Raw genomic sequence first — 60,948 nt, 5'->3', positions numbered from 1 at the left:
TTTTTTATAGACACCAAAAGGTACTCTGAACATAACAAGAAGACTCTTCACGAACAAAATAGTTCAAACAATCTGTTTGGGGCGAAAAATGCAAATTTCCGGAAAGAGCCTCAAAGTCCACATTTTAACTATTTTTTCGTAAATATTCTTCTTGTCATGTTCAGAGTACCTTATAGTGTATATAAGAGCACTTGTATCAATTAAAATGTCTTTTTATATGCTATATTTGTGATCCGCCATTTAAAGCAGCCATTTGCATTAACAACAATAGGCTTTGCGCTATTCGCTGGTCCGATTTTGCCAAACAAACTGTTGGAGTACCTGGCATAGTCACTACTGAACACGATAGCATGTTTATTTGGTGCCATCCATGCAATTCACACGAGTTCTATGTCTTCTCCAGAAATATACATTTTTCTCTTATTTTACTGAAATTTACAAGCAGCTTCACAAATTACTTATCAACAGTAAGACTGACAGTTAGCCAGGGTATATACACCAACAATTAATGAAATTAGTTCTGTTCAATTGTAGCACAGTAATGCGTTTTAGGCTTGCAAAATATCACTGGTTAAAGCCATTACATGAACCTTAAACGAAGTTTCACCTTCTTTGTACGAAATAAAGTTACCCATAAATTTTCAGAACTCTGGTCCCCTCATTTTGAATTAAAAGGAATAATGAAGAATCGATGGAATCCCTAACTGTATTCGGTAGACAAGACTCGATATGGATTAAAGCTGTTTTTAAATAGATAGTGGAGGAAAGCCTGACTACGGACCGTAGCGAGCTGTGTTAATTTGTACACAGGGCTGAGAAGCCGTGGAGGTGGTGAGCGGGTAGATCAGGTAAGCTATGACATAATATATTACTTATAAACAACTGTGTAAATGTATATGATTCTTTTACTGTTCTGCCTGTTGATTACGTTTTGTGCTACGATAACCATTGTCTATATTGCTTCTTAACTTTCCACAATGACTAGGTAGTATGGCGTCAATAGTTTGTGATAGGACATGGTGTTTATATAATTTATGTACAAAATAACTTGACACTAAGTGATATCAACATCTATTCGGCACTTGTGTAGACTTTAATGGAAATACGTCACTATTTCCGACTGTGAATGCTTTATATATAGTGGGTAAATTAGAGATGAACGGCAGGTTTAGTCGTAGGAAATGTGTACATCATGATGAGTTGCTCACAATTATAATGCTGAAAACGAAAGGAAGGTTTATATCTACAGAATAACGACAGCGAAATAATAGATGTCGTTCTCCTGATTGATATCTAGCATAGTCTCATAGTCTAGTTATAATAATATTTCACGCAACCGCTTGAAGATAACATTAAATAATAAACTAAAGACCTTCAGAAAATATATTACAGAACAGTCTCCTAATTCTGTTGATGTCATTTTTATTTAAGACTGTTTTGCTATTAATATTGCATAAAGTCTTACATTGTAACATCACATGCATATTCATGATTCTGACACGGTGTCTCTGTACCATAATAACGTGTAAGATACTGGGTATTTGAGAATACTCTTGTGTGTCACAAACATCGAAAGGCCTATTGGCAAGGTAGTGTTGTATCATGGTTTCAGTCACCGAGACGATTAACGAGAATTTAATGTGTGGGTGTCATAACGGACAAGTTGCTTTCGCTTTTATCGAACTTCTTGTATTGGTGCTAAAAATATACCAGCGCTTTTATTATTGTCTGGACTCACGGCAAAAGCATATGGAAGTAACGTATTTATTTCAGCTTTCTGTAACATAAATGGTCGAAAATGCTGGACTCGTTTTGTCTCTTCAGTAGTCAATTGAAAAACATGCGGTTTTTTGGTATAAACTGTAGAAATCATATAAAGCCAATAATAGGTGGGTATATTATTTTATAATTTTTTGTACCAATACATACATTTAATGTTAAAATAGTAACTTCTGATTTTCTATGTATTCTTACATGAAAGCATATGGAAGAATTCAATTTACAATATCTTTTTGCATTTTAACAATTAGATATTTGATGATAGTTAATGTAAGTACCGACATATTGAGTAATTGCGCTGTTCGATATATTGAATATAAAAATATTCAATGAAATATTGAATATAAAGATATTAAATATAAAAATATTCAATGAATTATTGAATATAAAAATATTCAATTAAATATTGAATTAGAAAATATTTAATGAATTATTGAACATAAAAAAATCAAAATATTATTGACAATAAAGATATTCAATGAAGTCCTCTCGTTTACATCCGATGCTGTTAAACTAATGTTCATCAAATCAATGTGCAAGGAATTTGGGTTTGTTTTATTTAATGTTCACAAAACTCTCTGCATTTAACCCCTGATTTATTTCCAAAAATGCTGGCATACAGACTATATGCATTGTATCACTACGATGTAATCAAATACACTATATGATACATGCTACAATTAGGTAACAGTGTTATTGATATATTCAAACAACTCATTGTTCTCAAAGTGAGCCATGGTAGATATTCCGAACAACATTCGACACTATAACTGCTCCTTCCACTAGGATAACACACACAAACATAATGTTCGATAGTTTTTGAAATAATTATTGTAGTGGATTACAATAAATCACCATTAACTATGCATTAATGTAAATGGTTTTGTGATGATATGGGGAATTTAAAAAGTCGTGATCCGGGAGTGGTCATCGAAGTAAGTTATTTTTGTATACTCATATAACACGTATTTAAAAGTAGGTATGTTTTAAGTAAAACAAATTGACCAGGGGTATTTTCGATAAGTACGCGAAGGTCGCTTAATCGCGAATTTCCCCCTCGCGTAAGATTTTGTATATGTATAAACTTTGTTGTTGGAAGTATCATATGAAAGTGAAAATAATAATACCGTGGAAGTTTTATGCATGTCAAAAAAAATAAAGGGTTCTCGCGAATATATCCATGTTTATAGTATATTGTCTCATCGTTGTGATTTTGGTTAACCAGTGCAAATTAAAATTGACATGCAGTAGATCATGCTTTTAACACTACATGCGAAGCATATGCATAATGCGCAAATGAATTGATAACTTTTCGCTTGCTTTCACAGAACAAAATGGCCATATAGAGTTTCAAAGCTATCTTGTGTATCTTTGGGCACGAAAATCCATCACATTATTTCAGTTTCTAGATTGCGTAATAAATAATTGTCTTTGATTGCATACAATTATAAAAGAATACTGGCTCATGTAACTTTTGGAATTTTAACATAAGGTGTTATTATGCTGCACAAAATGTTTTGCAATATCATATTTCGTACCGACTTCTTTAGGGTTATTTGTACCTGCAGACAGAAGCAATTAATTAAGAAAGCGTTCATTAGAATATACTCGTTAGAAGTTGAAATATCCTCTGTCATTGTCAAGTATTTGGTTTCGAACATTAACGTATGTGACGGTCACAGATGGTTACGGAGTCGTGTTTTGGACAGAACATGGGTTTGTTTTTCAACAAATCCTATCGTACATGGAAATATAAATGAATGAAATAACCGTTTATTACATTTCTAGAACTATGGATTATATATTGACTAATCGATAGAATAAAACAATTTATATCCTATTTTACAAAGTATAATTTAGCCTGAATTACTCTGACCCTAGTACCAGATTTAGTCTTGTAAGTTGTCCTATTTAAAACGACTACTGCGTTGTCACACATGAAAGGTTTCATAGAAAAAAACCCGTATTTTTTGCTTCCAATTGATACCTACCTGCATCGGGCTTTTTAGTTTTCCTATATATGATAATATTTTTAGAACTTCATAAAACTATAAATACAACAGTAATCAGATTTCAGTATTAGTTCCCTATATCACATGGGACAGTTTTCTGAAAGTAAACAGCAAGACAGTTAAAGGCTTTATAATCGATGCCTTACGTGTCTTCCTTTGCTTTCTATATGTGTATCTGTGTAAAAACAGTGTTATCTGGTACTTCCTTGACCCGCATCTGTGTTAAAGTAATACTAAAAATTACTACTAGAAAATAGAAAACAATCATCCTGTCTGATAAACCTTTGAGTGTAATATTAATCTTGAAACATGCTATTAATACTGTTGTAGTCATGTAAAGCACAAGGATATCGTATATTAAGCTTATTAAAATTATTATGAAAGATAATTTGAGGTCATCAAGCTTTTTTCGACTTTGTGAAAAGCATAAGCAGAAGCAGTATATAAAATTTAAGGTACAATATAACGCTATAGCCGTAGACAAGTAAGCATGGTTTGTTCTTGTTGATTGGTTGACAAATTTGTGATAATTTGTGATTTGTTTTCAATATTTTCTAAAGGATAATTTGTGATTTGTTTCGAATATTTTCTAAATGATAATTTGTGATGTTTCCAATTTTTCTCATGATAATTTGTGATTTGTTTCGAATATTTTCTAAATGAAAATTTGTGATGTTTCCAATTTTTCTAAAATAATTTGTGACTTGTTTAGATTTTTTTAAAATGATAATTTGTGATTTGTTTCGAATAATATCTAAATGGTAATTTGTTATTTGTTTCCAATTATCTTCTAATAATTTATGATTTGTTTCCAATATTTTCACAATGATTATTTGAGATTGTTCTTTTTCAGTTATAATTTAGTTTTGATACTTTTGGAATATTTTCTCAGTGGTTATGCATATGTGATTTTGATTTTTGAGTTTTTTGATAACGCAATAAAGAGTAAATTTTACACGACATTCATAGATTATTACAATTAATTATAAAATTCCTTAACTTTTTATCTGTTAAACTTATTTTCTTGCTTTACAGAGTCAGATATAAGATGGCTGTTACTGAAGTTGCTAATATCTTCATTGCTTGGTGTGCAATATTTGTCGGTTACTGTTCAGGTAAAAAAATATTTTTCTGCTTTAATATTTCTCTGGCAAACTGAACCATTGAATGCATACAATGAGATAAATATTTCCCTTAATCTATCGGAAACCTTTATACTTTTATTTCCATGACTTCGAAAAGCTATATATATGGTCACTCTTTCCAGCCTTTTGATATCTTTTAATTGTTTATTTCTAAATGCATATAGGAAAGCATTGGAATAGAGACAAAAACGGTATTGATGCAGATGTTTTTTACTATGATGCTATTTTATCTTTGACTCAATATTTACATTATCCGAGTTCGAGATGGGAGTAGAAAAGTTATAAAGAAAGGCAGTTAACAGTTTAAGCTAATTTTTTGAAGGGTGGTGGATACTAAAAGCGATGAACATAAAATAATAATCAATTAGATTTTAGTGTGATACTTGACATTTTTTACTCCAGGTGAGGTATACCAGATATACCTGTATAACCTAATTATTAAGTTAGAGATATGTGTGATGCTTAACATTATTACTCCAGCTGAGGTATACCAGATATACCTGTATAATCTAATTATTAAGTTAGATATTTGTGCGATACTTGACATTATTACTCCAGGTGAGGTATACCGGAATTTCACCTGTATTACGTACAACTGGGACGAGACCCTGACGTGTTCATGGTCCGTGGCGAGAGAGTTTAGTGGCTCGTCCTACACCACAGCAGTAGATTGGTATGTGCGATTTTATATTAACACAACCAATTATCGGTGATCTATAAATGTGTGTGTGTCTAAGTAAACAAAGTTGCGGAAGGCTTTGAGTAACACTCTCATATTTCGTATGGAACTTCAGTTGAATTTTATAAAGCCTACAACTGTATTCAAAACAGCTATATTGGTTCTCTTTAACTGCACAGTATTTCCTCCCGATAACATTTAAAAGAATTTGTATAGAATATATTTAATCAGTGGTTATAAAGGGTGCGTATTTTTCATTAAATATTCATTAGCACAGGGGCTTTGATAAGCTTGCAAAATGTTATTATAGCAATCTATAAACATCAGTATCTATACAGTACACCCTCGATAATCCGGATATTTGTGTTCCCAGTCCAAACCGTTCGGATTGCAAATGTTTCGAACAGCCGAAATTTATCTGCCTTAGTCAATCGCAACACCTGTGGAAGATTTTTGCAAACCTGGAGGCCATACCCATGATTCCTAGCGGTAGTAGGAATCATGAGTAAGACCTCCATACTATATATTAAATTAAAAGTTAAGGCATGGGAGAAAATAACCTAACATGGGTCTGTCTATAACGAATATACGTACCCGGCCTACTATACCTTTCTGCCGGGTACGAATTGGTTCCTATGTGTCGTAGTGGAGCACTGCCTCCGAAAATCACTCGGGCATAGTTTTCTATACTTTTTTGTAGGTTTCCAATTATTTTATGCGTATACATGCATTTACATATTATTTTTGTCCAAAACAAACATAACTACCATTTTTAATATCTACCGTACCGCTAACAAGACGTCAAATTCACAATTTGTGGACTTGTCGTATAAATTCCCTTCAGAGAGACCTTCATATTTATTATGTAAAAAAAAATAATGCCTCGATGAGAATTTGATTTTTTATGTAGTTCAGTTTTATTGCCTGGTAGGGTAAGCGATATCAAACAAGTACGATAAAAATGCAAACAAACGTTTTATAATGACTTTGCTCCATTAGCAGTAATAGGCACCAATTGTAGCTCTAAAGGCGACACCATTTTCTGTCAAAAAGTCTTCTGAGCTACAATATTGCAGCTAGGGTTTGTCAAGTGGACATGGATATCACAACCCTCGTGAGAGATTTTGGCCAAGCCTCGGGTTGACCAGCCAAGATGTTTCACACGGGTTGGATATCCCTGTTCACTTGACATACCCATCTAAAATTATGTTAACCAACATTAATAGACTAATCACCTTGCGTTTGTTTAATGGTTTCGGAGATGATAATTTTAAATCATGATTAATTTTTATGAAACCTTACACTACTGTCGATTGGCAAAAGATAAGTACTCATTACATTTTACATTTTAAATACTTTTACGTCAAATTTGTTTTTATTTAACAGGCAAATCACAGGCTTCCCAAGGATGCTGTGTCCGTCCCTCACCCCTAGCACGTGTGTTTGGTCGTTAGGAGGGGACGGCCAGCAGGGAGATACCGACCCTTACCAGCCGATACGTGTCGGGTTATACCTACTGAGGCAGAACAGGACAATACATACACAGTACTATAAAGTGGATTTAGAACAAAAAGGTAGGCACATGTGTATGATACTTAAATATTTTTTTTGTTCAATAGTTATCTTTTTTTATATATATATTTTTTCATTTTTCACTGTACCTGTGAAAACAATTTGAACGTATTGGGATTAGTCCGAATTAAAATGCTTGATTTGTGTTATTAAAAGTTACACAAGTCAATAATGCTTAAATTGAAATATCATCAAATTGAAATCTCAATCATACATTGATCAGTTGATCTAATTAACGAAATTTGTGATTATAAGCTGAAGAGAATGAAAGCAGATTCGTTGATGAACCTCATGTGACTGTACTGTCAAAAACTGCACAGTTACTTTCCTGACTCAAAGCCAAATGCCAGTTACAACCTTACCATGTTTTGAAAAAGATAAGATATAAATCTTGAACATTTGTCGATCAAGGAGGACATTAAACATTACAATACACTAGTTCCTCGATTCGTCGTGATATTGTTCAGTAGCCATGTATCAAAGAATATTATATTCTTATGAAGAGAACTTAGAAAGGCTATGCCTGTTCACCAATCCCTTTTCAAATTATATTTGAAATAAAATGTGTTGAAATTGAATTATATTCAAATGTCTTTCTGTTTATTAAAAAGCAAACAAGACATTATATATACGTAAAATTGTTCTTGTTTTTGTTTGCAGTAAAACCAGCTGCAGTTTCTAATCTTAGGGCAAAACCACTTCGTTTGAATTGCATTTTCGTTGAATGGACCCACTATAAAGTTGACCAAACTAAAATTTATTCCTTGGAAGTGTCATCACCTGGGTTAAATACCATAAGGAAGGTGACTATAACATGATTGTATCTATGTAATATGTATGAGGTGTGTACGTTTCATGTTTACATTAGTCCAGATAAGTAATTGTATAGTGCACAATAGTTAACACATATGCGTTTCGTTTTATTATCGTTTTAATTTTGATAATGAAGAACAATATTTCAGCTGGAAGTATTACACACTATTTGATAAGCTGAACTCATCCATGTATTGTTTTATTTTTTAATGAAAAAAAGACAACCCTTTATATGAAATTAAAACAGGGGAAAAGTAAATAAGTGACAAATAGGATCCATTGCATGGGAAATAGATATGAAACATGACTCTTTTTGTTGCCTGCAAAGAAAGAAAATTATTGCATTAGCAGAGTTATGTTTTTTCAGATTCATGGGATGACAAACTTTGATTCCACGGAGTTTGACCAGGAGGTGTCCAATACGACAATATGTAACTTATTCTATTACACTAACTATACAGTTACCGTAAGGGTTCGGGCTATAGATATGGACTATCAACAGATAGGCTACTGGAGTGATCCGCTACACACTCGTGTCCTCACCTCAAAATCAGGTCAGCATGTGCATTAGAATCTATAATCCTATGTATATACTGGGGTTGGGATTTATTTTGATTAACATTACAGAAGTTGGAGGAAAGATGTAGTACCCGGGGAAAATCATCTACATACAGTTAGTACCTAGCATCAATTATTTTCCTATTTTTGTCGTGGCTGAACGTTCGTTTGCCTATAACATTTACAAAGGCAAACAGTTGTTCAGTAAGTCGTTGAATGGCGTCTTGAAATAACGAAGAAGATCAATTTCTGATTGCAGTTTTATTTGAGATTAAATTTTCTGTTCTTATTTATTTGACGTTCTGAACACCTCTTTGTGTTCTAGTTCACAACGGTTTTCCCAATTTGTATATGCTTTGTTAATTCCTAACACTAGTATACTTGTATATAAATATAATGTATTTGTATGAATTTTAGTTCCATCTAGTCCGCCATTCCTACCTCCTGGAGGATACACGTTGTCAGCGATAAACAACGAGGGGTACAGAATGGCCAGGGTTCACTGGCAGGTAGGCCTACCAACATAACGCAATGTTTATATTTCACAACACACAAGATACATTTGTACTGTTAAAATTGAGTAAAAGAAGAGATATGTGGATCATTAAAATTGTGTATTCTCTCCCTCTAGAGGACGTTTGTTTGAAAACAAAGTTCATAGATTCCCCGTGTTATTATTTTTCATATTAAGAACATTAATGAATATTAGGCCACATTTTAAACTTAAATAATAAGAGCTAAGGAACACTATATAGCCTTGTGGTTTCATGCATATGCATGGTGTTATTTGGGCCCTCTATTCATGTGAATGCATGTTTTAGGTGTTACATACCTTTCTGTACATATAAATGTAAACTAAAGATAGACACTCGAGCGTTCTTGTCAATGCAAGTAATCATCTCATCCCTTAATATATTAATACAGGAAGTTCCTATATTAATACAGGAAGTTCCAAAGAATACCCGGAGTGGTGAGACTATAACATACGACGTGGAAGCTGTTCCTTTAGGAAACTGTGGATCACGGACTGTTCGCAGTAGTGTTCAGAAATCACCAGCAGATTTCGACATCAAGTCTGGATGTCACTATTCCGTCGCTGTGTGGACAAGAAACGAGAGAGGCAGATCAAACGATGCCAGCGTGCTCCATATTAAGCAGAATGGTTAGTTCGATACAATCATTTATAATGTTTCGTTTTACGAAGAAGTTTCAACATTTTTTTATTCATTACTTAAAAATGCTCCACTGCTGACAAATATTATTTTTTCTAAATAAAAACAGGATCAGACGAATTCGTATTTTTCTTCAGTTACAAAAGTTATTTACTTTACACCTTTACCACCATTGGAAAGTTTCAGTCTTTAATTTTACTTCAAGATACAAATAGTGAAAATAGTTAATTGCGTCCTGACAAAATTTCGTGACACTAAATCCTATATGTAATGAAGACCTGAATGCGCCTGGACCAAAAGCAAAATGAATGGTTCTTTATTATTTTTTTAATTACATATATATATACATGGTTAAACACCAATTCTTGTTCAAATGATGAGTATCGTTTATGCTCTGTTGGTGGAGCATCTTTAAAAATATTTCAAAATGGTCCACTATGTTTCTGAACCACAAAGTGAAAATTAATCAATTATTCATGGCCCGAGATAAAGTTATAAAATCAAACATGATTTCTTGCGTAAATATATCTTGCCTTTCGCTAGTTGTATGGGCTTGTCTTGTGATAGTTATCTGTTGAGCTGTAATTATGTCGAAGGCGGGAAACTAAAACGGTCCGCGTTATGGGAATTGGAATTTACATTTTATCATTTTATTTAAAGTTGTTAAGGAAGTGATGATAAACAAAACTAAAATATATTTGCATAGTATTTTCGGTAAGATAATAAGTTTTGAAACTATACAAAATTATCAATCTCGTTTTAAAGTTGCGTTTAAAAAATAAAAGCAATTTTTGTTAAAGAATGTACCTTAAACATATTTTTAAAAATTATCATTTTCAAATTTTATTAGTATCAGTCGAGTATACAAGTGTTTGTTGAAAAATTCCTATTCAGCTATACATATATTAACATGTCTTTTAAATTTGATTGCTGATAAAGTAACAAATTTTGCCGACATATTTTAAGCTTTCTTTGTTAATGCAAAAGTCCATATACTGTATTCTGCTTGTCTATATCTAATTTTCTAATAGCTATACCGAAACCCCGGGACGTATTTTTGGTTAAAGGAGGTACACCGGGTTTGGCAAACATAACTTGGCTGGAACCAAAGGGAGCTAACTCGTCTTGGACGTACACTGTATACTGGTGCAATAAATTACCCGGGTACTATTGCAAGGTATTAACCACTTTTGTTCTAATTTGGTTTTTATGTTTCTTCATGCTTTAATATACTCGTCTAATCCTGATCTCTGTATCCCGGCATAGTTTGATGATAAATCTTCCTCTTAATTTGTAACATGTAAAACCTGTATAACTCACAAACTGGGTGAATGTAGACAAGTTACATTTGCGCCGCAAGGGAGGTTACTACTACTGCTTCCGTCAGCCCTAGCTACTATATATTGCACAATATTGCGGAATATACTTGGTTGTGAATTAGTAAAGAAATGGTTTAATTAATAATGTTACAAAACCAGTGGAGATTTCAATGTTACTTTTCGATGACTAGTTCGATATGAAAACTGGCACCTTCATCAGATATCGAATAAATTTGATTGTTGAAACTTATTTAGGCATTCAATTATGGTCTAAAAGTTATGAATTATTTCCTCAAAAAATTAACGAGTGATTCATACATGCTTGTAGTATTTATCTTGTGATTATATGAATTACTGGAGAAAGTGATCCTGTCGAAGGATTTGAGTGATTGTTCTGATTAAGTGTATCTTTCACTTACCACAGGGCCAGTTTAACACTATGACCGGGATATCACCCAAGTATGATTCAGAATTGGTCACCGCAGAGATAAAGATGGACGCACATCCAAACGCCACGTATATGTTCGGAGTGTCATCAGAACGTAACCAGAACGGGGCTATCGATAGCAGTGGATTTGTGTGGACAGACTGTTCCATGCTCTCAACAGGTGAGGCGGAAGAAAAATTCTGAAAGAAAAAAAAGTCATTAACAATTTTGAGGATGTTTGAAATGTTAGAGGATGAAGATAATAAGTGTATGTAAGGTAGAGAGGATGGAAGTATTGTGAATGATAATAAGGAAACAATTGTGTGGTGCATGAAAAACTGACTGAAAAAAAGTTATATAATAAATATTTTTTCTTAGATTTTTTAAAAATATTTGTTTATATATGACGTTCTTAGAGTAAATTAAGAATTAATGTGAAAGTAACTACATAACTATCTGATTTATTTTTTATATTTTTTTCTAAGTTTTACATTTTTTTTACAACAGATTATCTTAAGTATCCCAGAATATCATTTCATGGACTCCCTTCGGAAAACAAAGCCAGGCTGACCTGGACGTATGTGGACTGTGCTGAAACAATGATAAAAAAGAGTCATCTACAACAGTACCTTATCAGAGGCTGTATATTAAACAGCTGTACAGGTAAGTTTCAGGTGCTGGAGTCCAACAATATTAACTGCAGCACATTTCAATGGTATTAACATACAACTGAAGTTTTTCATCTTTGTCGACTATGCATGCATGGATTAAATTCATATACTGCCTTTTCTGAGGAAAAAGTCTTGATTTGTTCTCTGACCAAATAGCATATTGAACGGTGACACCCTTATATCCCTACGGCCTAATAGTCCGAAGGCCCATTAGTCCGAAGGTCCAATAGTCCGAAGGCCCTTTAGTCCGAAGGCCCGTTAGTCCGAAGGCCCGTTAGTCCGAAAATTAGTAAATATTGCAAGTTATATAGTTGTTATAATTAACGTACAGTTGTATTTTCACGAAAACATTTTTTCTGGAGTGCTGATCTGACAATTTATATGGACGATTGGACGGCAAGTTGTCATTTCTTCATGGAGCATTGCGAGGTCAAAATTACATAAAATTAAAAAAAATAATACTAAAACAGGTTTATATGTAATATTTTATAAGATATCTCACAAGCATACAAGCTTTAAGATGACCGATTGTAAGCCTTATGTACACTGTAATTTGATTGCATTATGGTTAACGTTGCTCCATGAATAAATGATGTATATAATCAAATTTTACCGAAAAATGACCTCTATTATACCTTATATACGTTATATTTTACAATATGTACATGTATTTTGCGTTTCCTTCCCCTTTCTTTGACTTGTTTATTCTACCCTTAATGACAGAAATGGTCCGCATAATGATATTTCGGGGGGTGATGTTAAACCGGATTACATTGTAAATTAAAATGCATATACTCTTTAATATCAGATACGTTTACGTATTTCAAGATTATGCTCTGTTTTAAAATCTATAGTCACATACATGTAAGTATACCTTAGCAAATTTACAACAAATCTTTTGCATCGAAAACCGTAATAAACATTTCGAGTACTGTTCACATATAAATTCCAGTTATATTATTTTTTTTTCGGACTATCGGGCCTTCGGACTAACGGGCCTTAGGACTATTGGACCTTCGGACTAACGGGCCTTCGGACTATTGGGCCGTAGGGATATAAGGCGGTCACCTATTGAACAGTTACCTTCCATGTAGGACGGTATCAAAGGTCATACCATTGTTTTAGGATCGAGACTCACGTCGCTTTCTCTAAAAAGTATGACGTTACGCTCACAAACATGTGGCGTCACAATGAATACCCACCCACAAGGGCAGATAAGTTAATGTTTCTATAAAATCGAAACAAGGTTTGGATCCCTCCTAGTCCTTATGTATGCGTTAACCAAATGTATTTTATGGAAGCATCAATGGTATTTTACGATGGGTTTTTATGTGATTGAGGTATATTAAGTATATCATATAGTTTTTATCTACCCTTAAGATCTTACTGCGGACGGTAAACAGTCCTATGTTGATTTCCCCGTGACTGAAGCTGACCACCAGATCTGTGTGACGATCGCTGTCCGTCTGGATAAGGTATCCGGGGAGCCGAGTCGATCTCACTGTTACACTCTACCGCCACCGGGTGAGGTTTTCGATTTGTTATATGAAATATTACATATTCATAATGTTTTATGCATCTAACTATACAATAAAGCTAGTGTTAATGCTTTATGAATGATTGTTTGTTCAATTTAAGCCCAATTATATCCATTACATATATATATATCTAAAATTATAATTAAATCTATTTTACATGATATCCTCAAAATTCAATATCTTTTGAGAAACTTTATTTTCTATGATTTTTTTTTCTTCTTTATATGCTGAAAACTCAATTTTAAGTCAATCGAAATTCTTGTGACAAGCAAGATTGAAATATACATGTAAGTATCTAAGATCAATCATAATTTATTCTTTAATGATATCCATGTTAGTACCTAAAATCTGTTTCAAACTATTCTTTTACATTCCCAGGGTCCTTTGATCATCTAAATGGTGTAGCTCTCACACTTATTATCCTGTCAGGTCTGGCGATTCTTGTTATCCTCATCACCATCTTAATGTAAGTTTTTTATCATTAATATGTATTTACAAAAATGGCCATGTACGAAATGTAAAGATATTGACGAAGAGACAAAAATTATAAGTATACAAATATAGAATAGACAGGAATAGAATATAATTATTAAGGCAACAATATCTGGAAATAAAATTTAAATACACCATAGACTGATGATTCGAGTCCGGCGTAACTTGACTGTTCCTATACTGGAAAACAACTATAAAAATAACTATTTATTTAAACATTCAGCCAGATTTCATATACATGTATATTAGGATCATTGCTTATTAACTGAAATTCTATTTAATCTAAAAATGTTTATGCCTTGACAATGATTTTCTCAGATTCGGCATCAGATGGTGGAGGAAACCGACCAGACTTCAGATTCCACAGGTGAGAACATTAACATATTAAATGAATACCATTTTATATCAATTCACTATTCTATACATGAATCTGCGTTGTTCTACGTCACTGTCTGCAGAAAATCAAACCATCAAAAGCTTTTGCATGCATTTCATGTTGAGTGCATATTTTTTGTTCACTCCGATCAACATTATATTCCAGAAAACGTTCAGTCCTACAAAGTCCAATGAGGTAGCCATTTTATAATAACATTTTCTTAGTTGCAATTTTTACTTTATGATATCCGTTATAGTTTTGCATAATGTGTGTTTTAGATAGAAATGGTCTGGCCGCTTTTACTAATTTATCTCCCTTTAGATGTCGATGCTTGAGATTTGAATCTTTCACAACAACGATGTGTTTATATTGATGTGCCTTAACCGGTTCCTTATTAAATTCAATTATATACAATGTTACATTCTATTTAACCTGTTTATAAATCAGGGCCAAGTTGTTTAAAGGATAATTAGCTTAATCACATGATTAGTAGAATTTTCATTTCTCATTTGTGATAATATCTTTCCCAGAATCAGCAAGCAGGTAAAGAATAATATTCTTAAAATTTTGATGAAAATTTGTAAAATTCATATTATTTAATTCAAATTATTACTCTTGATTTGAAAACTGTCGTTATACTGTGATTAGCCTAGTTATGTTTTGAACAACTAGGTCCTGTACTTTAGATGAAACATTTTCTTTCGTCATTTGCATTCTCACATAAAATTCAAAACCAATCGTATGCATCTATATTCAGTATCAATAATTATTATATATGGTCAATGAAACAAACGAAATAGACTAATACCGTAAACCTTTTAATTTTCGCGTTCTATATATTTCGCATCTTTGTAAATTTCAATATAATTTTGCTAAAGCATTACTTTATGACCAAGGATTGTTAAGTATAATGATATTTTATAATTACGTTTTAATACAATTGTTCACAACACATGATTGAATTTTCGTTTGAGCTTTTTCTCGAAATTACGTTAAATATGATTTAATTCTGGATAAAGCTTTCTCGCAAAATTTCGCAAAAGATGTGTCTCGCGAAAATAATGTGGTATACAAGTATCAGATAATTTCCCACAACACAGTTAATCTCATAGTTCTCATTATAATAAACATATTATTATGTACGGTGGCTGGAAAAGACATGAACCAATAACAAGTTATTGCGTGCGAACGCAAAAGTATTGCGTCTGCACGCAATACCTTTTTTTTCATGTCCTTTTCCAGCCACAACGTAATTATTAGATCGACGGTTAATGCAAACTAAGAAAAAAAGAATAATAGAAAATGCTCAAAAAATTTAATATTCTCAACTCTGAGTGGAAAAAAAAGAAAAGAAAAGGAATGCAAACTAAGAAATCATGTTTTTGTAGATTTGATACGTTTGGCACTTTGACGCACTGATCTTTCTTGTCTTTTTTTTGCTTTCTACTGTTTCACTCTTCCTACTAATGAATTGGTTCGCTTGTTGATCGTGTCTGTCTAATATCTGTGTTGCTACGTGACTTACATATTATTGTTTTACATGATTGACAGATACCAAAGGAAGACAATGAAAGACCACTGGTAAATGTAAGTCTTCAAGTTAATCATAATAATTTGTAGAAAAGAAAAAAAAATGTATGCATCTGTCGAATACGTTAATTAAAGTTTTCAATAAATAAAATATCAAAAATGTATTTCTTCAAACAAATATGGAAACAAAGTTTGCGAAACTTGAACATTTATAGAAAACATCGACTGAAAATATTCTCTTTACCTGATTAATGCCAACAGTTTTAAAGATGTTTAGTTTAGATAATGTTAACAAAAGTGCCGCTTATTAACATGAAATGTTTCGTCAATATTTAAGTTATTAACACAGAAAGTGGTATAAGTAATCCCAAATTAATACATGTAATAGTATTTTATTGATTTTTAATTGATTTATACAGTGGAAACTAGTGCGTTAACATTCTGTACATAAAGTATGTAATACATACTAATACATATAATTCATAAATAAACAGAATGCTAGCACAGCAGAATAAAGTATTAGCAAATATAGAAAGATATTGTTTATACTGTGTTTATTAAGTTATGTTATTATTTACAACAGGACGGTAGTTCCTTGTCAGCGTCAGCAGCAAGAAGTTGTACGAGTACGGAAACTGCCCTCCTACCTAACGACCGGACCTGTTAGAGAAGTTTTATGAGTACGAAAGCTACATATGTACCCTCTTACCTATTCGATCGGACCTGCTAGAGAAGTTGTATGAGTACGGAAGCTGCCCTCCTACCTAACGACCGAATCTGTTACAGAAGTTGTATGAGTACGGCAGCTGCCCTCCTACCAAACGACCGACCTGTTAGAAGAAGTTGTATGAGTACGGCAGCTGCCCTCCTACCAAACGACCGGACCTGTTACAGAAGTTGTGTGAGTACGGCAGCTGCCCTCCTACCAAACAACCGGACCTGTTAGAGAAGTTGTATGAGTACGGCAACTGCCCTCCTACCAAACGACAGGGCCTGTTAGAGAAGTTGTGTGAGTACGGAAGCTCTCCTCCTACCTAACGACCGGACCTGATAGATAAGTTGTGTGAGTAAGTAAGCAGTCCTCCTTCCTAACGACTGGACTTGTTAGAGGAGTTGTGTTAGTAAGGAAGCTGTCATCCTACCTAACGATCGGACTTGTTAGAGAATTTAGAGTAGTCCTTTGTATGAGTGCAACGTCATGTTTTCAAGAGAAAACGAAAAAAGTTTTGTCCACAACGTAATGACGTTACAATCGATACGTTCACGAAATCACGAGATCATTTTGCGGTATGCAAAGACGGAATACCAGTATTCTGTTCCATGTATGAACATAAAAATCCTTACTATTTGTCATTGAAATTTCCCCTGACACTTTTACCTCTCTTTGTTATCAAACACGTTCTACCTCTCCTATTAATATCACTGCTATACATGGTTCCGGTCCATGTTTGTATCAACTATTGTTTCTTAATACTGTAAACCAACAAACATCGGGCGATAAATCATTCTAACCCAGAGTTACCTCCCTTCGTTTTACTGCATCAGAAATGACGATGTAAACGAACGCTGATAGACGAGAATGCTAATCCTAGACAGCACCTAGATTGGACGTCAACCTTTTATCGAGTAATTTTTGATACATATGCAACGTTCATCTACAAGGCTATCCTCGTATTACAATAGGTCTTGTCACAGTAACCCGACTTACCGGCGTATTAACAAAGTCCACATATTAAGTTATGTCAACATCTTGATGAAATAGCTATTTATTAAATCACATCTTTCTACATATTAACAGAACAAATCGAGTTAAGTTACTTCGATAAGACCTTTTAGCAACCCTTAATTGGTAGATCACTCAAATCAAGGTCAAAATTTTATGTTATGAAAATGTCTGATAGGTAGAACTGCCGCCATATTCACAAAGACATTTGTATTGTTAAATAAACGTTTTCTATTGATATTTACATATATATTCACATTATTTTAGCATAGTCAATATCATTCTTGTCGTATTGCTATAAACAAAACTTTATTTATTTGACTTTTTTTCTAATGATCTGTCATCTATCTACAAATATCAAATAATTGATATCATTAGATGGATGACAGTTCGTATGTAATATTGCATAAATTGGCAATTGTTTTGAGGTGTATTGATCATTATGAATAAACTGTACTCGTATTGAGCCTATACGCTCGTATGCTAGACATGTTTCCGTCCATATTTTACATATGAAAATTATCTTGGTAACATTTATCGAGATATTATTTATAACTTTGTGATTATATCACATTATGTTTATGCACTCGTTTCACGGCATTATTTCACGGCTACATTTTTACGTATACTTATCTACACATTTATACTTGTAGTAGAGCTCATTGTTGGAGTAAATCATCCTTGGAAATATGATAAATATGATATTAGTTGCTATTGTTTTATTTCTTTATGTCGTATACGATGTATGAATGATACTACATGTACTTTGATCTTGTACCAGTGACGGAGATAATATTGAATCTATCAATGTGTGAATTATTGAACGATATAATGGAAGAACGTATATATATATTTTTGTATCATTAGCATACAACATTTCTCGCCAAAGCTTCGTCTATTCCATCAAATGATATTTGTTATTATGCAGACATATAAGTTTTTTTTGTTTTTTTTTTAATTTTTATCGATTTTACTTCTTTTAATAACGATAATAACAAGTTACATGTAAATATACCCTATGCTTGTCATATTTTGACAAATATTGATGTAAGCAGATAGGTGTTCTAGCATAGCCAATGACAGATATGCTAGAACACCCAATGTATGTTACACACCAATGTATGACAACAAATACATAATTGAATAGACGGATACTTACATATATGATATGTTATTTAGATCGTTTAAGTATGTCTTAAATGTCTAGTATATAAACAATATATACTTGTTTGTTTGTTTGATTAATTAACGTCCTATTAACAGCTATGGTCATGTAAGGACGGCCTCCCATGTATGCGGTGTGTTGCGTGTATGTTGTGCGAGGTGCGTGTTTTGGGAGACTGTGGTATATCCATGTTGTTTCTTCTCGTATAGTGGAACTGTTACCCTTTTGATAGTGCTATATCACTGAAGCATGCCGCCGACGACACCAAGCAACACACCCCACCAGGTCACATTATACTGACAACGGGCGAACCAGTCGTCCCACTCCCCTTATGCTGAGCGCTAAGCTGGAACAGAAACTACCATTTTTATAGACTTTGGTGTGTCTCGACCAGGGGACAGAACCCAGAGCCTTCCTCACAGGGACGAACGCTCAATTCATGGCCAAAAGCGAGGCGGTGCCAAGGGAGGCATTAGGAAAGATAAAGTCAGTTTGGAAGAACAGAAAAGATAAGATCCTAAATTTAGTCGCCTTTTAGGATAATGCAATAGTGGCAGCAGTTACAATTCTAACGCCCTACATACTAAAACATGTAAGTATGTCAGGGAGAGTGCTTTAATACTTTCCAATGTGTTGTGTGTTTAGTTATAATGTTAAAGTTATTCTTTGTAACTGAAATATTTAATGCTAGAATTTAGAAGTATTCTGTCTCCATGACGTGTAATGTTTAACGTTATTTGTAACGACTCTATTATAAATCTGATTGATAATGTAAGTGTACTATTTGTAAGATAAATTGTGCAAACGAGTTTGAATATGTGTACAAGGATATACATGAAGTTTGTTGAATGAGAAGTGTCTTTCGTGAAGCCGAGCTCACTTGATGTTTATCCAATGGTTCTTTTACCATTGCAGTAATATGTAATATTTTCATTTTTGAAAATAAAAAGGACTTTTTGAGTAAATGAATTCCCTTTTATATAGTTCAATCCTGTAATAGATTTCAAAGAAATGAATCGGAAACAAGCTTACTGAAAGTATTTTCAAAATAGCAATGTAAAATAATGTTGATAATTTTTTTAGAATAGCAAAAGTTAGTAGCTTACCGTTAATACTACAAAATGTACACCTACTATCACTTCCCGATCAATTTCGTCCTAACTACGCAGGAAAGTTTGCATTTGTTTGGAGTTGTAACCTTATCTTACGCCATCGATATCAATTTTCTTACGTTCTGGTGATTTTAGAAATTTTTATTTTGTTTCGGGAAGGTAGTGGGCCTGAAATTGCTTCAAATTCCCTCTCCCAACACTTGACGATACTTTTAGTATACCAACAAAGTGGATGAGATTGCTTATACATTAGATTTAACCCAAAAGACCCAAAACATGGGGAAGTACAACGAAATAGGAGAACGTTCGAAACGCCATTTTCAAAAAATGAAGTATTTTACCCCTGTGATAGTTATTGATTGCGGATCATAGTAAAGAGTGATCATGGTTCAATAATTCTTAAGGTTTGTTTTTGCCATGGCAGGCGAATAACGCAAATTTTGTTTAATCACTGTATAAATATAGACCTGCGGCTTATGTAATTCCGTGGTGTTTTCGTGATGAAGTTCCACGTAGCAAGTAGGATGCTCAATCACATTGATATGGTTGTTCATTAAAGAACAGATTCTGGAGCAATACACCAATCAAAGAGAGTTTTAGTATACACTTGGTTAAGGTACCATTTTGAATACATTTATTAACTCCTTACTTTATTTGTTTTAGTTTTAGTGTTTAACGCACTCATTTTCGAAAAAAAAGTTTCATGCTAGGGATCAAATCAATCGTAGTCTAAAGATGGTCATAATATTCAGATGTATTGCATTAAGATATTAAAATATCACATCCTTTTTCATCCCAAGAACTTAATGTCCTTGAACAGATATTAGGTCAAGGGCTAACAAAGGTTGTGATATCAAATTAGTCATTACTCTAATATTGTTGTCATATTTTTGTCATAAAGATAAAATTAATTAATGAATAATTCGTACAAAACGTATATGCAGTCAAACCTCCTCTAACGACCGCAATATTGTTTTCCTTTTCCGATGCATGCCAATGCCTCATTTTAGGCGATATTGACAAAACTCATTTCGACCTGATCCTACCATTTACATACGTCAGGCTGCTAACCATCATCTACAGACTCTCTTGTCACATCTGTGTATATATGTGTAAACAAGATGATATATATATACACACCATATATATCTATCTATGAATATGACCTTAAAGAGGTCAAACTGAGCGAGATGGGAGCGATATCATCAAGCACGTGTGACAGGACATGCAGTCTGGGTGAATATACTCGGACGCATGCGCAGCCACTACACCTGTCACAATCAGCTTAAGGAGACAAAGGATCGAAGTCCCCCAACGCCTGGTAAGACATGCTAACGATATGTATTATTTTATATACTATATATAACAGTGAATTAACATAACATTATATCTAAGCAGTAATTAAGTAGAAAGGCCGTCAGAATGTAGAATAAACAAAGTATAAAAAATATACATTTTTATCTCTGCAGGCTTCTTCATCGTTAGCAATGAATTGCAAAAAACCTAGGACTAAATATCCGAGTATCTATAAACACATGTTACAAACTTAGGACCATTTAGTATGAAACATGTGTTTATAGATACTTATTTGTTTAATTAACACATACATTGTACACGTGGTTATCTGATAACCAAAAGGACAGTGAGGCTAACAAGAGAGAAATCGGTACACATCGTATAATGATTTATGTATTTTAATCAAAACCTTGGGATATGGTTAACTATTAATTTCGAAACCAGATGACTGAAGATGACCTGGGGGATATTGAATCAATCTTATTTTCAATTATAAATCAAACCTGAAATTGACTTTACATATCTGATTTATTCATGAATTTTTTGTATAAATCTCATTCTTACTCTCGTCTCTCTCAATTCTAGTCATTTTTACCGACGGTAGATTTTTGTGTTTGTCTACTCCCTATATAAATGATCTAACATGTAAATGAGAGTTCGTTTCATAATATGGTATTTTATGAATCGAGTCTAAGGTAGCCTTGTCGTTTCATAAAAATCTCATGTTAAATTAACACAAATGTAACATACTTTTTATCACATAAGTAAAACCACCTACATTTACATGTGTAAAAATCCAGTGGAGGCCACAATTTTGTTCCTGACGTTCTTATGTTTTGACGTCACATCATGATGTCACAATGACTTTCCAGCAAATAAGAAACACTCCATATTACAGTAGTGACAGATGCAAAATTATCACACGGGCCAACTCTAGTATTCTGTCTTTGCATATTACAGAGTTAGCTCCCTTGCGGGTAGGAATCGATTGTTACGTCATTATTTTGTCAGCGCAATTCACGTCATTTTCTCAGAAAAGTATGACGTTACGCTCACAAACACATGACGTCACAATCAATACCTACCCGCAAGTACAGATAACTCTGTAATATGCAAATTCGGAATACACATATATACCATTTAAATTGTACTTGAACAATAAACGACTTAAGACTTTATAGTTATGGAAACATATAGTAATTAATAAATATTACAGGATACAACGACATTTAATACCAATTTACATACTACAAGATAAACTTTCGTCGCTTCCATGGTTGCTGTTGAACAACAAATATACAACCATGTTTGTGAAATGTTGTCCCATGGACCAAGCACGAATATTTCTATCCACGAACTATATTGAGTGATCGTGCAAACTTCGGAAGAATATGCACACGAATATTCAATGTTATATAGTATAAAATATAAGTACTATTGCAATTCCTCTCTCTCACCATCACAGACGTAAATTCCGTGTATATGAGTACATTGATATTGAAACGTTATCATAGAAAAGGCATGTAGCTTGACATAACGTTTATGCAAATGCTATGTACAGGTATATTATGGTATATTCAGATATACATGTATGCATACGACATTTCCGGCTCTAGCATCTAAGTTTTTAATCAGCTTCGTCAGTGATGCTGTTTTTTAAATTTATTTTTATCTATACATAATATTATGTGTTAACGTGAATGTTTAAAGCATCTAGACATAATATTATGTGTTAACGTGAATGTTTAAAGCATCTAGACATAATATTATGTGTTAACGTGAATGTTTAAAGCATCTAAACATAATATTATGTGTTAACGTGAATGTTTAAAGCATCTAGACATAATATTATGTGTTAACGTGAATGTTTAAAGCATCTAGACATAATATTATGTGTTAACGTGAATGTTTAAAGCATCTAGACATAATATTATGTGTTAACGTGAATGTTTAAAGCATCTAGATATAATATTATGTGTTAACGTGAATGTTTAAAGCATCTAGACATAATATTATGTGTTAACGTGAATGTTTAAAGTATCTAAATATAATATTATGTGTTAACGTGAATGTTTAAAGCATCTAGATGTAATATTATATGTTAACGTGAATGTTTAAAGAATCTAGACATAATATTATGTGTTAACGTGAATGTTTAAAGCATCTAGACATAATATTATGTGTTAACGTGAATGTTTAAAGCATCTAGACATAATATTATGTGTTAACGTGAATGTTTAAAGCATCTAGACATAATATTGTGTGTTAACGTGAATGTTTAAAGCATCTAGATATAATAGTATGTGTTAACGTGAATGTTTAAAGCATCTAGATATAATAGTATGTGTTACCGTGAATGTTGAAAGAATCTAGACAGAATTGTATGTGTTAACATGAATGTTTAAAGCATCTAGGCAGAAAAGTGTGTCTTAACGTGAATGTTTAAAGCATCTAAACATAATATTATGTGTTAACGTGAATGTTTAAAGCATCTAAACATAATATTATGTGTTAACGTGAATGTTTAAAGCATCTAAACATAATATTATGTGTTAACGTGAATGTTTAAAGCATATAGACATAATATTATGTGTTAACGTGAATGTTAAAGCCGTACCTGCAAAAAAGGTCAAATAGGATGACTACACTTCCACTTCTTTTACACCTACCGTACATGAACACGTTAGCCTTAGCTTCAGTAGTGACTATCTTTTGTAGTGTAATACATAAACTGTTTTTACACTTATTATCATATAACCAAATTTTAGGATACTTACCTTTGTCATTGTACAATCCGTTTGAAATGCAATTCGCGGAGTTTGTTGAATTTATCATATATCACATCGTGCTTTTGTTAAGTGACTGGCAATGAGTTGTACTTCATAGGTCTTGAAGATAGCCATGGAGACTCCAGCTTCACCTAACACGGTTGATGATCATAAAACAAAGACAGACCGAGGAAACGTTTGTATGAAGATAGTGTATTCTGTTTGTTGTTGTTTCGCCTTCTTTTCTCTCGTAAGTATAGTGAACATGTGATTTTGTGTCAAGGTTTGTAAAGGACAAGGGGTGAAGATAGGGCATCGATTTTACAAAGACAATACAACCCGCGATTTGATTAAACGAAAAGTACATTTTGCATAACTTGCACTTTTGCTGCAATGCGTATATAAATGCCTATCAGCATTTGAAGATGACACCATTTATTTGCGAGATGTTCTTTTAAATCATTTTTTCACATCTAATTTGTTCATGCTGCTAGTAATACATAGTCACCATAGTTCTGAAGTTTGCAGTTCAACGTGGTATACCGTAACCATGGTAATCCGCCACAATCTTAGATCTGTAGTCTTTACACGTGTATGATTATTGTATCGATTTTGAAAGCTATAATGTACCCTTGCAAGTAATAGATAAAGACATATAGTAACACACTCAGTGGTGCGTAACCAATTAATATAATACACATTAACTACTTAGTGATAATATCTTATAATTGTATAATTAAATTAACATTGCAAAACTGTAGCTGGTTTTGTTATCAAATATGCAACTCACCAAACGTAATCATGTTTCCTTTGACGATGGGAATGTCACATCCTAATGCTGGTGTATTGTAATTCTATGTTACAAAGGGTTGGGTAGATGACCTCACAGGACCGGCCCTGCTTGAACTACAGACAAACACGGGCGTTACCTTCACACAAGCCTCATCTTATTTCACGATGTACAACCTAGCTCATATCTTTGGATCTCTGAGTACGGGGTTCCTCAGTGGCAGACTAAGTCCCTATATATCTCTCACCTTCAGTCTGGGAATGATTGCTGTTAGTTCGGTGACAATCTCTTTACTGGAATCCTATCTGGGTATGATGGGCGCGTTCGCTTGTCTTGGGGTTTCTACGGGAGTCATGGAAACAGGTATCCCTATTTGCTATTTTTATTCACTTAGCAAATGTCAAGCACATTTCTATAGTTAGGTGTTTGTTTTATTTTTGAGAAACATGGAGACATCATTAAATCTTTATTAAGCTTGAAGCAAACTACAATAACTATTTTTAGCGTACTATTGATTGAGATAAGAAAAAGCGAGAATAATTATCCACAAAAATGTGATCAGTGACACAATGTAAGAATAAATGTCAAATTAAATATGTTTAACTGTACATGTGCCATATAACATGTAAGTTCTCATCCAGGAAATTCTCAGATACTCCTATTTTTCTATGAAGTAACCATATCTTATGTTTTGTTTGTAATTTCTATGTTTGTTCCAGTTATATTTGCAGAGGTGGCGGGATTATGGGGATCCGATACAGGTGTACCGATGCATGCTGTCTGGTTCTCAAAGGACTTCGGATCCATGCTATCCCCTTTTAGTATTACACCTTTCCTGAGGCAGATCAACAGCTCAGATGAAGCAATGATAACAAGCACATCACCATTGACAAGTGGAGTTTCAAACAATTATAATATGTCATTAGCAAACAAATTACATGCAGAATTTTCTAGAAAATCCGTAAAAGCATTATCGCCATCTAAACTGATTTTTCCGTTTGGAATATCTGCGTGTATCGCGCTGTTGGCCTTGATGTTATTTATTGTTCTATCATTAGTGTCGCATTTCAATAAATTTAAAATTATTTACAATCACGATGAGGACAAACAAAGATATGGACTAACGGGAAGATATTTGTATATGGCACTATTTTTTATTGGACTATTATCAGCGCTGGACACAGGGATTGACGATGCATTCGTGGATTTCATATCATACTATTGTGTGATCCAAATGGACTGGCCGAGTCGCAACAGTGCCTACGTTCTGTCTCTCTATAACGCATCGTGCGCGCTAGGAACATTCTGTGGTGTTATGTACGCAAAATTCGATCTTAGTCCCACAAAACTAGCTATAACACACACTATGATCACAATTATGGGATTCTGTGGGTTGATACTTAGTGGAATATATATCTTAAATGTCGGAATTTGGATCAGCAGTTTTCTTGCTGGATTTGGACATTCTGTAATATGGACATTAGTATGTGTTATTGCTGAAGAACGCTTCTTCCTCATCACTGGTAAAATTGCATCTTTTATTGTGATATTGTCGTGCTTAGGTTCTGCAGTTAACGCCCCTTTCATTAGTTACTTCATGGAACATGTTTCAAACATGTATTTCGGGTACATTCTGTTGACGGAAAGATCTCTTTGCTTGGTCCTTATTATTTGGAGCATCGATCTTGTCTGGTTAACAGGAAAAAGCAACGATTCCTTTGTTGGAGACAAATTAGGAAAAAATAATTACTCATCTACATCATCAACACATGAGATACAGACAATGATACAGAGACAATGATACAGAGATACAGACAATGATACAGAGATACAGACAATGATACAGAGACAATGATACAGAGATACAGACAATGATACAGAGACAATGATACAGAGATACAGACAATGATACAGAGATACAGACAATGATACAGAGATACAGACAATGATACAGAGACAATGATACAGAGATACAGACAATGATACAGAGATACAGACAATGATACAGAGATACAGACAATGATACAGAGATACAGACAATGATACAGAGATACAGACAATGATATAGAGATACAGACAATGATACAGAGATACAGACAATGATACAGTGATACAGACAATGATACAGTGATACAGACAATGATACAGTGATACAGACAATGATATAGAGATACAGACCATGATACAGAGGTAAAGACAATGATATAGAGATACAGACAATGATACAGAGAAAATGATACAGAGATACATGTACACAAAATGATACAGAGATACAGATAATGTACACAAAATGATACAGAGACTATGATACAGAGATACAGACATGATACAGACAATGATACAGATACAGACAATGATACAGAGATACAGACAATGATACAGAGATACAGACAATGATACAGAGATACAGACAATGATACAGAGATACAGACAATGATACAGAGACAATGATACAGACAATGATACAGAGATACAGACAATGATACAGAGATACAGACAATGATACAGAGATACAGACAATGATACAGAGACAATGATACAGACAATGATACAGAGACAATGATACAGAGATACAGACAATGATACAGAGATACAGACAATGATACAGAGACAATGATACAGAGATACAGACAATGATACAGAGACAGATACAATGATACAGACAATGATACAGAGATACAGACAATGATACAGAGATACAGACAATGATACAGAGATACAGACAATGATACAGAGACAATGATACAGAGATACAGACAATGATACAGAGATACAGACAATGATACAGAGATACAGACAATGATACAGAGATACAGACAATGATACAGAGATACAGACAATGATACAGAGATACAGACAATGATACAGAGATACAGATGATACAGAGATACAGACAATGATACAGAGATACAGACAATGATACAGAGATACAGACAATGATACAGAGAGATAAGAGAACAGACAATGATACAGAGATACAGACAATGATACAGAGATACAGACAATGATACAGAGATACAGACAATGATACAGAGATACAGACAATGATACAGAGATACAGACAATGATACAGAGATACAGACAATGATACAGAGAATAAGCTGATACAGAGATACAGACAATGATACAGAGACAGAAATAAGATAACAGACAATGATAAGAGACAGACATGATACAGAATACAGACAATATACAGATACAGAAATGATACAGACAAATGATACAGAGATACAGACAATGATACAGAGATACAGACGATACAGAGAACATACATAGAGATACAGAGATAAGACAATGATACAGAGACAATGATACAGAGATACAGACAATGATACAGAGACAATGATACAGAGATACAGACAATGATACAGAGACAAATGATACAGAGATATACAGACAATGATACAGAGATACAGAAATATACAGAGTACAGACAATGATACAGAGACAATAATACAGAGATACAAACAATGATACAGAGATATAGACAATGATACAGAGACAATGATACAGAGACACAGACAATGATACAGAGACAATGATACAGAGATACAGACAATGATACAGAGACAATGATACAGAGGTACAGACAATGATACAGAGACAATGATACAATGATACAGAGATACAGACAATGATACAGAGATACAGACAATGATACAGAGACAATGATACAGAGATACAACAATATGATACAGAGATACAATGATAGAACAGAGAGTACAGACAATGATACAGACCATGATACAGAGATACAGACAATGATACAGAGACAATGATACACAGAGATACAGACAATGATACAGATATATAGACAATGATACAGAGATACAAACAATGATACAGAGATACATTTGTACAGACAATGCTACGCAGACAGACAGATGGAGACACTGATATGGATTTTGAAATAATTAGGGACAGAGATCGATAATGATACAGTATATTAATAATTATAATTTTATAGGGATTCAGTATGTTACTTTGTAGCGCGGACTTAATTTTAGCGCTCAAAATAGGAAAATACAGGAAAAAAGTAAAATGGAAGCATATAATTGATGATAAATTTTAGCCTACGGAACGAATATAACAACACAATACAATGGTTTACTGACCGGCATTTACGTTGGAAGTGGTTCGTTTTCTTGAGGTATTCGAAATTGCAGAAAAATGGGAAAGTGCGATGTATGATATCGTTAAACCTCGAATTTCATGTTTTAACAACGTGACTTCTGATTATTTACACACGTTATATGACTCAGGAACGTGTACACGTGTTCATTTGCCCGCGCTCGTGCAGTTAAAAATTAATTTATAGAGATACATGTCGTGGAAATGTTTAAGATTAGTTAATTAAAGATGCTCCGTAGCTGACAAATTGTAATTTTTCTCAGTCAAACACAGGAGGCAGACGATTTAGTATTTTCTTCAGTTACGAAAGTTACTTACTTAACACCATTACCACCTTTGAAAAGTTTGAGCTTCTAATTTTACTTCAAGTTAAAAATATAAAAAATTTCTGTGGTACTATGTCCTATATGGAATGCAATACTGATTGCACATGCACCGAAAGCAAAATAGATTATTTTAAGTCATATTTTGCAAGATTATTTTAAGTAATGTTTTGCATTAATTAGACATATATATATACACGATTAAAAACCAATTATTGATCAGACGATGGGTATCATTTAAGCTCTGTCGGCACTATATTAAAATTTCTCACCATTTTTAACACGCACACTTTGCAGTATCATTTAAATACATATATGTATAGATGGAAACCGTTATTTAAAAACCGTTATGCCTTTATGTGTAAGGAAAGCTCCGGAGAGAAGATAGATGCAAATACAAACTGATTAAATCCAATGTGATTCCCGACATTTGAGGTAAAACCACGTCCCAGGAGGATTTTTATTCCGAAGGTTAACCCAATATTTATATTGTACATGCATATTAAAACCGTAATAAAAAAGTCCTTGTATATTTATATAACAAACGCTCCGGCGAAAAGATAAATAAAAATATGTATTTATGAACTTCAATCTGTTTCCAACTTTGGAAATGAAACCACGATCCGCAGGGGATTTCCCCCTAATGGTATAAAACATGTAGGTTTTTGTAGTAAACGCGTAGTAACACAAGTCACGTGCTTAAACCTCACGAATGCCATTGGCCTATAGATGAAGTTGTATTATGGGAAACTAGTGATCACGTGATTGCCTGTTTACTTTCAAATATAGTGATTTCTCTGAACTGATTTGTGACTGTTTCGAGATGGCGATTTTTGACCTTTCGTTATCAAAGGTTTATCTCCATGGAATAATGTCATAATGCACGTCTTCCATCTTAGTTCTATGTCATTGGTACAATGTGCTGTCATTTTAAATGTTTGTGATTACAAAAAGAAAGAAAAACTACGTATAGTGTGCCTTTAATCAAAGAATTCTGTTCAGGTATCCCATAACCTAAACACAAATCAGTCATCAAGCTAATTAGGCCTTCGAATTTTCACCTAAACACAAATCAGTCATAATTAATTCCTGAAAATATAAGTTAATGAAAAATTAATCACCCAGTCGTTGCTGCGAGAACAAAATACAACGATATAATGCTATAGGTGATATCGATCCTAGTTTGGATTTTGGCTTGACATACATAATTGATTATGACATACATATTAAAAGCTAAAATCGTTGTGGAAAGACAGACTTTGCAATGGAAGTGCGATTCATCCCTATACTACGCCTAGGGAGGCATACCAATACTGTGTCAGTTTTATTTTCATATATCTATAGTGTTATATTAATAATAAATGTACCATTTCCCTGTAAGATTATTAAAACATTGGTTGTTATCTTTTTACCATGTATTGATGTGTATAACACACAGGATGTTTTTGCCACATCCAATGGCGCGTTACATAATGCCAATAGTATCTTCTAGTTTAAATAATTTACTAAAACAAAAACTGTTAAGTAATATCAACAGGACAGTAGACCTATAAGTGTTGCCTACACGACGTCACAAAGGAGGCAGCACTTTCATGTTTTCATCACGCAGTACATAGATAAATGCTGTTATATCTCAGCAAACGTTATCAGACATATACTTGTCAGAGAAGGAGAAGTTATCGACCGCAGTATTTTCTGTGAAAGGAAGCACGGACGCATGTACAAAGAAATATTTAATATAATGTGGTGTTTAATACTGCTAGAATGGTTTCTCAAGTACACATATGCAGGTAAGTGTCAAAATTTAATTGGTAGTATCTACAATGTTCTAGAAGTTGTTTATAGTTGATTCATATTAATTTATCACACAGTGATTTAGATTCGCGATACACACTCAATTCGGACAATTTACAGGTCGAATCATTTTCGCGGTTCCTAATCGAGAAATACGCGAATCTCGCTCAAAACTAAGTTGGTTAACAGTATACACACGATTTATATAAAAAAAACCTGATACCACACGAGTCGTAGCAGGTTGTAATCCGTCAGGTACAACAACTGATATAAAAATATTTCTATTTTTTTTAAATATAGAAACAACAGTTGCATTTCTAATCAATAGAAAAAATATGGAATTTGAATCAATTCATATTACCGTGTTAAAACATGTATTATGTTTTGTTCTTTTAAACGGATAATCTTGAATATATTATTTATTCCTAATGTGATTTGTTAGGATGTAGTAACGAGCAATATCTCTGCTAAAACTGTAACAATCACGCGGTAAACATTTTGAAAACTAAAATTCTAAATTTTACGAAATGAAACCGATCGAGTGAAATAAGCGACAGTCGTAAGAGGGATGAACCAAGGATTCCATCTCTGGCATCACTCTCATTTGCTGGGAGATAAAATTAATGTGAAACATGTAAATAGAGTATTATATAATATATCGTAGAAACAGGAGTTTGAATCAGTTGTACTATCGCTGATTTTGGATCAGCTATAGAGAGCAACCAACTAAATAATTTTACATAGACCACAGTGTTAAACTTTGTTAAAGTTTTGTACTGTATTATTAAAACAAAGGAATATTAGTTAGATATTGTGTTCTATAATTAAAGTCTAGGTTCTCATATAACACTAGATAGAAAAAAAAAGTTTGGGTCCTTCTGCTCAAACTCCAACCAGGGTAGCTTTATTGAAATCAGGTGCAATTTGTACTAAAAATCCTGAAATTCTAATGTTTTAACCTATTCGTTATCAAAATTCATATTTTGAACCTAAATCTCAATATGAATTTCCATATTCATATCATGGTTATCTAGGAATAATTACCTGTCAGAAAACATTTTTACTTTTGAAATTCATAATTAGCGGCCGGTTTAATATCACAGGGGCCATTTCGAAGCAATCTTGTATACACAGGGACCATTTCGAAGGTCTTTTTTTTTATTTAGTTGGTTGTTCCCTATACTACCGTGGCTTATTTTGATTCCGCTTTACTCTCACTGATTTTGATTCAGCTGCACTCCTTATGATGTTGATTCAGCTGTACTCTAGCTGATTTTGGATCAGCTGTACTCTAGCTGATTTTGGATCATCTGTACTCCAGATGATTTTGATTCAGCTGTACTCTCGCTGATTTTGATTCAGCTGTACTCCCTATGATGTTGATACAGCTGTACTCTAGCTGATGTTGGATCAGCTGTACTCTAGCTGATGTTGGATCAGCTGTACTCTAGTTGATTTTGATTCAGCTGTTCTCTCGCTAATTTTGACACTCCATATTGTGGATATCAGTAAAATTAGTTGACTGGGAACCAAATCACATATTCAATTGTGATTTTATCCCGTTTCAGATCTGAGATCAATGTCCATTTTGTTTGTTGCTTTATGGGGCGTCGTATATCACGTGGTTTATTTTCGCGGTAATGATAGTTTCACGATTTCACGAATCAGTAACATCATCGCGAAATTTTGAACTGTGAAATAATATGATTCCTTGAATAACCTTCAACTTTGAAAACAAATCGCAACATTTTCACTCGCTAAAACTTAATTTTCCTCGATTTATGTCCTAATCGCAAACACAACCAGCTCTATGGTATTTGACCGAAATATAACATTGCTTGGTACTATTTACTGAATATAGGTTTCTGTCTTTTTCGAACATTCTTTGGTCCACGAGTGCTACGATACAGAACTAGATACCGCGATTTGTTGCCAATGTTGTTGTAGCTTCAGACAATATACTGTTCCGTCTTTACCTATTACAGAGTTAGCTCCCTTGTGGGTAGGTATCCATTGTTACGTCATCATGTTGTGAGTGCAATCCACATTTCTCCGAAAAGTATGCCGTTATAGCTCGGAAACATGAGATCGTTATCAATACCTACACATAGTGATTGAATGTATTTTTTCTAATTTTCATAGCGGCTATGAATATCAGAAGCTATCTACTTATCCCGTGGAGCACGTTAGCGCACCTCGGAAGATATGTAGATAGCTTTTTAATTCTGCTATTCATAGCCGCTATCAAAATTAGAAAAATACATTAAATCCATATATATATAAACAATATAATAATTTATAATATTAAAAATTATTGAAAGGTTATTATATTCTATATAAGATTATGACACCCATATACGACGAGAAACGAGATTAATGGAACAGTTGGGTGACAAAGTCATTCCACAACGTCGACCTTCTTTTGCAAATGACAAACGATAAACTAGAAATATAGTTAAAATAAGATTCGATTGACTTATTACAGTAAACCTTATTTGATTCTACGTCAAGAAACAACACATTAAAGATTATACATTAAAATATTGTGAGGGACTATTTTTTATTGATATGAAACTGGCATATGTTTGAAATCAGCTGATCGATGCACGAGAATCGTTGTATTCATAGTGTATTCATAGTGTTTTCATAGAATATGTGACTACGATTTAAAAACAGTTTATTGCTTATATTTACATTAAAATATTTCGGTGAGATTAGATACATCTAGACGTCATGACATGACGTCACAATCAATACCTACACACAATGGTAGATTATAAGACTCTTTTATATGTGGATATGAAGGATAGGAATATTCTACCCGAGGATCACAAAGCGTTGTAAAAACCTCGGTGTTTTATTGCAATTTCAAAACTATGATAGTTTGCCAATTTGAAAAAAATGCAAGTCAATACTCCATACATGTTTAAACAACTGGATTCCCCATGAATAAATTAGATCTAGTTTTACTGAAAAATTGATATAAAATGATCGGGTAGCCTGAGGCCTTAGGCTGCTATGTGTACAAAAGTGATATATATCGTAGAAATGATCATTACTATTTGCATATTTCATTACTATTTGCATATTTCATTACTATTTGCATATTTCATTACTATTTGCATATTTTATGTTCTTTCAGCATGAAGTATTTTTTTTTCGTTCGGTGTTTGATAATCTCTCCATTGGAATCATTAAAGAAAGTGTATGAAATATTATCTGTATCATGTTGATATGTTTATTGATTTGTTAATAAATTAATTAAGAGATACAATAGTGTAATTAGAGATGAGACATTCCAGTCTATTAACTCCATCTCTGATAATTTGTGTGATAACTTTTGTCACGCCACCTCTCTGTTTGCCAAATCCCTGGTCGTCCTCAAAGTAGGCTGTAATTCTGATACCCATCACAAATGAATTTCCTGACGTTATCTCAGTTATAAATGTACAGATTCATTCTAAACATGTCCGACATTTTATAAAACCAGTTCACATACCAAAACACTCTTGCGTTATTATATATTCATTCCTTTGTGAATCCCAGAGTAGTACGTCGAACGGATCATTGAAAGAGTAATATTATTATTTATAAACACTCACTGGGCACCAGTATTGGTTACATTGAAACATGAATAATCAATAAACAGATACTGTCGATTATCGGGCATATTTTGTTAAGCATACATTTTTATCGAAAATCGACAAAGGAAAATTAAGAAAAGGATAAACAAATTTCCATTGGTCCTAGTCCTTAATGATTATAATCCAATAGAAGTATTCCTTAACTAATAAAAAAATTTGTTTACCAAGATCGTTGTGAAACAACCGTACCGCTCGGGATTATAATCATTGTTGTGTAACACACCGTCTTCATGTAACTATATGTCGGTAATGGTTGTGATTTTTAATCAGAAGGATTTTTTTGTTTAGTTATATTCAAAGTTGATACAACGGCAGACATAGATACAAGCATACAAGTACTAAGGAAGTCGAACTCCTACAGTAAGAGTGTCACAGGAACCAACCAATCACAGCACACGGAAGCAATGCATATGTATAATGAAAGAAACTGAGAAATATTTTTTATTTAAATGGGTAATTTTTAAAGATTTTATTGGAGCGATCAAAGGCACGTCTAATTTTTTCGCCGCTTTTATATTTTACATGAAAACAGATGATGGTGATATTGCGACATGTGTTAGAGAGAGTGATATCCTATTCCACAACCTTTCCCTCAACAAACCAGCGAACCAGTCCTCTCTGTATGACGGTGCTTACTACGACAATGATCTCCATGGTTACGCGTGGAGGGCTAATGACGGTATCAAAAACTCGACATATGGGGACGGATCGTGTAGCCATACCACTGTACTCGAGGACACGCCATGGTGGCAGGTGGATCTAGAACAGCAATATGACGTCACATCCGTCACAATCGTGAACAGAGATCCATTTGGTAAATATAACACATATATTTTACTGCGCACGAAATAGAGGTAACTATGGAAATAAACACTGCTACAGAGATTGATAATGTCCATCGTCAAACGATGCTAAAACTATAATAGTATTGTTTTTTAATGTTGACTCTACATTGAATCAAATTATCGTTTGACCTCTGAATATATCTTAGGCGCATTGATATTTGCTCAAACACGTTAGTTTCGCTTTTAAAATTTCTCTCGAAAACGCTATTTTATATTTGACGTCATAATATTTGCCGCACAATTATTTTAGTCTATTTAAATGACCTCAAACTCCTAACCAAGGGAAGTAAGTGTAACATATGTAATTAAATTATGAAAATGTAAAGCTGAATCATATCATCAATAGAAATGTCTGTCGATTTCTCTCGAATGCGATTTCCTCTTTCAAATTTAACGCGATTATTTCTATCGCATGAAACGAACCATACGCAACAAGTTTTGAACCAGATAAAAAATAAGTGAATACGGGGTTTCGAAATTCCAAAACGACGAATGTAAAGTACGTAAATTTTACCGTCGATTAGTCCCACCTTTCCGGAGATTATGAAGTCACGAAACTCACATCAAATGATGAGGTCGTAATCACAAGATGGTGGAACTAACCGACGGCAAAAAGTAATTTACCCACGTCGTTTTGGGATCTTAAAGCCCCCATATTAATTACACTTTATAATTAGTTTTCAAGCCTAAATATTAATTATTCACTTAAACATCAATAATTTTATGAGGTGAAATTCAGAGTTTAAATCATTGTAAAATATATCGATTTTAAGTTTTATATTTTTCTACTCTTAAATCCAATAGAGTCCGAACACTGCACAATATTACTATTAATAAGAATGAAATATACAAGCGTACACTAGAACGGTTTTAATTGCGTTTTCTTAAAGGTTATCGGCTGATTGATTTTGGTATTGAAGTATCCATGTTTGAACAAGACGACGGAACAGGACACCTGACTGGGGCGGTACTCTGTCACTTTCACGAAGGGGGCGGTATAGGGGATGGGGAGGAGAGAGTTTTCCCCTGTACAAACGGCTCTTTGGGACGGTATTTACGTATTTACATGCGAAACGCAAAAGGGAGACCACTAGCTTTATGTGAGGTAGAAGTTTCAGGTCAGTATTCATATTTTAACTTATTTTGAAAACAAAGTAAACTTAAATAGGGAGGTTTTGATTTATAATAATACCAATACTGAATTTCGAGAAAACATGGATTTGGTGAATACAAAATTTAAAGAATAACAATCATACCCCGATCCAAGTCAACCAGACCGACATCATGGGGGAGTATAGAACATGCTCTGATATATTCGATGTCTTATATAATTTTTCCTCATAACACCGGTTCTATTGTCCAAAATAAAATATGTTATACTTAAGTAATTTATATATACTCCTTTATGAAGAATATAAACAAATATCCACAGTATCCAAGTATCAGTAAGTAGAGAATAGCCCCTCAGATGCCCCGGAAACAGTCACGTGTATTATACATCGCGTATAAAATGTTTGTTTACAAAATACCAAGATATATACGAGAAATCAACTTTACATGTGGTTCCGCTTTCCATTTTCACAGATGAAGTTTGTGCAATGTAAATAATCTAAATGATCTTACTATTTTTTATCTTCAGTTTTAATAAGGAGGATAATACATTTGTGTTGTCACTTACATGGTCGAAGGTAGGCCTACAAGCACGAAAATGTTCGATATGTTTTAAAAAACAATTATTGCAAAAACATGATTGGAATAATGTACCTAAATAATTAGATGACCAGTGATCTCAAAGTAAAGAATATCTGGGTAACTTGGTATTAGAGATACCATTGTATTACAAAAACACAACTTCGTCCTTTCTCTGCAACGACTTATGTATCTTTTTACATGAATGTTTGTTTGAACATTCTGTTCCAGGCTATGGAATGATTTGTGATGCATCTCCATCATCGCAAAACACCACTACAACTTCCTGTCCAGACATCTGGTGTTGTCGATATGTAAACAGAACAGTCCCCACAATGTTAGAACTGACCCAGCGAATGAAACAACTAAAGAAACAACTGGCAATAGACAGAAAACAGACCAGTTTCTACCGACGGACACTCGTCTGTGCTGCAGATAACAGAAAATCAGCCAGGAATCTTGGATCTGTGTTTGGAGTTGGGGTCCTGGTCTCTGTGTTTGGGTGTATCATAGCATTGGATCTCCATCGCCTGAAATCTTTCATCACATCTGTATGTAGGAAATAGTACAATCTGTTCCTTAAATGCACAGTTTATGTCGACCTCATTTTAAATCTATAGACAAATAATGTGCATGTAGTTAAACTGTAAATACCTCACAAATGGTAGTTTCAAATGATAAACACGTGTAATTATGTTCCATTAGAAAAGTAGTAAGGGATACTGAATTACATTAAGTAGAATTTCTAATAAAATAAAGAAAAAAGAACAACTGGCGATGGACATTAAAAATGAGAAATGCAAGTGTTTTTTTCTAGTTATTTTTTTAATATATACAATGTAAACTATTCCGCAACATGTAGTACAAATATAAAAATGCTATGCAAAATAAGTGATATGTAATCCGATAGTTATTAGTAACAATTATCAATAAAATATCTTAACATTTAACATTACATCTTGAATGAATTTTATTAATGTATATCCAAAATCGTTTACCGTAAAGAAATCTAAAAAAATATTTTAGTTTTAGATATAAATTCTGATATACATTGCAATAAATATGTATTCTTTTTTTCATCACAAATGTCACACCCATGTATTTTTTGTGTTAAAATGAGTGAGAATATTTCTCCCAGAACCTTTAGCATCAATGAGTTATATTTAAATTTAAATCTATTTTGAATTTGGCATACAAATAATTATGGATACAAAATAATTGGAAAAATATAATAGTAAATTAAATTAAGCGAAATCATTTGCAATGGGATATTGCACGTTTCATATGAATAGAGGCGATTAAGACAAATATATTGATTGAAAAGAATGAACGACATTTCAGCAATACATGTTGGAATATTTATTGATATCACCATACAATGGCAAATGAGAACAAATGTATCAGGTAGAAAGTTGTATTGATATTTGAAAAAATAAGTATGCGGCATTTGTTATTCATGCCGTTTAAAAGTATTTCCTGTTTCATGTCAATGAAGAATTAAAAGTTACATATATCTTTTATTGTTTTGGTTTCTTTTCATTTTCTCGTTTGTTTTTCTCATATTCTAAATATAATAAAGACAATAACAATGTATATCTTTGTTGTTTTGTGTTTGTCACGTGTACGTTCCTATGTATGATATTCTATTAGTTTATTTCTGAGTATGTACATGCCAATATGACATTTTAGATATATACTACAGAAGAGCCTCGGGAATACATTTTCTTTCATACCTACGGGTGTAATACTGGCTGGTCTAGGACAATACACTCATGCCGCCTGAGGCTGTATTGCATGGCTACCCATGCAATAAAGCCTAAGTGACGTCACAACGTCAACAAAATTTCTATTTCTCGGTAAAACTTTAACATTTTTTTTTCCACAAACTTGACTAGTTTTACTATAAAAGATGCAAACAAAGGAATTTTTGTTGGAAATATCACGTAATGTTTCATGTATGAAAAATGTTGACAGCCGTGGGTTTCCTCGAATTTATTTCAAAATGGCTGTATAATATAGTTGTAAAATTGCAATAAAATGTCGAGGTGTGAAAGAAAAATACTCTTTCATAAGCTGATGTGAAGGATAGAGATATTCTACCCTCGGGATCACAAAATGTTGCAAAACCCTCGGCAAGCCTCGGGTTTTACTACATTTTGGGACCCTCGGGTAGAATATCCCTATTCTTCATATCCACATATGTATTAGTCTTATATTACTACCTGTAAATAAGATCGAAGTGATGTCTTGTCGGGTTAAGGAATGGCATTATTTGTTGATAATTAATTTTCTCTATGTTAATGGCTTTCTGATTAGCCTATTCATTTTTTTCATTCCACGATGAATAACAAAAATCCGAGAATGGCGCGGAAACCCGACGTTATCGTGACGTCACAATAGAAACATTGACATTGGGTATCGATTTAGAAAAAAAGAATCCCTTGGAAAAAATCAATGGAATCGTACGTGTAAACGTATTTTATTCTATAAAGTAGCCTGGAAAATTGATTATAAGCATTGAAGTCACTATTTTTTTTAATTTCAACGGGTTATGAAATAAATTTTGTTTGCAAACTTTTGTGAGAATCCGCTACGCGGATTAATACAGTTTGCGAACAAATTTCTTTCATACCCCGATAAAATTAAAAAATAGTGATTTCATTGCTTAAATAAAATAAGACTTTTTTGTACAATTTTGTATGAATATAATATTATACAATGCCTTATGCACTAATGAAACATTTAAATAATCTCAGCCACTCGAATGCACTTTAATGCCTAGGCCGTCGCATTCTAATATGGTGTAGTAAATGATAAATTAATTGGTTTGGCCTATTTAACAGCAAGCGTCAGCAAAAAACTACGGGGTAAGTAGTAGGAGTAATATAGTATTTGACAAATGTCTCACGTGGGTTTCAATCTCGCAACTCAGAATTGGCGAAAAACTAATATTCTTTCAGTACATCTAAAATATCATTCAATCACGGCCTCGTAGTAACTGAGATATCAATCAAGTTAAACATATATTAATTAAAAATAAGTAATTAATAATTAAGTTAGATATATATTTAAAAGTATCACCAATATGACATTCAATTTAACTGAAAATCGATAAAAACCAGATAAACGTCATGTTTGTACTGAGGCTTCTGAAAGCGAACGAGAAGCACCAGATGCTCAAAAAGAGTGAGCGTCCTCTTTGAGTCGTCAAAACTAGACATGCATATTTCAGGTCACAATTTTAATTTCACATTTGACAAAACAACAAAATTCACAAAGCAAATTAATGACGATACCATACATTATACAAAAAAAATAAATTTTCTATCATCTGATTTATCTGTAAATGGCTGCTCTGTATATAGTGGTATATTATTTTCAACATTTCTAATAGTCAAACGCTCAATCGATCGACATGAAGAGAATAAAGTTCTCTAAGGAAAAACATTTTGGAAATTATTGCATAACGATTTCTTAAAATTAACAATCACTGTGAACTATCGATTTTAAGGTCTTTTCAGTGGACTTTATGTCGATTGTAATAGTTTCAGAATGACATTTGAATGTGAAATTGGATTTTAATGCACTTACCGCGTGATACTTGATAACGTTGTATTGCTTCTATTGGTGAATGTACGTCATTTAAAGATTATAACCCGCGGTGCTAACCTCAATTCAGCGAAAAGATTGCAAAGAGTCAAATTCCATCACCACTGGAGATGCTTTTTCCGTACAAACGCTATCGGGTATCACGTGGTACATGAGTTAGTCGCATTTACCGCCAATGTCATCCAATGGCAGGTTTTAGTGCCTGCTGTCAACTGCCACACGGATACGTAACCCAGAGGTGGAATAAAACTAGTACTGTGGTATGTCGGGAGACATTAACCGTGACTTAAAAACTTTATATTGTTTAATGACGGAGAGGTACATCATCTTCAGTTTGATATCAACACTAATGAACAGAGTAACCCAGTTGAAGTAATCTTCAGTAATAGTTAGGGAAGATAAGGACGCTAAATGTGGTTTAGTTTGGTTTGAGTTGTTGGTTTCTAATTGCTTGGGATTGACACTATATAACCTTACCAACCAAAACGGAAATTTATGAGGTCATAATTATCCTATAAATCCCTTTAGTCAGTATGGAAACACCTGGTCAACGAGGTCTTTCAGAGATTATTTCATGGAAGTTTGGTGCAGACCGTTACTGCAAAAAGCTGAATGTACAAGACCAGATCCTTACTATGAACGATACACAGAAGGAAACCTTTACTTGTCTTCATGGCTTTGGAAAAGTGCACGAACAATAGACCATTTAAGGTCATATAAGGACGTACATGTATGTAGTATGTGGACACTCGTGGTAAATATCAGTTGTAATAATAATTAGAGGGGCAGGGGAAAGGAGTGGAATCTGAAGATGGTTCTTAATCTAATGTCCCTGCTAAATGTAAAAGACAAAACGATTTTGTAAATCATATATCTTATATTAATATGATAACGTATACGATAGAAATTACTTATTAAATCGAAATGAAAAATCCTTGTGACAGAAAATATAAAAGTTAGAATAAATAAAAAATGGAATTGTCACTATTCAGATATCATTTAGTTATACCTGCTATGACCAGGACTGCTACCAACTTTTAATCCATTTAATTACAGTCTTATGATTCCTAGTTATCGTTTCCATGCCAACACGGATAAAAACATTGTCTAATACTAAACCAATAAAATGACAAAGTGGAGATTCAAGAATGGTGTCCTAATATAAGGGTTATTTTAGCTGCATGTATAAAATGGTTAACATACTGTGCTATAGAAAATTAATATTAAATTCCAATGTCACCAGGATTTATTAACTTTAGATAACGTCTGTACTGATAGTATAGCATTCCTTATCGCTATAAAAACCTTACAATATGGGATTTAACTTCTTTGTACATAACAAGTGCAGAAATATGTAAATAGCATCATTTGATAAAGATCATATTGAACTACTAACATAATATAACAGGAAATCACAAAATATTTCTTCTTGTGTATTTTGGTATATGTTCTGTGAATGGCTCACGAAAGTACTTTGTTTTAGCATTACTTAATCAAATATAATATATGTCTTTGTTGAAAAGGGCAGGGTTACACCTACATGGAGGTATATAGCGACAGTCGCCGAGCCGCACTACTTTGGAATAGTTAAGTATATTTTGGACATATTTGGCCGGAGGAGTGGCGCGGGCATCCTAATAGGGGTCATTAAGCAAATTCTTTGAAATTGTTTTTTCTTTCAATTTGAAATATTAGATTAAATTAATTTCTCATATTTCATATATTTACTAAAAGTTGCATAAATACAGGCTCTCAGATGAAAACCAGCTTACGTAGACATTTCTGAGAAATCTTGTTTTTCAGGTTCAATATTGGACCAAAACTGGCTTAATATAGAACCTTTCCATCCCAATTTCGACAGAGTTCCACGGTTTTTGTTTAGCTATTACAGCAAATGGGTCAAAAAACGTGAGGATCCAGATACATGTATTTTGATGGTGGCGCGGCATTAATAACATTAAAAATTTAGGAACCTTCATTCCATGGAAGTTTTTGTACTCTATACAGGGATCCAGGAATTGGAAATGTCACCCAGTTCCACCTATTACCTGGGTGGGAAGTAGATTTAGGACGGGAGTTGTCCTTCCAACAGATACAGACAATTAACATCGTGTACACACAATTGTGTAAGTTCATATGTGAAAGATGAATTTATACTGAAAGTGCATGCCTGGAAATGCAAGGTGACAAACCGTGTTCAGGTATGTACATACTGATCACAGTTATAGAAATTCAATAATTGTTGAAATTCTGTCAATTTTCAACAATTAGCGTTGCAAATATTTTATTTTTCATTCATACATCAATTAAGTTGAATAAAATAAAAAAAAAATACTCAGAAAGATTGCTTCCATTTATCTTTAATGTGGTTTTGAAAAAAATGGCGACCATCTCCAAAATGGCCGCTAGTGACGTCATAGAGAAATTCGCGATGGCTCAGAGGCCCAAACTAATTCTTATGGCTTAAAATTCATTTGTGCGAGTTGTCATGCTTTTATCATAATGTGCACAATTCGGTCATATTTCTGCATTTATCTGCTCCACTACATGGGTTAGCATGAATTTTCTTGATTAAAATATAAAATTGAATTCTACCTAGAGCTTATTTTTGCTTTGAGATATTTTCAATTATGATATTGGCCTAGAGCGTTATCTGTTTGTTACTTTCAATTTAATTTCAGATCTTTTCCGAATGTCTGGATTTTTACGTATCAAACAGTTCAGTTGCTTACAACATTCACCAAGTATTGCGATCAGCCCACCTGTGTCACCATGACCACGGACCCGGCCTACCATCCTATATCCAGTCACTTTCATGTCCTATATCTGGTCAGTATGTTGTATTCTACAACAAACAGCCTGCTGACAATGAACCTCGGAATGTTACATGATATAGCGAAACGTCCGCAGTTGTAGAACTGTGTGAAGTCCAGGTGATCGGAGGTATGTGTGATACAAACTAATCAATTCCACATCTGAACCTGAATGTAGGTTGTCATTTGAGTGTTTTTATCAGTATCTACTTTAATTATCGAGACTACATGTTTGCTAAAAATGGCAATAATTGAACTCTTATTACATCTGTGTTTTACGTATAGAACACAAAATACCATAGAGACAGACACATATAAATACAACTTTCAAAGATGTATTGGTAAAATATACAGAAATAGCACTGAATTATAAAATAATAAATTCAGAAAAAGTAAGGTGCTTATTACGAATACATGCGAATAAGGCGAATACACTAATCTGGTTATACAAGTCGGACCAAAGCATTTAACGACGAGTCATATGTTGAAACCTACTAATTTTCTCTGGACAACACTATTTTGTTTTGTTGGTATTTTAAACCAACTGTATTTCAGAATCCCCCCTTTTTAATCTTTTTATAGATTTGTGTTTACATGTTTGATGTATTACAACATGCCCGTCTGGTTGGAAAGGCCAATCTTGTGACCAAGGTAATCTTCACCATTGCGTCATTTTTGAAAAAAAAATCTTTTTCATTTTAAATCTCGGCTGTTACTGGTATTATGTATTGTAATAAATACTTTACAAACAAATACAATAAATATTTATGCTTCGAAATATAGTATGGATTCTTATGGCAGCGAAGTAGGTCAAAGAGGATAAACAGTTCTGTATAGTTGCTAAATTCACAAGTGTAACATTAGCAGTTTCAAGATAAGCATACTTTTGCATGGTCCTTATTTCGACTTCTAAATTTACTACTACATAATCATCATCTGCGGTCGTGATTGATTTTATCATCTGTATATTTTTTCTATATATTTTCTCTTTAATATCAACATCTCTTTAATTTTCTAGTATTCTAATCGGATCTTGACTGTTGTCGTTCATTAATTTACTTAATGTTTATAGATTTTTGTTTGTCTCTTATGAATGAATTACTACATTGAAAACTGTGACGACTTAGGCGAATCCACTTTTGTTACTTCACGAGATGTTTCAAACATCTCTATGGTTTCATTCAAAGCGTTCTTTTGACGAGGATGACCAAACCTTACTGAATTCCGCCTTCACCCTCAGCTTATTTATTGTCTTCTACTTGAGATATTTGTTTTCTTCGTCGTCTTCTATTGTAAATTCTATAGCATTATGCGTGTTGATAAAGGGGCGTCCCGGCTTGAAAATGTGATAATCGTTGTTGGATTTTGGTTAAAATTACTTCTTTGGGACTTAGGGAAAATGGTCTTTTTTAGAAAGAGATTATAGTACAGAGGTGCATGCGTAATGATGATAATTTTTATTCTGTAAAACATTAAAGGACTACTTTGTTCATGATCAGTTCTGTCCTTTTGGAGGCAATAACATCCATTAACATACATATGTGCCCCTCTATTCGACAGCATGTTCCAACCACACATTCTGACGAGACTGTGCCTAGACCTGTCATTGTGCTAACTCTGACTGTGACGACGAGACTGGAATATGTAATGTAACCGGGTGTGACGCGGGATGGAGGGGACATACATGTAGTCAAGGTAACGTTATACGTTTACCATAAGAAACGCAAACGTTTTTAGAAATAATTATGAAGCCGTGTTGGAAATAATAACGTTTCATTGAACTCCCATAAACAAGGACAAAATTTAAACATAAGTGTTTTTATTATCTAGTCACTAAAGGTTTATTTGTAGAATGCCGACACAGACGTTTTGGTCCTTACTGTACAGAAGAGTGTCACTGTAGGATTCCCGTCTGTAACCATATTAATGGAACATGTCACAACGTGGGGTGTGAAGTGGGCTGGTCAGGAAAAGCTTGTGACCAACGTAGGTTAAATTTAAATACACATTTATGTACTCTATGATCAGATACAAATCCTCATGCTTACTATGAGTATGAATGTTATAGACCTTTAGGTTCAAAAGATCAAAAACAACTTGTAGATTATAAGATGAAGTTTGAACATTGTGAGAAGTCATGATATTTTAGTTGATGACAGAAAAAATTGTTTCATGAAAATTATGACGTTTGTGTTTTCACCAGAAATGTTAACTTACAAGAATAAAATACACTTTTCATTGACTTTATCATTATCACTATCAGCGCAGAAGCAGACAGGAACCACACCAAACAATCACCATTGTGAAAAAGTAAGTAAAGCTTTATGTACATCAGGTCTAAATTTTCTATGCAATTTGTTGGTAAGAAATTTTTCATTTTACGTAGATGCTGTTATAGGGAACAACCAACTAAATAAAAAAGACCTTCGAAATGGCCCCTGTGTATACAAGATTGAGCCCAGGATAGAATTTTAACCCGGCCGCTGATTAGCTGGCTAATTATGAATTTCAAAAGTAAAAATGTTTTCTGACAGGTAATTATTCCTAGATAACCATGATATGAATTTGGAAATTCATATTGAGATTTAGGTTCAAAATATCAATTATGATAATGAATAGGTTAGAATTTCAGGATTTTTTAGTCAAAATGCGCCTGATTTCAATAAAGCTACCCTGGTTAGAGTTTGAGCAGAAGGACCCACACATTTTTTTCTATCTAGTGTTATAGGAGAACCTAAACCTTAATCATAAAACTCTATGTAAAATTATTTAGTTGGTTGCTCTCTTACATCTATTTAAGTATTAATTGCCACAGGAACCAACCTGCCCAAACGTCATCACGGTGTACGGTGTGTTTAGCAGCTTTCTTGCGTTCTCTGTTGCCTGTAATATGAGATTTATTGTACACTGCATAAGGTGAGTTTCTGTTAGCTATTTGCGTATTAATGGGTCAAATTAAGAATATAATACATGTTTTCCATCCCCAGGGCCCAGTTTCATGATCATTCCTTAATTTTAAGGAATTCTTAACTTAAAATTCTCCATAGGAAAGCATTAGAGATTTAAAGGAAGGTTCCTTAACTTAAAGGTTTTCCTTAACTTCCGTTATGCTTTCCTATGGAGAATTTTACGTTAAGGATTTCCTTAAGTTAAGGAATGTTCATGAAACTGGGGCCAGCTATATCTGTTATTACTTGGTTAGTATTTTACAACACAAGGCTTATTTTAATGCGATACTTAGAAAAACGTATTTTGTTTATCCTGCAACCATCCCTATATAAATGGCAATAAAAACGAAAAAAAATATCCAGTTATGTTCTTGGTTTTGCTCGAAGCTTCTTTGATGCGTAAGAAAAGATTCATTCACTAAACTGAATGCAGGTGTATTCATTTTAACTACCGACAGTACCGTGGGAAATATATAAGGGCCTTCACAAACAGTTCCAGTAAAGCTGTTCAGTGTGTATTATGGCATTGAAACAATATGGGAATAATTAAAATCAATAATTACCCATCGAAGCCTTGCTTTAGCCTTTAGCCATGAAAAAGACGACACCTCCATACCAGAGTTTCATTATCGAAAAAATGACGTCATTCCGGTGAATATGACGTTTCATTTAACGGAAGGTTAATATTCGGGGTCAAGTTAGAAAAAAAATGTCGTCAGATGTGGAAAAACAAATTCACGTGATCGTATTGACGGATAAAGTTTACTTTTTGTTGTTGGTTCAAAATGTTTGAATTACTTCTCGGCACCGTATTTACCACTTCAAATGATTCGTATCCTACAATCTTACGTTGGTATGGGTCCAGTGGTCAACATGTGAAATGTATGACCATTATCTTATTAAGATAAATATAATATCACCAAAAAATAAAGCAATTTACTCAGTGATGACGCTAGAATGGATATAAAAAAACTAGGTTCACCTGCAAATTATAGTTGATGTACAGTGTACCAGTTTCCTTCTCTGTTTTTGTACATTCGCTAACCTTATTATCGCCACTTTAACATATATTACTTTATGTTCACCTGCTCTTTCTTTGGTTACGTGTCTGACATACCATAAGGGAAAGTTATTTAGAATGGAAGCATACATATTCAATTTCAGTTACCTCCAATAAGATGAATAGTTAAACAAATATATTTCAAGATGCGCGGAAGAAAAACTCGAACTCCACCTCCTTCCACTGAACTACATACTTATCGTAAGTATTACATGTGTGTAATCGGTAGATAGTTTGGTGATCATTTACCGTATTGTATTTAACTACGCTGAAGAATTGACAGTAAGCAACGGATAAATATCACATTTTTGAAATTCACTTCAAACATTCAGTATCAAACGCTTTCATTAATAGACCCTTTATATTTTATCATCAGTATATAAATCAAAACATCTAAATGCTCTGCATACAGGCCACACACAAAACCTACACTCGCGAAAATTAACCTTGCACTACTCCAATAACCATAAGTTGTTTCTTTAATATTACATCTCAAAACATTCTCCTGTGTTTAATTTAGTCTGTACTATAAAGTTTATATAACTACGCACTATGCTTACACAAGCAAATTGCCACGCCTGATTTACATGTGTGGCACTTTTGCATGTGTATCCTTATTATCTGGCCAAACACTGAACATTAAGTAAATTGAATCTAAACATAAAAAGGGTGATGCTATTTTATGAAACTGTGTTTAAGTTTGAAGTCAAATAAAGTTTTATTCGAAACTGAAGATTGAATCTGCTTTATAGTATGTCTAATATGGACCTCTATATTTATGGAAGTATGTACATGAACATGTACAAAACTAAAGGTAAACTTTAACTATGATTTGTTTGTGTTAAATATTACCCCAAATGCATGTCTTTGCAATATCTTTTTGTACAGTGGAACTCGATTAAATCGAATTCAAAGAGACCACGAGAAAACTTCGAGTTATCCGAATGTTCGAATTAAGCGAGTAACCAGTTATACTGACAATCTCTTAACCACGTATACACTAGTTCCGTATCTTAAAGCGATGTACATCTTCATACATGTAAGCAAGGAAGACGTCAGAATCGTCGATGAAGGTTACAAATGTATAATTATAAAACCGAAATATATCCAAAATAATTGTTTATTATAATCACAAATTATTCATGTAGTTGAGTTCATTATTTACCGACATTTCATTATTTGCAGATATACCAGGCGTAGAGGACAACTATGAAGGCTTAGATTCACGGAAAATAGGCAGTACACGTAATGTTTATGATACCCTTGGTAAGTGAAGCGATTTATTTTGTGAACCTATGGTTGAATGGACGACATATTATACCCGTAAATCTTAATTTGAAAAGTAGCCTAATGCATCAACCATGATAACTTTTGTGCTAATGTTTTCGTGAAGTGTGTCATGCCTGAGTATCCTAAAGAAATTTTGGTATTTACACTTCACAAGTGCATATATGTTCTTTGAAAGTTCATAATCTGCCTGATATCCGGTGATTTTGCCCGTGTAATATTTTTGTATCCGGCAATAGTGTTATATAATCTGGAGCGTTTTTTATTTTACTGGAAATATATTGTGACGTCATGACTTGACGTCAGTAAATAATGACGTAACGAGAATCTTAAGTAGAAGGTTGTGTATTTAAGCCTCTTTGTGTTATATCGTGCAATATAGATATGACTGTTGACGTTGATCATGTAGAGATCATGTCATGTCTGTAATGTTCATTTGCTTTTCATGTTAGTGTATGATTAAAATAATGTTATATTACATTGTTGTTTTTCTTTTTGCCCCCAATCAACTATTTAGTTATTAATTCTTGAAGTACCTACATACTTTCAGTAAATCTTAAGTTGCTTAGGATTAAGGTTTAGACAAAGATGGATAATAGATTAACCCAGGTACTTGTCAACGTACTTGTCAACGTTGTTGTGATGTATTTGTAAACTTATTTTCATAATACCAATAAACATATATATATGTATACAATTTTCATCGCTTCATTCCAAAATAATTTTTATCAGTTCTTTCACAGCCACTGTATCTATAACCCAGAGAAGAATTCACTTGAACCAATCCAGAAGAGAGAAGATTGAATCCCATGAGACAAATTCTGAATTTTCTACCAAAACGAAATTACAGATGCTCGACATGCTTATTTTCCCCATATTTTGTATATCCAAATCGCTTCATATTCCATAGAAATGGCATCAATCAAACAAATTTACATCCCAACACTTTTCAAGAAGATAATAATTCCCAAGGATTACTTTAAAAAGCATACTCTTTTGGAAATCAATTTTACTATTTTGTGTATGTATCCAAAACATTGGGGATTATTTTGTTGTATTTTTTCTTCTAAACTTCGCTCTTAGGCCTGTGCTGCATTGGAAAAGATTTTTTACCCAAATCACTTCAAATTTATTTCCAAAAACCATCACTACTGCATATACTGATCTAGATATTTATGGTCCTCCATGTTGAACAGTGAAAACTGAATTGAGTAAATGTTTCAGTGTAAGTATTCTGTATTTGCATATCACAGAGTTATTTACCCTTGTGGGTAGGTATCGATTGTGACGTCATGTGTTTGCGAGCGTAACGTCATACATTTCTGAGAAAACGACGTGAATAACGCTCACAAAATAATGACGTAACAATCGATACCTACCCGCAAGGGAACTAACTCTGTAATATGCAAAGACGGAATACCTGTGTATGGATTTTTAGAAAAATTATGCAAATCATGATTCTTGTTCTCCGAGTGAGGTAAATAAATAAATTATGAATAGGTCTCAAGGTTTAAATAGGTAGTAAGGGTTTACCTGGAGCTATGGAATAGTTGAACAATACCCAGTGTAATAGTGGAGAACATGTGTGACATTCAATGCCATGTTTTAAGTATTAGAAACACCTCAAACTGTGGAATAGTCAAGATAATGAATAGGCCTCGAATAATTCATTATCTTGACTATTTCACAGTTTTCGGTGTTTCTCCTATACAGAGTTTGAGGAGAAAGAAAACCAAATTTTACATAGTCCCTTATCAGTGGTATTCAGAAGTTAAGCGGCATCTCGGTTTAAAACAAGAGTTTGGCGGAAACAAATAGATAAATATTTATATTGATAATTTGTGTATTACTTGATGTTTTGCCATATAGATAACGAAAACATTACTTCATAGCTGTTTTATCAGTTTAGCTGCATACATTAAATGTTACAAATTTAAATACGTACTGAATTGTCATTCATGTAGTTCATAATCTCAAGTGCAACAATCTCTATGTTCATTTAAATAAAAGTTAAAAGCTATGGAAAAGTCAACCATCCTATGTGTGTGTATTGATTTTACAGAGCCTTAAATGAAATGTTCAAAATTGTTATTGAAAGATATTCCATGATAAAATACATTGTATGTATCGCTGTCTGTACCACTATCTACTTTCACTGATACACTTATCCTTTAGAAAAATGTTCAAAACATCTATAGGTTCACAAGCCGAATATAATATTGTAACACATGACTCTTTTTAAATCTTGAATTAATACAGTCAAACGGAAAGTGCGTGATGAATTATCTCAAATCACTTTATATACAGTGCAATACAACAGCGGTAAGTATGCTTTGCACTTAAACATAATTCATATCGCTATAATAACTCTAAAATATATATGTGTTTTAGGTCATTAAGCCCCTGCTCATGACCCTAGATAGCATATGAGTGACAGGGGTTTGATACCATATCATTTAGTTATACAGATAAAATTGTCTTCCGGGTTGCTGCCCGAATAATATAAATAAAGATAACAATGACGTAATAAGGAACCATTTGATGGAGCTTTTTAACATGGAATCGATCAGGAACTACAATATTTTCCTGGTGATTTATTTTGGACTTTATTCTGTGAAGAGTTCACGTGAGTATCTTTGAATATCTATCAAAAATAGTCTACCAAATGCTGTGAAATATCAAGACTACATTGTATTTTATTACAAAATACTTGTAACGTATCGGTCATTGATCTGGCTCCTTTGAAAATACTTCGACCCCTCTCCAGTCGCCCTCCTGATCAGTTTAAAAAATATCTTCGCCTTTCTTTTCAACTAAAGACTATTTTCCCTCGGGTTGAGATTATTAAATTTGCGAGATTTTTGTTATCTCAATCTTTGGTAAAGGCAAGCTCCACGAAATATTTGGACTTTCTCAACAATTAAATGACTTAGTGACATACCAATGCAATATCAGTAGCATGACGTCACGAAAAATGCAAAATGGTCAATACGACAGCAACGATGAAACTTTGTCCATGTCATATCAAGCTTGCTTGCACTGCTGACAAATCAGTATTTGAGACACAAAGTTGTACACAGGTAAGAGAAAAGAATCATTCGCCCTATGTGAGCTGATACAAGATAATCCCAAAGGGGATGAAGAACTCTCTTAGTCACATCACCAAGGACAATTCTATTAGTCATCACCTTCCCATCTTCATTATTATCTCGTTACCATTGTCTTTTCTCTCGTCACCCAAATTGTAATTTTAATTAAAAACCACTAAATTATATTTCATAACATTATGTATGAAACCCTGTCTCGACCTTGACCTTCTAATTCATAGCCTCCTAATCGAAAAATCGACTGATTTCAACCTCTCCATTTTTTCTCGCATCATCTTATAACCATTTAATTATTATATCTGTTTTGTTTCTACAAAAACGTTCTGGCTCTGAATATTTTAAGTACTGTTAAGTGGTTATTAAATAGTACCGTTGGTTTTATATACCATATTGAATCAATGCTTTTCAGATGTTTGCATTGTTTATCCTCATACTCAATCATTGAATGTATACTTTTTCTTTGATTGAAATTAAATTGTACCAATGAAAAACAAGCAAATACCACCACCGTAATTCCCTGTGTATTGCCCGCGGGTTATATGATACATCACATCAGAAGATGCCTAATGCGGGTTATCTGCCGATCCGGACTATCTGTGGAAACTATTACCAAATTTGAAAAAAAACATATGCGGGCTATCTGTTGTAAACTATTTCACAGTTTACAGAAAATAGCCCTCTAACTATTTCCAAATGAGCTATATATTTCTTACAATTAAAACCTATCTCTAAACAAAAAAAATTGTATTGATAACATTGCATATCTTTGAATAAATCTATACCGTTTCCAAATGAAATTACTATAACAGATAACAACGTACTATAATGAAATACAAATGCACAGTACTTCCAAGGATTACATCGACGTACAACCCACGGGCAATCTGCAATTTATTTTACAAAATTATAGAAAATGTCTGATTTTGCTTCCCGCGGGCTAAATCTCGGTGCGGGTAATTCGTAGGGAATAACGATTAACATATCCCTATTTGTGAAAACATAACACGGTTTTACCTTTAAGGTAAACCGTCACTTCTGGTCTCCTCTGAAGAATTTCGGCTATTTTTTATAATTAAATTTTAGGCATACTCTGGTCAGAAAAAGCACCTAAAATCATATGGCACCAAGTTACTTAAAAATGGGTCCTAATGACTTAATTTAACTCAATAAAATGATATTTCCTACCTGTAACTTCACTAAACAAATAAAAAATATGCAGATATCATATTTATATCTTTAGTGATATTGAGCAATGCAATTCCTAACTATATTAAATAATCTAAGATTTCCGTAATGAAACGAATAAACGATATTTTGTTTAGAGAAGTCCGGACCCAATTTTAGTGCTAAATTGAAAAATGGTCACTTTTTTCTCTTTTTTTTTTCTGAAAACAAAAACCGATTTTTTTTGGAAATTGCATAAAAATTGACAAGTTGCAATACGAAAAGCCAATAAAAAGCGTACCTCATCGTATTATTTTTCAAAATATGACAGATTTGCCTTTTGATACCCCTTAAATTTCGCTCTGAAAATACTTAAATATGCAAATGGGCAGTGCACTACTACCCTTCAATTTTTTATGATACTCATTTACCCTTTTTGTGTTTTTTTGATTATTTTATTACAGACACATATAAAATTACATAAATAATTAGATACATTGATAATTTTCATTTTCTTTTATGAAATATAACAAGCTCTTTGATTTGACTCAAACTTTGGCTTCAAAAAGAGTCTAATTCAGCAGGAAATACATAAATTTTCTGGGGCAAATATTTTGCTCTTTGCGATTCTGTATTAAAATCAACTATTTTCCGAAATGGCATCTTTCAAATTATGTAAAAAGATTTTGATAAAAAATAAAATAAAAAGATATTTTTATTGATTTTATTCCGGATATTGATTGCCCGTTTCTGGATGATTATTAGTATATAAGGATGATTTCAATCGGAGCTCCTCGGATGTCAAACATAACCTCGGATGTTATAGGTGTCTAATTACACCCTATCTGCTAATTACACCCTATCTGCAATTTTCGAAAGGTTTTGTCCTTGGTGGCAACCAGTTGTTATAAAAACAGTCCCTTAGTTTCAAAATGGATGTCCTTGTTATACACACGAGGTTGATGTACGATAGTTAATTCGAGGCGTTACAAGTGGGATGATTTTGGCGTGTCCATCGTAGCTCGAAACTCGAATTTTTTTATTCGCAACACAACTACCATCCATTTACACTGTGCACATGTATTTATTATATATATATATATTATATATATTACATTTTTCTAATTGAAATATGAGGTTTTACGGTGAAAATATCACTGGAGGGAAAATATCACTTTTGATATTTTCACTCGCTTTTGACCAATCGAAATACAGTATTGACAGTGAAAATATAATTTTGATTGTTGCATCATTAATTTGTGCATAAAAATAACGTCATATTTTTGTGTAGAATTATGACGTTATGGTAAAAAAAACGAAGTTATAATATCAAGGGCAAAAAACTCCGCAAATTGCAATGGGGAATCACCTTTGGCGGAAATAGGAGTGATGGTCTTATGTAAATAAAAACGAGAAAACGAATGTAATAAATAGAATATTCCTTGCTTTCTTGATGAATACCAGTAATATTTCATCTTGTGAGGTGGCCACTTAGATATTTTCCACTCGTTCTTCACACTCGATCACTCAATGAAATATAACTGGTATTCATCAAGTAACAAGGAATGTACTGTGTATGTTCTGCAAAAAGATTGGTACACAGTTATAAATGATAACGATCATTTTGTAGTTACATGTACAAACTGACGCGATGGTTTTCATTTTGGGTCCCAGTAGGTAGGCTTAAGGTAGCCTAATCCATATGATTGTTAAGCAACAATTCTGATTTTTGGATTTTATTTCAAACACGGATCTTCAAAATTGTACTACATATACCGATTATTACATCTTTAGATTGATACACGTCAATTGATCACTCTGATAGCTTTCAGAGAAAATCTTCACTTAAATACCGATGTCAGAAGCGAGTTATACTAAATCGGTATGGATGAATAAATAAGGACCCGGATAGCGACGTTACAAACGTATGATGAAGAATTGTTTTTTTTATACATACGGTCAGAACTGAACTAATCCATTTTATATAGGAGACTTGGCTCTAAACAATCCAGCAACACAAAGCTCAACATATGGGAATAACAACGCCGGTAGAGCAGTGGACGGTTTCTTCACGACTCAGTTAAAGAGTGGACACTGCTCCCACACAGGTGTCGGCCACCACCAGGCCTGGTGGAAAGTAGACCTAGGACAGGTGTATTGGATACAGATGATCAACATCACGTACAGACATCATGGTTAGTAGTGCAGCTCTGAAAATGGTAAAGATAGATACATCAATCGTTTGATCTTATCACATAATATAACAAATGTGATTTAATTTATTTCCAAATGAAATGAGCTGTTCCCCTCCACCTAATTGCGGTTTCATTGAATTCTAGGACAACCTTTTTTTATTTTAAGGCACATCTATATATATTTAAGACTGATAGCGATGTTCTATCTTTTTGGCCATTCTTTGCGATTCTGAAGTACGAAAGAGTATATATAGTTCATAACGAACTTTCAACATCGCAATTTCCTGAAAAAAACTTCCCCAGCATGGATATATCCATCAATGTATTGTTTTATTTAAGAATTCAGTAACCCGCTACTTTACCCTTTACAAATTTTGTACCTACCAACATCTAACATATCTTAATTTAAACCTTTTAAATGGATGTGACGTTATATGGCAGACAACGACGATGAAATTAATGAAGCATTATATTCACGATTTTCTTCCTAATGAATCAGTTTACTATTATATTTACAGATGCACGTCGTCTACAAGGCTACAGTCTGTACGTTACAAACAACACCGACATGACTCGACCTGATGGCTCTATTAATGAACAAGACGGACATCTATGTTACCATGACAACGGTTCTGGGTTACCAACATTTAACCAGACCCGGCAGTGTCATGTAAAAGGACGGTACGTCGTGTTCTACAACATTAGATCAAACAGAGAAGACGCACTTATTGAACTGTGTGAGGTTCAAGTCTATGGTTAGTGTATCATTTGATATTCATGGAATATATTTCTACCTTCTTTTATTTACTTATAAACAGACAAAATAACTTATTGAATTACCATAGACCACAATGTCAGAACTTTGTAATATCAAAGTACTGGAGTAGACCTATTGATTAAAGTCCCTTTATCATGTTTTATAACCAGTCTAATATCTCATACAAAACAATAATTTACATAAAAGAGAGAGAAGCCATTCTGTAATGTTCCCTTTTGAGACCCATTTAAATAAAGTGCATTTTACATTAAAAAAATTCTGAACATCTATTGTTTTATTCATCAATTATCTAAATAACAAATGTATTTTTAACCTGAATTTCATTCTGAGTCTCATAACTTATGCCAATGAATGATGGATAATTACTCTATTACAAAACAACTTTAATTCGAATCTTCAACATCGACTTGCCACAGCAAATTAAATTCTAAGCTAAAACGTGTATACACAGGAGCTTCAATTCGAAAGTAGTAACAAACATAAGAGTCATATTACCATAGTAACGATAACTATGAAAGCTGAATATTGGTCATTAGTTATTTCTGTGCAAATGGCTTTAATCCTACAACCTTTTTCGATCACCTTTATATATATATGTAAGACAACGTCTATTTTTTTATCACAGGATGTCCATTTGGTCAGTTTGGATATAACTGTGGCGGTACCTGTCACTGTATGACTGGTGGCTGTGACCCAGATACTGGACAGTGTGACGTCAAGGGATGTCAGACAGGGTGGATGGGGCTGTCCTGTAGTCTCCAATGTCACTGTGACGGGGGCGTGGCCTGTGATATAGATACGGGGGCGTGTCCGGGAGGACGATGTCAGTCTGGATGGTCGGGGCAAAGCTGTTTTGTGAGTCGACGTAAGTACTCTTTGATTAATTTGATGAAATTTACAAATAACAAAAATAATTGTATTAAAATTAGAAACACAATACTTTGTAGTTTCCATAATTCACTTTATAATCTATCTAGTCGTCTACTTAATAGTTATATGACAAAAAAGCGTCCCTGGCGATGATATATCTGCAGTTATAACGTTTGATTTAATCGTATAAATTGTTATCAAACAGCAGGTAAATACCTGAAGTGATATATGTCAAAGTACCATTTAAATGAGGCAATTTATACAATATATTTATACAAAATCATAGAAATAGTAATTGATTTGACTCTTCGCGAAGTACATCCGGTGTGCAAAATACTCAGGGAATAAGGTAAATGTTTTAAAGGTATCAAGATTATTTGCTCACTATTTTCACTGGTAAAATGTGTAATACACATTTATCTGGCTATGCACATGATTGACTAAAGACATAAATCTCTACATCTATGTTTGTCTTGGCTTTCTCCGTCTTAATATTTTACCCGCCATCCTCTGTTTGGAAGGTTTTATGTTCATTAACCTGAAAGTGTCCTGTTACTTCAATGTAAAAGGAAAAGAGTAATTTTGCTACGTGACCTTTCCTTTGAGTAAACTTCTCACTATCAATATCAACTTTTGCAGGAAATCTTGCATATGGTAAACCCACCCGACAGAGTACAACTTATAGTATATATGGAGCATATAAGGCTGTCGATGGGGTTATATCAAAGGATTTTGAACCTCCCGGAAGTTGTACTCACACAGATCCAAATGGGAGACATCCGGAGGCCTGGTGGCAAGTAGATCTCGGGACCGTCCAATTGATACGGACAATTAACATTGTATACCGACAGCTGTGTAAGTACTTGTAGGAACGTTAACATAGGGAATATATATGCCGACTATTTACTAACAAACAATAAACTAACATAAACTAAACTAATTTTAACAGTCTGCTAACACACAAAAACACAAACGCAGCTACAGTCTACAGTACTGAATATTACTGTGGATAAATTAAGCAAAGAAACGCACCGGTAGTGGGAAAATTTTACTCGTAAAGGGTATGAATTATGCCATCGTTCTGTATGAAATTCCAGCCACAGAGCAGCTGTGAAGGCAGCCAACTGAGACATTAATACCACGAGCAATTAACATACGTCAAAAAGAGATGAACATATGTATATAATGCTACCAAAGGAAATGTCTCATTCATCGTGGACACCATTGTCTATGAGGCCAAGGTCACTATACATATGAGTAAATACACCAAATGCACAAAAAATTGTCGTTATGTAGTCATCCTTAAAAATTATAACATGATAACAAGAACTATGAGCAATTTTTTTGCATAATTCCTGCTTAAGTTGTGTGACAAATCTATATCAAACGGAATTCAAATTATTTTAACAATCATAATAATAACATCTGAAAACACATTCCACGATGCAGCACATACTGATTTTAGTCTGATTCATATTTCTGAAATACATTTGTTGTCAACCGTCTTAATGAATCATTCTAATAATCACTATTTTATATTTTATTAATTACATATATGTTTGGTTTGCTTTTGTCATCTTGAGAATTTATCAAATATCATTTTGTATTTTAGACAACTTTCGAATGTCCGGATTTTACCTGTACGTATCAAACAGTTCAGTTGCTCACAATATTTACCAAGTATTGAGTAAGGCTCACCTGTGTTACCATGACCACGGACCCGGGCTACCATCCTATATCCAGTCACTGTCCTGTCCTGTATCTGGTCGATATGTTATATTCTACAACAAACGGCCTGCTGACTATGAACCCAAGGATGTTAAATATTATATCAAAACGTCCGCAGTTATAGAGCTCTGTGAAGTACAGGTGCTCGGAGGTATATATGGTGTTGGGCGAAACCTACCTTTAATACTAATCGAGGCAAAATACTAAATACAATTAACCTTACACGACAGTTTAAAATCAGTTAATATTACCAATATATTTACCAAAATTTATATATGAATTCTAATGAATATTGATTTCGAGCACTTTGCGGATGAAATCGACCCCTGTATGAATAGAATAGCTAACCTTAATCAGCTCTGTAGCTATCCTTTTTTGACGGAACATACTCTTTTGGGACAGTTGGTAGAGGCGCTGTCACGTCTGAGATCCGAGATTGACTGATTTCTTGTCAGAACAATCAACAGGAATTTGGCTGTTCTACAATCAAACAAAATTATCTTATCTTTCTATAGTTCGTTATACGACCATTGATTGATAATAAATACAGTTTTTGTAATGCAAATCGTAATTCATTGAATACGTTAGATGGCCATTATAATTTTGAATTGACGTTAGTAGTAACGGTGGTACACAACATATACATGACATTAAATCTAGTGCTCTTGTCATTTTCTGTTCTTAGATCCTTAATACATTGTGTATGCCTTGTGTGGCTACAGGTCCTGAGATAACAATAATGTTTAAACCTAAAATTAAGAATGAAACTGACTTTTTTATATTTAGTCGTCGTGTTTTATTTTGTTTTACATCTCATCATTGTTTAATTTTTTTTATTGATGTTTTTTCTCTTTCTCATTTCAATCTGTCTTTACAGAATGTCCGCCTGGTAGAAAAGGAATTTCATGTGACCAAGGTAAGATATATATAGTTTTTTTGCTGTCGGTTGATGAAATTATAAGGCATATCATGTGATCAAGGTAACACTTGTTATTGTTTTTTTCACTTTCGTCATTCTGGGTTACCTTTGGTGAAAAGAAATATTTCATCAATCATGTAATCGAATTCGGATAACATATATCAGATATTTTCTTGTATGAATTGTTATATCAATCTATTACCATTTGGTGCAAAAATTAATCACTTTCTATACATGATTGTATATTAATCCATTGTAGAACATTTGCATACATTATGTATGCATTTCCACTGGTGTTTCTGGTGTATAGGTTACACCAAAGATAAACGCGAGGTGTTTCAGAAGGAACACAACAACTTTAAGTCAGCTAGAGAGGTTATCTTATAATCATATAATTTGTCACTAAGGATTTCAAAAAGTCGATTGAGGAAATTATTGTGCCATTTTTGATCAAACGAGTCTGCTATCGTCATAGTGTAGTTTGTACTTTGTATTGTTGTGTAGAATGATTTTGAAATTGAAAATATCGCTCTTTTCAAAAGTAATAAACTGCTTTGTGAAGACTTAGATCTACTAGAAATATGATTGTTAAACCAATAAAGCTAGTTGGGGTAGATGTTTTGTCTCGGGGAGCCATCAACATTTCTCGTAGATTTAATATTATGTACAATATGATGTTACCGATTATTGATCAAGTCTAAACTTAATCTACAAGGACTCTGATGGGACCAAATGTATATGAACTAATAAACTGTAATTACTTTTAATATCCCTGTAGACTTTATAACACAAATTCACAAATTTCAATGGGGTTAAATAACATACCTATTGTGTCACGTCAACAGGTGACTGATTATTCTAGGTTAATGCCCCCTAACTATGTGCTTCCATGGACGATATAAGAGAATCAAGAATAAGATCTGTATTTTGTTATGATATCAAAACAGTAAAGGGTGACGTGTCAGAAACCGGTTCAGTCATTTTAAAAAGGAAATCATCAATTTGTTTCCTTTTATATATACTGTAAGCATGCACTTCCTACACATTCGGACGAGACTGTACCCAGACCTGTCATTGTGCTAACTCTGACTGTGACAGGAGGACTGG

General features: G+C 33.4%; 4 protein-coding genes across 5 annotated transcripts in view; all 4 read left to right on the top strand.

The window, feature by feature from the left end:
• The first annotated feature begins 692 nt into the window (after positions 1-692).
• LOC138324876 (uncharacterized) lies at positions 693-16,915 on the top strand. Of its 2 annotated transcripts, XM_069270094.1 has the most exons (17): positions 693-848; positions 4,827-4,906; positions 5,495-5,609; positions 7,002-7,189; positions 7,848-7,990; positions 8,368-8,554; positions 8,976-9,067; positions 9,504-9,720; positions 10,762-10,907; positions 11,474-11,657; positions 11,984-12,139; positions 13,528-13,671; positions 14,064-14,151; positions 14,496-14,544; positions 14,719-14,748; positions 16,105-16,140; positions 16,667-16,915. In XM_069270094.1, the coding sequence occupies exons 2-17, from the start codon at positions 4,840-4,842 to the stop codon at positions 16,748-16,750; spliced, it is 1,926 nt and encodes a 641-aa protein (XP_069126195.1). In that variant the 5' UTR covers positions 693-848; positions 4,827-4,839; the 3' UTR covers positions 16,751-16,915. The 2 variants fall into 2 exon arrangements, with proteins under 2 accessions (XP_069126195.1, XP_069126196.1); XM_069270095.1 differs by lacking the exon at positions 14,719-14,748 and having other exon boundaries at positions 696-848.
• A 7,365-nt stretch (positions 16,916-24,280) lies between these two features.
• LOC138326184 (sodium-dependent glucose transporter 1-like) lies at positions 24,281-26,738 on the top strand. Its single transcript, XM_069272313.1, has 3 exons — positions 24,281-24,343; positions 25,015-25,300; positions 25,657-26,738. Exons 1-3 carry the CDS (start codon positions 24,281-24,283, stop codon positions 26,736-26,738), a joined length of 1,431 nt encoding a protein of 476 aa, XP_069128414.1.
• An 8,527-nt stretch (positions 26,739-35,265) lies between these two features.
• Positions 35,266-38,935, top strand: LOC138326252 (fucolectin-3-like). The gene is made up of 3 exons (XM_069272373.1): positions 35,266-35,643; positions 36,565-36,792; positions 37,595-38,935. The coding sequence occupies exons 1-3, from the start codon at positions 35,352-35,354 to the stop codon at positions 37,927-37,929; spliced, it is 855 nt and encodes a 284-aa protein (XP_069128474.1). The 5' UTR covers positions 35,266-35,351; the 3' UTR covers positions 37,930-38,935.
• A 16,583-nt stretch (positions 38,936-55,518) lies between these two features.
• Positions 55,519-60,948, top strand: part of LOC138326183 (multiple epidermal growth factor-like domains protein 10) — a 15,225-nt gene continuing 9,795 nt past the window's right edge. The window contains exons 1-7 of the mRNA XM_069272312.1: positions 55,519-55,546; positions 56,065-56,301; positions 56,950-57,189; positions 57,834-58,049; positions 58,807-59,073; positions 59,800-59,838; positions 60,870-60,948. The exon at positions 60,870-60,948 is cut by the window's right edge and continues 56 nt beyond it. Coding sequence (XP_069128413.1) covers positions 55,519-55,546; positions 56,065-56,301; positions 56,950-57,189; positions 57,834-58,049; positions 58,807-59,073; positions 59,800-59,838; positions 60,870-60,948 — 1,106 coding nt within the window. The remainder of the gene's footprint in view (positions 55,547-56,064; positions 56,302-56,949; positions 57,190-57,833; positions 58,050-58,806; positions 59,074-59,799; positions 59,839-60,869) is intronic.

Source organism: Argopecten irradians, chromosome 6 (assembly GCF_041381155.1).
Source record: "Argopecten irradians isolate NY chromosome 6, Ai_NY, whole genome shotgun sequence".
Classification (NCBI taxonomy): Eukaryota; Metazoa; Mollusca; class Bivalvia; order Pectinida; family Pectinidae; genus Argopecten; species Argopecten irradians.
The sequence above is the reverse complement of the archived record's forward strand: the minus strand, read 5'-3'. Positions and strand labels throughout refer to the sequence as shown.

Coding starts and splice junctions, on each gene's coding strand:
- LOC138324876 (XM_069270094.1), top strand. CDS start 4,840: ATGGCTGTTACTGAAGTTGCTAATATCTTCATTGCTTGGTGTGCAATA. Junction 5,610..7,001: donor TACACCACAGCAGTAGATTG/GTATGTGCGATT, acceptor TTTATTTAACAG/GCAAATCACAGGCTTCCCAA. Junction 9,721..10,761: donor GCTCCATATTAAGCAGAATG/GTTAGTTCGATA, acceptor ATTTTCTAATAG/CTATACCGAAACCCCGGGAC.
- LOC138326184 (XM_069272313.1), top strand. CDS start 24,281: ATGGAGACTCCAGCTTCACCTAACACGGTTGATGATCATAAAACAAAG. Junction 24,344..25,014: donor CAAAGACAGACCGAGGAAAC/GTTTGTATGAAG, acceptor TATGTTACAAAG/GGTTGGGTAGATGACCTCAC. Junction 25,301..25,656: donor TACGGGAGTCATGGAAACAG/GTATCCCTATTT, acceptor TGTTTGTTCCAG/TTATATTTGCAGAGGTGGCG.
- LOC138326252 (XM_069272373.1), top strand. CDS start 35,352: ATGAAAACAGATGATGGTGATATTGCGACATGTGTTAGAGAGAGTGAT. Junction 35,644..36,564: donor CGTGAACAGAGATCCATTTG/GTAAATATAACA, acceptor GTTTTCTTAAAG/GTTATCGGCTGATTGATTTT. Junction 36,793..37,594: donor ATGTGAGGTAGAAGTTTCAG/GTCAGTATTCAT, acceptor ATTCTGTTCCAG/GCTATGGAATGATTTGTGAT.